Source organism: Rosa rugosa, chromosome 4 (assembly GCF_958449725.1).
Source record: "Rosa rugosa chromosome 4, drRosRugo1.1, whole genome shotgun sequence".
Taxonomy (NCBI): domain Eukaryota; kingdom Viridiplantae; phylum Streptophyta; class Magnoliopsida; order Rosales; family Rosaceae; genus Rosa; species Rosa rugosa.
Window position 1 is genome coordinate 32065445 of NC_084823.1, and position 51166 is coordinate 32116610.

General features: G+C 39.8%; 2 protein-coding genes, 2 long non-coding RNA genes and 1 other non-coding gene across 5 annotated transcripts; 3 read left to right on the forward strand and 2 right to left on the reverse strand.

The window, feature by feature from the left end:
- The first annotated feature begins 7872 nt into the window (after positions 1–7872).
- Positions 7873–9691, forward strand: LOC133743906 (phosphatidylinositol N-acetylglucosaminyltransferase gpi3 subunit). The gene has a single exon (XM_062171978.1). It carries the CDS (start codon positions 8092–8094, stop codon positions 9574–9576), a length of 1485 nt encoding a protein of 494 aa, XP_062027962.1. The 5' UTR covers positions 7873–8091; the 3' UTR covers positions 9577–9691.
- Positions 9692–15626: 5935 nt separating this feature from the next.
- On the forward strand, positions 15627–15763 carry LOC133707568 (small nucleolar RNA Z247). The gene has a single exon (XR_009845184.1). It is a non-coding gene; the product is annotated as a small nucleolar RNA Z247 (small nucleolar RNA).
- Positions 15764–23376: 7613 nt separating this feature from the next.
- LOC133742986 (uncharacterized) lies at positions 23377–26210 on the forward strand. The gene is made up of 6 exons (XR_009862851.1): positions 23377–23436; positions 24193–24458; positions 24555–24779; positions 24884–24982; positions 25488–25583; positions 25884–26210. It is a non-coding gene; the product is annotated as an uncharacterized LOC133742986 (long non-coding RNA).
- Positions 26211–33539: 7329 nt separating this feature from the next.
- Positions 33540–35703, reverse strand: LOC133707186 (uncharacterized). Its single transcript, XR_009844981.1, has 3 exons — positions 35382–35703; positions 34797–34857; positions 33540–33753 (listed from the first exon to the last, which is right to left on the reverse strand). It is a non-coding gene; the product is annotated as an uncharacterized LOC133707186 (long non-coding RNA).
- A 3942-nt stretch (positions 35704–39645) lies between these two features.
- LOC133707052 (probable serine/threonine-protein kinase PBL15) lies at positions 39646–42015 on the reverse strand. The gene is made up of 5 exons (XM_062132594.1): positions 41482–42015; positions 41106–41241; positions 40620–40756; positions 40386–40509; positions 39646–40248 (listed from the first exon to the last, which is right to left on the reverse strand). Exons 1-5 carry the CDS (start codon positions 41908–41910, stop codon positions 39794–39796), a joined length of 1281 nt encoding a protein of 426 aa, XP_061988578.1. The 5' UTR covers positions 41911–42015; the 3' UTR covers positions 39646–39793.
- Between the last annotated feature and the right edge of the window lie 9151 nt (positions 42016–51166).

A 51166-nucleotide genomic window follows, 5' to 3' on the forward strand; every position in this document is an offset into this window, starting at 1 on the left:
ACCCAATCTAACAGTGTTTGACAGTATTGCCCTCATTTTAATTAACAAATTACACTCATATCTCTCTCTCCTCCCCCTCATCGATTTCTCTCTCTCTCTTTCTCTAACCTCGTCTCAGGCTCTGTCTCTCTCTCTCTCTAAGCCACCACGCCCACCACTCCACCATCGATGTCAGCCTCCACCGCCGCCGCTCTGTCCCACCGTCGGACCACCAAAGGATGACACCATCCAACTCCACGATCCCAGCCCCTCTGGGCTTCGTCAGTTTTGTTCGTCAGATGTCCGGGAAGCTCTCCACGCCGAAACCGGGTCTGGGCTTCGCCGATTTTGTTTATCAGAAGTCCGGGAAGCTCCGAAACTCCACGCCGAAATCGGGTCTGGGCTTCGCTTGCTCGCAGGTCTCGGACAACGTCAAACCGGTGGTCTATTGGGGGGCAATAGACAAATTATTGCCCCCCAATAATTTCTTAATTGTGGTTAATTAATCACTGAAATTAGAGTTTTAATAAGTCTTATGTTGTTTTGAGTTTATTAAAGTACAATAATCTGTCAATGATAGAAACTGGTGATTTTTGGGGTGGTCTATTGGGAGGCAATAGACAGATTATTGCCCCGCAATAATGTCTTAACTGTGGTTCATTTATTACAGGTCATTTCAACAAAATGCTGCTAGATTCATTAACCAAAATAATTAGGTTTATTGGGGGGTCATAAAAAGTTTATTGGGGGGCAATAATATGATTATTGGGGGGTAATAAAATCAGACGACGGAATCCGGTCACCAGTCCGGCAGTCGGATTCGGGATTCCGGTGACTGGTTGTCAGATTCCGGTCACTGGACGCCGGACTCCGGTCACCGGTCACCGGAGACCGCGGCTGGCCACTGGTCACCGGTGCACAGCAAGGTGGAGGATGACTTCTCTCTCTAAGTGAGAAAGAAGGAAAGGGCAAAAAAGTCCCAAAAATAAATAAAAAGAATAAAAAAAGAATTAATTGGGTACGTATTAGGGAAATAATTCCTTAGAGTGTTTTGGGTAAATGGGGTTAAAAAACTGTTGGTGGAGCAAGTGGGCAATTTTTAAGCTGAAATTGGGTAAATGATCATTTCCCCTTTTTATAATATGTAAAACAATAACATATTTGGTTAATATTTCTAAGATTGTGATAACTATTCTATGCGTATAAAATTCAGGAAAAAAAAAATCACAAACCCACAGCATCACGCGGGCGAGCTGCCAATAGACCTAAACGCAGCACTCCCTTCTTCACTTTCACACTGAGTTTTCCCTCCATCCTCTTTTTCCCTGCGCTCTATTCCTTCATTTGCTTCATTGTTCTCTGGAATAGTTGGGAGCAAAAACGCCTATAAATATTAACAATACTCAGTGATCACATGGAAGCACAAACAATATTTTCATTTTTCTTCTTACTATGTTTCTTTCCCTCATTAAGTGGGGCGGGAAAACCATACAACCAGACACTGCAAGTTATATGTCAAGTTCCAAAAGCGATAGATAGCTCCACGAGTGAACCACGTTTCACTCTTCATGGTTTATGGCCTGTTAACACAACATCCATAGACCCAGCCAATTCTAGTGGTATACACAGATATAAACCTATCGTATTCTGTAAGGAACCTAAACCTTTTCGTCCTTTTAAATCCTCACAGGTAGTTTATTATTTTCTTTTATTTTTCTTTTCTATTTCTTTTCATTAATTTGTTTCCTTTTTTTCATTATGCATTTCTCACCAATTTTTCTTCTTCATAGTTATCGACTTTGGAACGAAGTCAACTTGCATTATTTTGGAAAAGTTATGTACAGGGGATGTTGAATGAATTCTTTTGTGAATATGAATACAATAAGCACGGAACATGCATCATTCATGAATTTAAAACCACGTACTTCCCTTTACTTTGACGAAGCATACACTTCCCTTTACTTTGACGAAGCATATGAATTGTGATTAGACAATCAAGTAGAAAAGTGGTTTCGAGATGATGATCGCTTTCTAGATAAATGGGTCATGCCCAATCATTTGATGACCGCCGTTGTCAGCTCGTTCAGATTTAATCCATGGCTAAAGTGTGATACTTCTGGAACACAACTGAAAGAGGGGAGGAGGCTGGAATGCGCATGATGCAACTTACAGCCTAGACAGATGTTAACGTCCGGGTCGATTTGGACATTTCAATGGCGCTAAACGACAGAGAATGTTAACATGGTAAATAGATTTTCACTGGGGAAACCTCTCTCACGTGACAAACAGTAGATCGTCTTCATTCTTCAATTACTCATCTACTCCTCGTCGGTTCAGAATATTGGTTTCTGCATAAGGTAGTTTCCCTCAAATTCAAAGCGCTTGGTTTGCCATTCTGATTCCCCTTCATCTCTAAATTGTGGGTTGAGTCAATTTGTCTTGGCTTAGTTAATTGAATGTAGCGATCAATGGCCTCAACCCTTAAGTCTTCGTTTCTAACTCATCATTATTTGAATGTTCTACTGGGTCCATTCTATTCTTATTTTCTTCCAACTCAGATTTCTATATTTAATAACATCATGGTTCTGAGATTATGATAATGTAAGCATCAAACAACTAGGTGTGGACACCATTTACGGATCTATTACCAATCTTTTCTGGGAATTGAATTAAAGAAAATTAGAATATGAAAAATTGGCATCACTGGAATCTCAAATTCCATTTTACCAGAAGAAACTCAGAGCAACACAAAGTTTATAACTACTTAGAGCCTAGATTGGTTCAGATTTAACACGTAGAGCCGTTTCATCTCGTCGTCGACCGGAAAATGGTCTTGCCGGACTGCATTTCATCAATGCCTTGAATGCTTCACGTCTACATGAACTGAATGATCAGATCCTTGAGTTATTTTGCTTCACGCCTACATGAGCTGATGCTTCAATACCAAAACAAGCTAGTCCATCACAAGGTAAAGGCAGGTTCCATTCTCGAGTACAAGACTGACTTTTGTCGGTTTGTAGGAAATATCATAAAACCCTCCTATTTTTACCATAAAGGCTCTAAATTTTTACTGATAACGGCTCCGTCTTTCTGCAATTACTAAATAGCCCCATCTCAGAGAAACTGGTGGCCATACTTGCTCCAACACTGCGGTCAACGCTGGGCTGTAACTTGCAGCCTGCGTATTCCAGACATCTCCCTGAAGGAGGTAGCTCTGTGTTTCGACAAAAGTGCACGAATCCCTAAGGATTGTCCTCCAATAATTAAAAGTGGTTGTTCCAATTTTATATAGTATTTTTTGTAAGGATTAACCCCCCCCGGGCCCCTGGCGGAAGTATGTAGGGGTCATTTTTAATTGGGAAAAATGCACCAACAGTGTCCGGACACTGCGAGGACTGTCAAAATAATACCTGAACTTTCAAACGTATCAATGTGATACCTGGACTCATATTTTCGTATCAACGTAGTACCTACGACCAAATTCCGTCACGGCTCCGTTAAATTTAAGGGTAAAATTGTCTTATTACACATTTTTATTAAAAAAAAAAAAAAACAGAAGAAATTTCTTATTTCTTCTCTCTCTCCTCTCACTCTCCTTCTCTCCTCGCCAACACCACCGCAACCAACACTAGACCACACCAGTCGATCAGTTCAACCAACACCACCGCCGCGCCCATCGAGCCCATTCCCTTTCTCGATCTTCGTCTCTATATTTGATAAGAACTGCTCTTGATCTTGGAAACCGATCACGGATCACCTCTCTTAGTTGCAGGAGGGTGCAATTTACTAGCAACTGAGCCCATCTTATGTCCTCACCCAACACCAATTTCACACTTCTTTTCGGCACTTCTTCCGTCGTTGTGATCTTCTCCTCCACAACTACCTTGACCTCTGCCTTCTTTTCCTTAGCTATTTCCAGATCCTTATCTTCCTCACCTATACCCCCAGACTTCTTTTCCTCACCTATTTCTACAGCCTTCTTCTCCTCAATCTTGTCTTCAGTATTCCCCCTGGTATTTTCCTCATGAACTTTCTTCTCTTCATTTTTGTTCCCCTTCTTCTTCCGACTCTTCAATAGGTCTTTTTGCCCTCATTTTCGGCCTCACGTGCAAAATTTAACGTTTCCGTGACGGAAGGTACTACGTTGATACAAAAATATGAGTCCAGGTATCACATTGATACGTTTGAAAGTTCAGGTATCATTTTGACAGTCCTCGCAGTGTCCGGACACTGTTGGTGCATTTTTCCCTTTTTAATTTCATAGTCAAGTATTAAATTTTTGCGTTTTTATAACTCAAGTTTAGGCTACATTATTATATTATCAAGGACATTTTGATCCCTTTAATGCATTTGCTCTTACCTCACCGTTAAATAATTATGTTATCCACTAAATAATTATCTTTCAATGGTATTTTGATTGCAAAATCATCTAATTAATGGAAAGGAGGGGGTCTGCATGACTCGAACCTCTTACCTTTTTCAAAAGGAAAAAAGGCTCAACCACTACACTAGGCAATATATATTAACTTACAGGCTTTTACGGGCCGAGCTTGAAACCCCCAAACCAAATCCGGCTCTTTACTCACCGGGTCGGGCCTTTTGAGGGCTTAAATGCAGCCCCGACCGGGCTTTTACCTATAGGGCTTTGCAGGCCTCCAACAACCCCTTGATTCGAGGGCCAAATGATGAGGCCTACATCACAAAGTGAATAGAAAATCATGAGGTATAAAAACGACGTCAAAGTGTCATAAAAAAATATAAAAAAAAACAACAACATTAAAGTCACGTGATGGTGATCACTCAGGAGAATTCAAAACCCAAAAATGCTCATGGGGTTTAGCCGTTTAGGGGTATAAGCCATCCCATTTTCTTTAACTTATCAAACTCTAAGCTCTCTCTCGCTCTTGTCATCTCATTTAGGGTTCTTCAGGAGAAAAAGCGAAGGCCGCCTTCAATGGGGCTTCTTCTTCGGCTTCTCATCGTTTTTGTTTTTGCGACCTCAATGAAACCGGGTAAAAGAGATGCTGATTAGAATTTGTGTTTGTTTTTTTATTTTTTTTAATTCAGAACGATAATGTAACTCCCCACCTAACCTCATTCCTAATGTCAGTGAGATTTGAACCCGTGACCTCCACGATGTTAGTTAGGCTAGCTAACCAACAGGCCACGGCTCATCTACAAAATTTGTGTTTGTTTGTTCTATAAATGAGATGATGATTAGAATTTGGTGCCTAGGAGTAAAGATTTTAACTTGGTTATAAAATGCTACATGTTGGGGGTCTTTGCTGTTGTCTCTTCCTAATTTGGAAGGTGGAATCTGGATGCAGATTCCATCTTTCAAATTAGGAAGAGACAACAGCATCTAAGTCTTGATTTGAGTAAGAATTTTAACTAATTCTATTCCGATATGGTTCAGATTTTCTTTTCTTTACAGAACCTCCCTATGGTATTCGTATAAACTGTGGAGCTTTGAAAGATGTCACTGCACCACCACACGAAACAATATGGCACATGAATTTCGGTTTTACAGGGGGAGTTGTTCAAAATTCCTCTCATGGGTCTTATTGGCCCACCATTCGATACCGCTCGCGTATTTCCAGTAAGCCCTGAGGAGTGTTATCATATAGCCCATGTTCCCCCAGGAATTTTCGTGATCAGAGTACGTTATGGAGGGTTGATATTAAAAAGCATAGTTAGTTAAAACGCGTATTAAACGTGTATAAAACTTCAGTACGAATATAATTGAAAAAAAACTTCAATACGACGTATTGAAATTGTAGATTCAATTTTTTTTTCGCGTATTATTGAGTTCGAGAGATTTTGAGCAGGAATCTAGAGTTTAAAGTGCTCCATACTCCACAAGAAGCTAATAAAATAACTCACGTACTTGCGCGCAAATTATGCCTTGAATTCACATGAGAGTCAAGCATGGTTTTTTGTTGCTCCCGAAATTATAAAGGATGTCATTGTACGTGATTGTAATCACTAATTGATTCAATGAATTTCATTTTTTAAAAAGAAAATTATGGGTAAGATAGACTGAGGATTAACTGATTAAGGAAACCAATAGATCGTGACGACACAAATCAGAAGCAAATTATACTCTAGAAAACCGAAACCCAAGAGTTCTTTTTTTTTTTTGGTCTGTAACCGAAACCCAAGAGTTTATAATAAATGAGTGGATTTTTTTAGCATGAAAAAAATTATTGTTTTAACTAAAATTATTGACATTTAGGTTGATCGTGGATTCTCTCATTTCTTTGGCTAGAAGTTTTTTTTTTTTTTTTTTTGGCAATATTTAGACTTATCAATGGTATGAATTTTGATCCTTATCCGGTCTTGATCTGTTGTTATTGGACGAACTTGAATTGAAAATTTGATCCATTAATCCGATAATAGTCCGGATCCGTTAATCCATTTATTTAATGGGATCAAATACTTACTTAGGTTTGTCTGATCCGTGAATGATCTGGTCCGTTCTTATAATTATTTAATATTATTTTTGATGAATACAATATTTTACTTACCTTAGTGTAGTATTCTAAGAAGAATTTTGGTTATTTAATTCAACATTTAAGTGAGACTCTTCATTTTATTTTAATGTTTTATTGAAGAATTAAGAATATGATACAATATTAACAAAATGATAAATTATTAATTATAGAGTATCATAATATGCAGATGCGTTGTAACCAAAAAAATAATAATATGCAGGTGCGTCTACTTAAAGTCTACTTAGGCCCCGTTTGGGATTGCTTCGCTTTTAAAAAAATCAGCTTTTGTTCAAAATTTTAGATTTTATTGTGTTTGGTAAATAAATAAAAAGCAGCTTTAATTAAAAGTTATAGGTCACTGGCAGCAGATTTTAGAAGCAGCCTAGAGGTTGCTTTTAGAAGCTGCTGTGGATTAAAACACACTCTGCAGTTGTTTTATGTACTGACAGCACTTTTAAAAATATTATTTACCAAACATGAAACTGTTTTAATTCACAGCTGATTATTCTCACAACACAGCAGCAGCAGTTTTTTTAAAAAGTCGCAGCAATCCCAAACTAGCCCTTAAAGTCAAAGGCAACATACATGCTCATGCGTTTATTTTAAACTACCATAAGTCCATCAAAGGGTTATACCTCAAGTTAATTTATTTGTTACCCGGTTCGATTGCCTAGCTTAACCGAGCCGAGTGAACGCATCAGCTGTCAAGTAGTGTTATCTAAATTCAAGCTGAACATGGTCAAAATTAGAACTATATCGAGTCTACTTGCGATTTTAACAGTCTAGCTTAACAATCAAGCTAATTGTCAATGAACATACATACAAATTGATTTTGTATGTGTGTGATATTAGATATTCTTATCGAATTGTCGTGGCGTCCAAAACCACACCAAACTAGCAGCTCCTGCCAGCATCGTCATCTAATCCATAATTGACTTAAACTTCAGAATAACCCTATCGACTCATCATCAATTATGGGTTTGAAAACCAAATCCATCTCGACTTTTTTCTTCTTCGATTGCGTTCTCTAACCCTTGAAACATGGAGATTAAAAATTGCACCACAAGTGTGTGTTGTTTGCAGTGAATTTGTCAATTAATGGTGTACGTTCAACAATTAATGACTTATTGCGTTTTTGGTTAACATGATGTCTCGATCTGTCAGTACCAAGTTCATCTCCAATAAAAACTAGCTAAAATTTTCTTAAAATTGTAACCAATTTCACCTAGCCAGCAAAAACGAATATACGACACATCTAGCTTAGGTCTTATTTGGTATCTGAAAGCGGTAAAACTGTTGATTGTAGTTTGATCAAAGGCTTCAACGATCATTGGAAGGTTCCTCATTGGAAATACCACAAGCCTTAAAGAGGTCACTAAATTCATGCCATGGCACATGAATATTCTTTTTCTCTCAAAAAGAGCGTGAGAAACGCACTCAAAGAAAATTCCAGCCCAAAGCACTCACTTGCTTCAGTGCGTGGGCACCCTCCCCACTTTTTCTACCACAACCAAATTATAAAATTCCAAACAGCAAAACCAAACATCTAGCACAAACACCTTAATCATCATTAATTTTTCTCCATTTTATTCCCATCCCCAAACAAAAACAGCTAAACATGGCCTCCATCATCAAACCCAAGAAACCCATTTCCTCTTCCCAATCAAATCTTTGCACCACCCTCTTCTTCATCGTCCTCTTCACCATCCCCGTCCTCTTTCTCCTCCACACCTCCACTACCTCTTCTATCTGCACTTCTCTCTCCACCCACCTCAACAAACCCCCCTTCTCCGGCGACCTCCGTGCCGCCGAGTTCTCCTGGAACCGCCTCCCCTTCCTCCAACACCGCCCTAATCCCCCAACCTCCCTCAAAATCGCGGTCTTCTCCCGGAAATGGCCCATCGCCACCACCCCCGGCGGCATGGAGCGCCACGCTCACACTCTCCACACCGCTCTCTCTCTCCTCGGCCACCAAGTTCACGTCTTCACCTCCCCAGTCAAACCGCAAGAGCTCATTAGTCAACAAAACCTCAACCTCAGCCCTACCTCCTCCCCGCCCTACCTCCACTTCCACGAAGGCGAGCCCGGCTACTGGAGATACAACAAGGCCTACGAGCAGTTCCTGGAAGAAGACCAGAAACAGAAGTTCGACGTGGTACACTCCGAAAGCGTGGCGCTTCCTCATTGGCTAGCTCGCCGCCTCCCCAACCTCGCCGTCTCCTGGCACGGCATAGCCCTCGAGAGCTTGCACTCCAACATCTTCCAGGACCTGACACGTAAGCAAGGCGAGCCTATAGACCCGGCCTTCAACAAAAGTTTACAAGGAGTAGTCCCAAAAGTCCTCAACGAGATCAGGTTCTTCCATAACTACGCCCATCACGTAGCTATTAGCGACAGTTGTGGAGAAATGCTTAGGGACGTGTACCAAATACCGAACCAGAGAGTCCATGTCATACTCAACGGCGTCAACGAAGAAGATTTTGGTGTGGATTCGAAGCTCGGGGAAGAATTTAGAGGTGGAATAGGAATACCCCAAAATGCTAGCTTGGTGTTTGGAGTGGCGGGTAGGTTAGTCAAGGACAAAGGCCATCCTATTCTGTATGAAGCTTTCTCTGAACTCATAGCCAAACATCCAAATGTGTATCTGATTGTGGCCGGTTCTGGACCATGGGAGCAGCGTTACAAGGATTTAGGTCCTCGTGTACTTGTTCTCGGCTCTATGAGTCCTTCTAAACTACATGCCTTCTACAATGCCATAGATGTTTTTGTGAACCCGACCCTTAGGCCGCAAGGTCTTGACCTGACCCTCATGGAGGCGATGATGAGTGGGAAGCCGGTGATGGCCTCAAGGTTTCCGAGTATTAAAGGAAGCATTGTCGTCGACGATGAGTTCGGGTTTATGTTTGCTCCGAACGTCGCGTCGTTGCTGGAGGCTTTGGAGTTGGCTGTGAAAGAAGGGTCGAAGAGGATGAGTCAACGAGGGAAGGCGTGTAGGGTGTACGCGAGTTCCATGTTTACTGCGAGGAAGATGGCATTGGCATACGAGAGGTTGTTTCTTTGTATAAAGAATGATACATTTTGTAACTATCCTTCAGCTCTATAGGTTTCATCTTTTTTTCTATTTTTTCCTTACTTCGATGACCTCCAATTTTCTATAGGAAATTGTATTGTTTTTACATGAGTTGGGTTCAAAATTCAATATTATTGACCTCTTCCAATTTTTTTTATTAAATAAATAACTCATATATAATAACTAATTTATTGTAAGTCGAACTTACGACATCACACTTACAGATGAAAGACTTATACCACTAAACCAAATGGTGTTGGGCGACCTCTTCCAATTTATATTAGTCCTATTTTTCAATTTTTGTAAAAAGGGTCAGCCCAACTCGTCGGTGCAATCACTGTCGGATTCAAAAGGTTCCTCTTCATCAAGGTATATATATGATTAAGATTAAAAGTTTAAGATGCACTCGGATAAATACATGATCGTAACATACTTTCTCTTACTTTTTTTACTTTTTTTTTCCGTCTTGTACAACTTATTTTGAGTCATTTCTTCCAACATTTTGTCTTCCTCACCTTTCAACACATAATATGAGAAGCTCTTTCCGGCCTTACTAGAAAATTGGACAGAGAACTAGTAGCCTACGTTCACCCCAATCTGCCTCTGACTGCTTTGTTGATAGTAAACCACATTGTCGAAGTGGTAATCCTTACAAAATAATACATTCTTTCTCTTTACCTATTTGTGGATTGATTTTGAGTTAAATGATCCAATTCTAATGTAAAACCACAATAGGTTGTCCATGTGGTGATGCTTGATGTTGATAACTTTCTTTTAGCTAAAGTCACGCCCCACACGTTAGGGGAGATACCATTAAAAGGTTTGAAGTCAAATTAATGCAGCATTTTAACGCATTCAGAGAGTATTGCTTGTCTTTAGCGTTGTTTTGTTTTGCTGGTTGGCTTTGTGCTTTACAGGTTGGTGTTCTGAGGGTTTGGTTGTATTTAGGCTTCGTTTATTTCGTGGGTGATCTGTTGCATTTTCTAACGTTTTCTTCAAATACATTTTGAGAGAGGACTTAATTATTAGACCCCTCCTACTAATTAATTTACAATATATATTCTAATTATTTCGTGAGGGATCGGTTGCATTTCTGACGTTTTCTTCTGGTTAAAATATAGGGGTCTTGACCGATAGCCCCATTTTAAGATAAAACACTCCCAATCACCCCACCAACAAATTAATATTCTCATTCACCCCATTTAAAGACGAAATGTCAATTTTGGATTTTAATAATTAAGAAATTACAAAACATGCCACTCATCACTCTCCCTAAAGTACTCTGACCCCAAGCAAAGCCCGAGATCCATCTCCATCACCGGAAAGCTGAAGATCGCCGCGAAGACGGGACCGCTCCGGTGCAGTCACCGCCGGGGAAGAGGGACAGCCTGAAGGGACCTTTTCACCCGGGCTTCAACGCGCACGACACCACAAGCCCTGCCGTCTCCGTCAACCCGTACCCATGGCTTCCACGCATCACGCACCTCCTCAATTCCTCTGCTGGAGGTCCCCGTCGCCGACGACGAGAATAAGGAGTTTTTCGTTGTGCGAAGGTCCGGCAATTCCAAGGCTGGAACCAAGGTCAGTCATTCCCTTTTCAATTTGAGGGAGGCATGCATGTACCTTGAGCTTTGCTCTCTCACGAATAAGAGTGAGGGAAGCATCTGTCACCCGGTTCTGAGACGAAAACCCAACAAAATTTTCTGAGATGATTATTGACATTTCTGAGACGAAACTAGAGTCAGTGAGGCAAAGAAAGCGTGAGGGTTTGAGCTTTTTGGTTTGGCTGATGTGTGTGTGCAGTGGTTTCACTTTCCCATGATTAGATTGTAATGTAATATATTATTGAATTACAATGGTGATTTGCCGAGTCACATGGCAATCATTCTAATGTTGTAGAAGGGTACAAATCCTTGACTTGGGTGGTCTTGGTCGCGCTCTTGACTTGGGTGCCCAAAGCAGTTGTTTTTTTTTTTTTTTTTTTTTAAGTAATGGGGCAGACAGAAAGTGAAATTTTTTTTTTTGAATGTCTATTGGGGGCAGTAGACGTCTATTGGGGGGCAATAGGCGCTTTTCAATTAATATAATCTCTTCGTTTTTTTCTTTAATCAAAGTTTTATTTGTCTAATTTTAGGAATATAAATTCTCATTTCAGCTACCCAAAGTTCTATTGGAGGGCAATAGACGTCTATTGGGGGGCAATACATGGCCAATAGTCGTCTATTGGGGGGCAATAGACGTTTTGAATTGATGTAATTTCCTCATTTTTTTTCTTTAATCAAAGTTTTATTTGTGTAGTTTTAGGAAGATTAATTACCATTTTGGTAATCTAAACGTCTATTGGGGGGCAATAGACGTCTACTGGGGGGCAATACATGACTGATAGTCGTCTATTGGAGGGTAATACATGGCTGATAGTCGTCTATTGGGGGCCACTAGACGTCTATTTGGGGGCAATAGACTATTGGGGCAATAGACGTCTATTGGGGGGCAATAGACGTCTATTGCCCCTCTATTAGGGGGCAATAGATGTCTATTAGGGGCGAAAAAAACTTTCCGGTGAGATTTTCAGCAATTTCCGGTGGGCGGCAACCGGTGACCGGAATCCGGCGACCGGTGACCGGATTCCGGCGGCCGGTGACCGGATTCCGGCGGCCGGTGACGGGCTCCGGCGAAGTCTCCTATAGTTTCTCTCTCTTCCATTTTCTCTCTCTCTCTCTAAGTAACAAAGGGGTGAGGGGTAAAATGGTATTAAAAAAAAATTAAAAACACAAAAAAAAATCTTAATGGGGTATTAGGGAAGACTCCCTTAGAGTGTATTGGGTAAGAGGGAATTAAAAAAACTTAATGGGGTGAGGGAGAAAAAAATCCCTAGAAATGGGGTAAATGGACAAAACCCCTAAAATATATTATGAGGTAAAGGACCTGATAATTAGGTACCTACTAATTAATTTAGATTGTGAACTTAATTATTTGCTGTGACAATTGATAGTTTTTCATATATTGATGTTATGCTTACGTATTCAGATGCTTATTTATTTAACTGTGCTCAAAAGAAAAACAGCTAGGATTAGAGTTTTCTCTCTACAACCCGTTCTCAGGATCCATGCCTATCAACCATGGTCGATGAAGTCTCTACCCGCCTTGCAGCCACACATGCCGTTTCCGAGAAAGGGAAAACCTCATTTGGTCCTGTCAGTGCCGCCGCAATCTCCTGCCACCATTATGTCGGTTATCTCTTGTCAGCGATTGGGAGGAAGAGGGTGAACCACAAAACTTTCATGGGAACCATGGCCTCAATCTAGGGCTATCAGAATCGTTTATCGATCTATAAGGGAGCATAAGGTGAGGTTGTCCTCCAATTTTCGGGTGGTTGATGGCGGCCCCTAGTTTTTGGCAAAATCTGCTCTGGGCATCTCAGAATTCGGTGGCGTCAGCGATTCAACACAGGCTCTTATTGAATCAATTTCGGTCTAGGAGGAGATCATGGGCCTCCTGCCAGCTCTGATGATGGAGCAGCCGCCATGGTAGGCTCAATGTTGGGTAAGGTTTTATAGGTGGATAAACCCGGTCTCCGTCGCAGCATAGCTAGGGTTAGGATCAGACACCAGATATCTGCCCCTATACAGCAAGCTTTTCCTCCCGAAGCTCTTAACAATGAAAGCCAGAAGAAAAAGAAGGTTCCTCATAAAGTGTTGCGGTATTTCCCATTAGTGCCGAGATTAAAGAGATTATTCATGTCGAGACACACTGCAAGAAATATGAGGTGGCATAAAGAAAAATGTTGTGATGAAGAGGGAAAATTGAGACATCCGGCAGATTCTGTTGCTTTGAAAGAATTTGACAAAATGCATCCCGACTTTGCTGCAGCCCCACGTAATGTCAGATTAGGCCTTGCTAGTGACGAGTTAATCCATTAGGAAACATGAGTACATCATATAGTACATGGCTGTGGTGATTATTCCTTATAACTTGCCTCCATGGATGTGCATGAAAAAACCTCTCTCTGCTGACTTTGTTAATCCCTCGACCACGAGCCCCAGGTCGGGACATGGATGTGTTTATTCGTCCATTGATTGATGAGCTTAAGGAGTTGTGGGAAAAAGGGATTGAAACCTATGATAAGATGACTAAGCAGTCTTTATTTAATCTACGTGCAACTGTGATGTGGACAATAAATGATTTTCCAGCCTATGCAAACTTATCTGGTTGGAGCACAAAAGATTTCTTAGCATGCCCAATTTGCAATAAACATACACCACACAAGAAGCTGACTAACAAGATTGGATATATTGGACATCGTTGCTTTTTGCCCATAAACCATCCATGGCGAAAAGATACTAATAAATGCACGTTTGATGGGAAGAGACAGATGAGGCCTCCACCTAAAGAGTTATCTGGGGATGATATACTTGCTCAATTTGAAGACATTAGACCAAGCAGGCCTGGTAAACATCCAAAAAATAAGGATATAAGGAGGAAGAAGAATGCAAATGAATTCAACTGGACTAAAAAACATTTTTTTTTTAGCTGGAGTACTGGACTAAATTAAAGCTCAAACATAATCTAGATGTGATGCATATAGCGAAGAATCTATGTGATAGCATTGTCAGGACGCTTCTACATATAGATGGCAAATCGAAGGACACTTACAAGGCCAGGTTAGATTTGAGAAATATGAAAATTAAGAAAGATTTGTGGATCAAAGAGAGGGGGGAATGAGATTGATTTTCCTGCGGCTGAATATGTACTCACACCAGCTCAATGTAGAGATATTTGTAAATTCTTCATCTCAATTACATTTCCATATGGCTATGAAGCTAATATAGCACGAAATGTGGAAGATGGAAAGTTGTTAGGTTTAAAGAGCCATGACTGCCATGTTCTATTGTAGAGGGTTCTTCCGGTGGGAATTCGAAAGTACTTGAAAAAGAGTGTGCGCACACCGCTTATGGAGCTATCACATTTCTTTCAACAAATCTGTGCAAAAACATTAAGCGTGGCAAAACTAGATAAGTTGGAAATTGATATTGTGTTGATACTATGCAAGCTAGAGAAAATTTTTGCACCAGCATTCTTTGATATCATGGTGCACTTAGCTGTCAATTTACCCCGTGAAGCGAAGCTTGGTGGGCCAGTAGGATATCGTTGGATGTATCCAATAGAGAGGTACTGCTCTATTAAATACTTTGTTACTTTTTTCTCCTGATTTAATTTTTGAACTCATTGCTAATTTGTTTTAATGAGACCCATGACCCTTCACAAGACAAAAGCACAATCAATAAGACAAATCCACCGCATTCAAACTATGGTCATTCAAGAGGCCACGTTGAAGAAGTCTCCACCACCCACCTAGCAGCAGTTCAAGACAAGCATACAGAAGCATCTTAGAGGATATACTACTTTTGATTCTAGGTCTAGAATGATCTATACTTATGTATATATAGCTAGCTCACTATTCATTGTACGATCAACTCACAATTCAATTAATATACTATCTTAAAAGTTAAAAGTCCCAACGTCTCTTTTATTTTCATGGTATCAGAGCTTCAAGCTTAACAGCTCAGATCATGTCTCATAATTATGGCTTCTTCCCCTTCAAATCCTAATGTCACCAACTCTTCTCCTATACCCTCAGATCTCTCCTCAGCAACCCCCAATCATATTGCTAATGTCCTCCCTCTCAAACTCACCAAAGACAACTACCTCTTGTGGAAAGATATTCACACTCTCCTTCTTCAAAACTATGGTCTTTACACCATGGTTGATGGATCTGATATTTGCCCTCCTTCCCAACTCAATGGCGCAGCTAATCCAGCCTATACCGCTTGGGTCAAGAGAGATCGCACATGCCGACTTTGGCTCATAGCTGTTCTTTCAGAAGGCATGCTTCCCTTACTATTGGTTCCACCACTGCACGGTCCACTTGGCTGACTCTTGAGCGCCGATTTACAGCTCTCACTCGCTCGCACGTTCTCCAACTCAAACGTAAGATTCAGACCATCCAAAAAGGGTCCAAGTCCATCACAGATTATCTTCAGCAGATCAAGGAAGTTGTTGATGCTCTCGCTGCCGCCGGGGCTCCCCTTGATGATGTAGATCTGGTGGCTCATATTCTTCATGGTCTCACTCCAGATTATGAGGCTTTTAGCACTTCCATTCGTGTGCGTGCCGAACCGGTTACCGCCGATGAGCTTCATGGACTTCTGTTGAGTCAAGAAATTTAGATTGACCACGACACTGCTCTTGGACCAGCTCTTCCACCTGCTCAAGCTTTTGCTGCCACTATTTCAACTAGGCCTCACCCACGTTACCGTGGCCCACATTCTGCAGCTCGTTTTTCTCCAAGACCTAGCCCACCTCCAAACCCGTCTCCACGATATGATCCATCACACCCATTCCCAAACCATCCTCTCTTGCCTACTCCCACCAACCTTCAGCTGTGCCCCAGACCTCGTTGCCAGATATGTGGTCTAAGCAATCATCGTACTCCTGACTGCTATCATCGCTGGAACCATAGCTACCAAGGTCGCCTTCCACCTGCACGGTTCTCGTCACCTGCCACTTGCTCTCAACCATCTAGTGCTCCTAACACTGCTTTTCTTGTTGATGCCCAGCATCCCAACACTCCAAGTGCGTCCTCCAGCTCACTTTGGTACCTTGACAGTGGCACGACCAATCACATCACCTCTGAGCTAGCTAATTTCCACCTCCACAGTGATTACATGGTCCTGACACCGTTTCCATCGGTAATGGACAAGGTTTGCCAATACACCATACTGGTTCCTTTATTGCCACTCTTCCCACTTCCAACTCTCGATTTTTACTAAATAACATTCTTCATGTTCCTGAAATTTCTCAAAATCTTCTTTCTGTGTATCGTTTTGTTACTGATCGATAACCATTGTTTAATCATTTTCACTCCTTATGCTAGTTTTGTTAAGGATCTTCAATCAGGGAAACTGTTGTATCAAGGCCCCTCTGATGCTGGTCTCTATCCCATCCGTCTCTCTACTACTTCATCACCGTCTTCATCCACTTCACCAACTGCTTTTGTTGCTTCCGCTTCCCAAATTTTGTGGCATCAACGTCTCGGTCACCCTTCTGCCAAGACGCTTCATCAACTCACCTCACAAAATCATTTTCGGTTTTTAGGTTCTAACTCTAGTAGTTTCTGTCCAGATCGATTGTCAATTAGGTAGGAGATGTAAGCTGCCTTTTGTTCCATCTCATTGTAACACATCTAGACCTCTGCAACTGATACACTCAGATGTATGGGGTCCTTCACCAATTTCCTCCGCCAGCGGCTTTAAATACTATGTTATTTTCATTGACGATTGGTCTCGTTTTACCTGGCTCTTTCCATTGCATTGCAAATCTGAAGTACCTTCTGTGTTTAAATCTTTCAAAAATTTGGTTGAAAACCAATTTGATTTAAAAATTAAAACTTTACGGAGCGATAATGGTGGCGAATATATTAGCAATATTTTTCAATCTTTTCTTGTTGATCAGGGCATAGCCCAACAATTCTCGTGTCCCCATACCCCAAAACAAAACGGTATGGCAGAGCGGAAACACCGACACATTATTGAACTCACACGCACCCTATTTGTGCAGTCCTCACTGCCTCTCAAATATTGGGTGGAAGTAGTTCAAACATCTGTTTATCTTATTAATCGGTTACCATCATCTTCTTTGCAAAGCATTTCCCCAGTCCAAAAATTGCTCAATTGCACCGCTGATTATAATTTTCCAAGAGCTTATGGGTGTGCTTGTTACCCTTGGTTAAAACCTTACTCCTCCCACAAGCTTGATTTCCGGAGTTGTAAGTGTATTTTCATTGGCTATTCTCTCCAACATAAAGGGTTCGGTGTTTAGATCCGCTTACAGGTCGGGTATTCATTTCTCGTCACATCACTTTTGATGAGAACCATTTTCCTTACAAGCACTCCACTTCCTCATCAACTGGGTCATCCTCATCTTCCATTAATCCACCTCTTCTCCCTCTTCCCCCTTCATTTCCAATTCCACAACCTAACTGTTAGCATTGAAGCCACCCTCAAGTGCAAGAGGTACAAGTTATAGAATAGGGGATAAAGTAAGGATGTCGAACCCACGAGGATTGGTAAATCCTTTCCTAGCTAGGGAAAACGTAAGGAAAAACTAGAAGAATATGCAAATGTATAATCACAAACAAAGGCTCACAAGTGAACCAAAGTTCATGGTGAGTATGTGCAAGATGGTGTGTAGAGATTTGATTTTGATTTTGAGATTGGTTTCTATTCAAATTGAGACAATGAAAGCAAGTAATATAAACTAAGCTAAACTAAACAAGTTGTTATCAAATGGATGGGAGTTAGGGCATCGGGTTTCACCTTTTGCCTCCCTTGCAAGCATTAAAGCAATTGAATATGAATGATGCAAAGCTAATTGTCCAACTACCCTCTTAGCATCCGGATAGGACTACTAAGGCTTAAACCCTTTTCATTTTATTAACTCTAACCGGATAAGTCTAGAGCTAACTACCTAGAGACAAATTCAATTACCGGATAGGTCTCAATCCTTTGCCCCTAAATGCATAAAGCTTAGAGTTTAGGTAACCAAGCAAGCAAACCAATCCTATCTCTAGGTGATTTTAGCTCACTACCCTCACATGCACACATGGTGTGCTTTCATGCTCCCTTTTTGCCTAAAGGTAATCAATCTCTAGGAAAAACTTCATGTCATGGCAAACACATAACTCAAATTGATTAGGTCTAAGTAATGCATTCAACTATTGACTTAGCATGTGAGAATGACAACATGAATTTGCATCAATTTATAAACAAAAGCATCAATACAAGCAAGTTTGGCTAGGGCTTTCAACCCTAGCCCCAACTAGTTCACTACTCACACATAGTTAGATACACAAGCTTCAACATTCTATTAAACATCAAATACATAAAGAGATAGAGAGTAAAGGGTGACTATTGATGATGCCGGAAGATGTGGTGGAGATGGGTCTCCAAGAACATGATGTGGTGGTAGTCACCTCCTTCTCCTTGCTCCAAGCTCTTGATATTGGTAAGACTAGTGAAATTTGGGATCTCTAAGATGAGTTGTGGTGTTGAGTGGTGGAGGAAATGGAGGTTGTAGTGGTGGAAATGGAGGGTATAGAGGTGGAGATGGTGGTTTTAGTGGTGGAAATGGTGGTTTCTTCCCTAGAGAGAAAATGGATATTGGATAGGATGAAGATGATTGAATGGAGTCAAGAATGCTGAATAATTGGTCTTTTGCCTCTCTTTGATCAGCTATGTGTGTCCTCTATGGTCCCAAAGTGTGCAAAAGATGCTCTTACACCATTGTCCCCCAAATGGTCCCAAATTGGCAAGGTGACAAAAGGACAAGGTGAAGGGAGATATTTAAATTTCAAGTGATGGGAGATTCTCACCACCATGGTCCTCCTTTGCTGGAGAAAAGATCCTCCATGAGTGGCGGCTCGCCGGAAAAGTTTGCCGGAAAAATCGCCGAAAAAGTCGATTTGCAATTTTCTTCCAATCTTCGTGTCTTCTTCCCCTAGCTTCAAATCTCCACATTTCAAGCCTCAAATAGTCATTTTATTTTCAATGCAAGATTTCCTACAAATAAAAGGAAATGGATTAAAAAGGGTAAAATAACATGGAAGACAAAACAATTTTCATAATTATGGGGCACAATCGCATAAGTAATTTGTGACTCAACACTAACCCCATTCCATCTCCTCTATCATCTACGGCTCCTCCACCACACCTTCCAAGCACACCCTCCTCATCCTCTATTCCAACACCCAAACCACCACCACCACCTTCTTCCTTCATCCAACCCCGTCGAAGACCACAACCGGGTCCTCCATCTCACAATATGCTTACTCGCTCCAAGACTAGTAATTCCAAACCCAAGGCTTTTTCCACACGTCATCCTTTTACTAGTGCTCTTCTTGCCTCCACGCACAACTCCAATGTCCCCACCACTTATAAACAAGCTGCCAAAGACCCCAAATGGGTCCATGCTATGCAAGAGGAAATGTCAGCCCTCCATAACACTGGTACGTGGACCCTTGTACCCTCACATCCCTCTCAAAATTTAGTGGGATGTAAATGGGTGTATAGAGTTAAGCATAGAGCTGATGGCTCAGTGGAGAGATATAAAGCCCGACTCGTGGCCCAAGGCTTTTATCAACAAGCTGGCATATACTATAATGACACTTTCAGCCCGGTAGCTAGCCCAACAACTATTCGTGTCATTCTATCCTTAGCCGTCCAATTTAATTGGCCTATCTCCCAGCTTGATGTGTCTAACGCTTTTCTTCATGGTCACCTTGCTGAAACAGTTTTCATGACTCAGCCACCGGGTTTTCATGACCCTCAGAAGCCCAATCATGTGTGTAAACTCCACAGATCCCTTTATGGGTTGAAGCAGGCCCCACGGGCCTGGTACGAAAAACTTCACAACTGTCTCTCTTCGCTAGGCTTCTCCGCTTCATCTGCCGACCCCTCTCTCTTTATCAAATCTGACAGTTGTGTTACTTTCTTATTGGTCTATGTGGATGATATAGTCCTCACAGGTAATTCTCTCAAGTATTGCCAACACCTCATTCATCTTCTCAGCCAACACTTTGCCATCAAAGATCTAGGTCCTCTTCATTATTTCTTAGGAGTTGAGATACGTCGTTCTCCTAATTCTCTTTATCTCTCTCAAGCTAAATACACCTACGATCTCCTCTCTCTCTAAATATCATATGCTTGATGTCAAACCCACTTCCACTCCTGAGAGCTCCAACAAACTTGATCATTTCTCTGGGGAACCACTTGCAGATCCATCTCAATATCGCTCCATAGTTGGAGCTCTTCAATATCTCATATGGATGCGTCCTGATATTGCTCATGATGTTAATCAAGTATGCCAATTTATGCACAGTCCCAGAACTCCTCATCTTTTTGCTGTCAAGAGAATTTTTACGTTATTTAAAAGGCACCCCTGATCATGGCATCCAATTTACAAAGGGTCCTATGTCTCTCACCATCTTCTCCGATGCCAATTGGGCAGGTTGTCCGGTGGATCGTCGTTCGACTACCGGGTATTGCATTTTTCTGGGCAATAATCTTATCTCTTGGAAAGCAAAAAAGCAATCCTCTGCCTCTCGGTCCTCAACCGAGGCCGAGTATCGTGCTTTGGCTCAATCTGTTGCAGAAGTTCTTTGGCTTTGTTTCCTTCTGCGTGATCTTCAAGTTTTTCTTCCCCAACCACCTACCTTTTACTGTGATAACATCTCTGCTCTAGCATTAGCTTCAAATCCTATTCTCCACAATCGCACCAAACACATCGATGTTGATTTTCACTTCATCAGGGAGCCCGTTGCAAACAGGTCTATTTCTATTTCTCATATCTCCTCCTTTGCCAATGTTGCGGACATCTTTACCAAAGGTCTTTCCAAGCCCAGATTTCATGAACTTCTCTCCAAGCTGATTGTTTGACTTCCTCCTATCAGCTTGCGGGTGGGGGGTAATGAGACACATGACCCTTCACAAGACAAAAGCACAATCAATAAGACAAATCCACCGCATTCAAACTATGGCCATTCAAGAGGCCACGTTGATGAAGTCTCCACCACCCACCTAGCAGCAGTTCAAGGCAAGCATACAGAAGCATCTTAGAGGATATACTACTTTTGATTCTATGTCTAGAATGATCTATACTGATGAATATATAGCTAGCTCACTATTCATTGTACGATCAACTCACAATTCAATTAATATACTATCTTAAAAGTCCCAACGTCTCTTTTCTTTTCATGTTTTAGTAACTATTAGGTTGCTGGGAGCGTATAAGAAATATGTATGTAACAAAGCTAGACCAGAAGGTTTCATTGCCGAGACATACATTTCGTATAAAGCATTGACATATTGCTCTATGTATCTTACTGATGTGGAGACGGCCTTTAATCGTCCAAAACGATATCGTGATGAGCTTGCACCGAATGGAAATATTTCTATTTTTTCTCACAACGTGCGACCAACAGGGAAAAGGGTAATGGTTGAATTTTTAAAGGAGCAATTTGTAGTAGTGACTTGGTTCATATTTAATAATTGTGATGAGATCAAAATCTATCTCAAGTATGTATTTTTCATTATCATTTAGTTTTTGACATACCTTACATCTATCACACTAAAACTTACATATTTTATGTTCATGTAGTGAGTATCGTGAACTACTACAAGCTGAGAGTCCTGAAAATTTAGAAAGAAGACACAGGGAATCATTTCCAGAATGGTTTAAATGGAGGGCCACAACATTATATGACGCGGGATTGATTAGTAAGGAGATATATGTATTAGCACAAGGTCCAGATCGACGTACTCTTCAGTATTCTGGGTGTACTGTGAATGGAGTTCGATGGGCGATCAAACAGATGGAGAGATCTCACACCACACAAGATAGTGGGGTTATGACTCTTGGTTCACACGGTAATGTTTATGGAAGCTTGACCAGTGTTGTTCAACTAAAGTTTCAAGGTGGCTACAATGTGTTTCTATTTCAATGTCATTGGTATAACAAATAAGACAGAAAGAGAAAGGTGGAGTATCATCTCATGTCTGTTAATGTGAATACTCGATGGTATAATAATGATCCTTATGTGTATGCAACACAAGCAGATAAAGTTTTTTATCTTGATGACACAAAGTTGGGTCATCCTTGGAAAGTTATGTAGAAAATTCAGTATAGACATGTTTGGGATGTCCTTGAGGGAGAAGATGAAGATAATAAAGCACCATTAGAAGAAGAGGAAAACGATGAAGAGTCTGATAAAGGGTTAATGAGATTAATCTGGAAGTTCAGGTGGATGATGAAGAGACTAGTGACTTGTTATGTAGAGAAGATGTATAACCTGAAACTATTACTTTGAGCAGGGCTGGTATTGAAAGAACAGTAGTCGGTGATAATGATTTCATTGATGATAATTTTATTAATGATGATGCTCTTATGGAAGATGGCATATCATCAAGTGCAGGTGAAGTTAATATAAGTAGTGAGAATGATAGTGATTATTAGTATCACCACTATTGGTAAGTTGCTTAAAATTGAATATAGTTTATTTGAATTCTAACTAGTTGCTTAAATGTTTACACTTATTCCTTGTTGTTAAATGTTATGCTTTTCAGATGATATATTGTGATATATGCATGCTATGATATCTAATTGTAATTTTTTTTTTGTTCGTAATTTTTATATGTAGATGGAATCACAATTGCCACAAACAAGAGGGAAAAAGAAACGAAAGATTAAGTTCAAACTCCCTCATCCACCTCCAGAAGTTACACCAGCTCCTCACCTAACATCTGAAGCTCAACTCACACCAAATCTGCAACCAACATCAGCCCCTCAAAACACATCATCTTCTAAAAAAACAGCAAGACCTCAGTCCACACCAGCTTCTCAACCTGTGACAAGAACTCAGCCTACACCGGCTTCTCAACCAACACAAACTCCTCAACTTATTAGACTAGCACATCATCGTGTTCTAGCTCACAACCATCTCCAGCTTCTCATGCACATGTGACTAGACCCCCTCAAAAGCGAGCAGCTCAGTGCCCCACAAGTTTGAATTCAGGTTGAACTTTCATATTCATATTAGAACTTCATATCTAATATTGTTTCTGGATTATAAAAGTATATATAGACTATAAAAAAAGTTGATAATTCAATACATTTACTTCTGGAAGATGAATACGATGCATACCATAATCTATTTGGTTTAATGTAAATGACTGTCCAATTTGATAATAGTTAATGGTGCAGCAATAACTGCTGAGCCATCTGATGCTTCTCCACCATATCAAGAGATAGCACCTCAGCAATCAACAACTCATAATGGAGGTACATTACCCTTTTTTTTTAACATAAAGTTTTCTTCTAGACTTGAGAATTTTGCAATGGCATAACTATTTCATATGAATTTCAAAAATAGTGTAATTATTATGTCTAGTTTATGTTTCTGGAAGCTCTAGCTATCTTTCAACAAAGAAATAGGGTGAAACAAATAAAAACATAACGACAGTGCAATAGGTTTTACATAAATTGTTGCAGCATGACCCTGACTTCAAATATTCATAACTTAATATAGAAAAATCATTTTTAGGTGATTTTAAATCAGAAATTATATATACTATGTATACTGCAACTTTCAAGAAGACACCACAGTCAAATATTAGACCAGTAAAACAAATAAAAATATATTGACGTATAGTGCAGCAAGTTTTACATAACCCTGACTTTAAAAATTCATAACTTAATCTACAAAAACTATTTTTAGCTGATTCCAAATCTGAAATTACCTTTAAGATGTATACTACAAATTTCATGAAGACACTGACTTCAAATATCAGACTAATAAAACAAATAAAAACATACTAACATACAATGCAGTAGGTTTTACAAAAAAATTGCTGCAGCTCAATCCTGATTTCAAAAATTCATTACTTAATCTAGAAAAATAATTTTTAGGTAATTCCAAAATGCTGTAGTCTTTAGGATGTATACTACAACTCTCATGAATATACCAACTTCAAATTCAAGATGAGTTTGTATCAAACTATGCATATTTTAAAATTGTAACATGCATGTTATTTGTAGGGGATTTTGATTCTACACTTTTGTGCACAAAACGGAAGCGCGGAAAGTCAATTGGAAAAGGAACCCTTGATTTGATGTCAGCAAATGGAGGGAAGAAATTGGTTGTGGTTTGGGATCCAGATCATTGGGTTCCTAGTGATAAGATAGTTAGTAAAAAGTTCACTTCTGAAATTGGAATTACTATTCTAGGTTATGCTCCGGTATGTTATGGAGGGTGGTCTAAGATAAAGCCTGATACTAACAGGAAATTGCGGGAGAAGTTGGAGGTAAGCTTCAAATTATAGAAGGTTTGTTTGTTTATTGGTTTTAGTTTTGAATTATTATTATAATGCATTGTTAACGCTTCATTTATTTGATATTAGGCCCTTTTTTAGGTTGATCTCCATCATCCAAAAGTTGCATATGTGGACGGAATAATGGCTACAACATACACTCAGTTTATATGGAGATTGCATAATCACTACAAGGAGTGTGGAACATATGAACGTGCACGAACCAAGTTGCCTGACCCAGACCTTCGGAATAGTAGACCTCTAGAGCATTGGCATTGGTTGTGCGATAGTCTTTATAGCAATGAGGGATATATGGTGTGTACTGTTATACTTCATTACATATTCATGGAATGTGCTCTGATTATTGAAAAAACGAATTCATATGATAATCTGATGCTCATATTGTTTCATTAATAAAGGAGGTCTGTGCTACTAATGCTCAAAACCGAGATCAACAAGAAAGTGCCCATCGGGATGGTGCAATGCCATTTATTCAGCATGCTTTGCAGGCAGCAAAGGTAATTAAATGGGCTAAATACAAATTACTACCCTGTGGTTTAGGTCCAAAATAAATTCAGTCCCTGAACTTCTAATTTCATCAAAAACACCCCTGCACTTTCAATTTTGATCTAATAGGTCCAATTTGTTAGTTTTCCGACAATTGAGTTATTTAACTTGTTAATGTGGCTCATATATGGCCTATGTTTTATGATGTGGTGTCGAGTTGGTCTGCATAGTCAATTTAGGAGTGAGTCCTACTATTAAAAATAAATAGTTTTTCAACAAATAATCCAACTATAACTTGAACCCATAACAGAATATTAATGAATTGGACCTATTAGATCAAAATTGAAAGTGCAGGGGTGTTTTTGATGAAATTAGAAGTCCAGGGACTGAATTGACTTTTGACCTAAACCACAGGGTACTAACTAGTATTTAGCCCTAATTAAATAATAGTCGCTCGTGTGGCATTTTGTTATGATAAACTCTTATATATTGAACTGTATGTTTTTTCAAGTGCAGGAAGGTGGTAAGCCTGTATCATTTATAGACAATTATGAAAACATGTATCAGGATGCAGAGCATAAGTGAGTTAGTGAGGCTAAACGAGTGAGACATGTAAGTTATCAATCAATATCTTAGTTCAAATATAAGTTTTATAAAATAGAAATAGAAGATTTAGAATTCAAGTCTGTGATTTGTATCCATATGTATACATAGTTCCACGCTGATTGAATTATATGTACAATTTCTGATATCTAGATTTGTATTTTAGAAAGGGATGTATATAATCATGTCACGTATATTGCATTATATCTAGTCTGACTTTGTTAATATCTAGGGGGTGTGTGTGTGTGTGTGTGTGTGTTTGTGTGTGTATCATTCTTTTTGTTAATCATATCATTCTTTTTGTTGTAGGAGAAAATGAAGCATAAGAGGGAAGATGTTGAGGCAAATCTCATTGAAGAGGGACCAGAAGGTACTCCTATCGAATCAATAGAAGTGGCTTTGAATGATGAGATTGAAGTTATGGTTGAGAAGTGTCGGAGAAAAGGTGGCAAGGTTCAAGGTGTAGGTGCTTTCCCTCGCTTGGATATCTAGTCTTCTTCAATGCCAATACATTCTTAGTGGAATGAGATGAAAGGTAATCTACAAAAGCTTACATCCAGTGTAAGTTGCTTGGAATATGAGAATGCGAAGTTGAAATCTATGTTGCGAGCAATATTTAGCAAATTGAATAGGAGTGACGACATTAATTGTGATGCTGATGATAGCATTGCTCAAGGAACTGATGGTATTGAAGGAACTGATGACTTCTCTGATGACTAGCTTGGTATGGAGGGTTAGAATGCTTTGGGTTTCATGAAATACTTAGGAATTATCTTTCTCATATGTAGTTAAGGAACTACTTAGTCTTGAACAATCGATCCTAGGTTATTTTATTTTGAATTCTTTTGGAATTGTAATTACTGAACAATAATATGTTGGTGACTAGCCTAAATTTAATATAATTTTGTAGGTTTTATAAGTCATTTGCAGTTTCCCTTTGTCTCTATAATGAACCAGCATAATCTTAACTACGACGAATACACATTTCTTGCAATGTCTAATCTATGAGGAAAATGTTTTCCTCACATTTATTAATTTATGAGGAATATTCGTCCCTCGCAATTATAAATCTGTGAGGAATCTTCATTCCTTGCAATTATTAATCTGTGAGGAATCATCATTCCTTGCAATTATTAATCTGTGAGGAATCATCATTCCTTGGGATTATTAATCTGCTAGGAATCTTTGTTCCTTGCGATTATTAACCTACGAGGAATCTTCATTCCTTACAATTTTTAATCGGCGAGGAACACATATTCCTCGCAATTAATATTTTGTGAGAAAACCGAAAATCCTCGCATATAGTAATCCGTGAGGGGGTTTAAGCGAGGAAAATTTGCGATGCACGAGTTTCCTCGCTCATTAGTTTAAGCGAGGAATTTGGACATTTTGTGAGGAATTCCATTCGTCACATTTCTTGTTTTCTCTTGTAGTGAGATTTAGCCTTATAAGTTTCTTTTTTCTTTTTTCTCTTTTTTTGGCGAAGAATACATACAGATGTACCTTAAAAGTTAGGCCAATCACAAACCTATGTTTTCATCCTCACAGTGACGAGTGACAAACCCAATTTTTTGCATGGTTCCTGGAGGAGTGTCTTAGGTCAAGCGGGCTATGTTGGTGTGTTTCGGAATTTCAAAGGTGCTTTCTTGGTAATTTTAGTTCTAGTCTTGATATTCAAAGTCTGGTGACTGGTGGCAACTAAGATAATGACAATTATTAAGGTAATCGAACTAGCTTGGATTTGGGAGTGGAAACATGAGTGTTTGGAGGTTGATTCTACTTTAGTTCTTCATTCCTTAATAACCCAACTTGGTGCCTTGACAATTTTGAGTGAAATAGAGTGACTTTTTGCCCCACATTTATCAAACATAATTTCGATACTCCAATAATTTTTATAGAAAATTACTCATAAGTGTCATTTTAAAACTTTAATTAGCCATAAGGCCACATAACTTTTTTTGTTTTCATAAGGCCACTTGCATCTTCAAATTGTTTCACCTTGAAGATTTTGCCCTTTCATCTAAGAAAACCAAATTCATCGGCCCCAAATTACAGATCGATCATTCTCTCTCTCTCTCTCTCAACTCCAATGCAGTGATTCCCAATCCTCCGTTTGCTAAAGACACTTTCACTTTTCTTCACCAAATCACTCTCCGTAGACTCTGTGATTTAGTCTCAAATTTTTTATCAATGTCGTGGCCGTCGTTGCCGACCTTAAGTGGATCGGAGTTCGTCCTCTGTCAACGGGTAGCTGAAGTGTCTCGCCGAGCTCCAAAAATGATACAGCAACTTTCTGACTCTCGCTGCTGTGACAGAGGCTGAGGCATACGCTGCACCTTATGGCATCAATGACACCGGCAGCTTAGTAGGACCTTGTGCAAATTGTTGATATGAATTCCCCTGGCTGTGCATGTTTTTGTTCGATCTGATGCACTTTGATCTTTGTCAAGTTCAAATCTATAAGATTTTGTGCAAATTGTTGATTTGAATTCCCCTGATGATTGACGCCATTACCTCCACCACAGAGAGACTCGTAAGTATCACTCTTCTCAATCTCTCTGCAATTTTTCTTGAATGAGAATGAGAGAGTGAGATTGTTAGGATTGTGAATTCCAGGTCTAAATGCTTGTAAATTCTAGAAATTCTAGGGTTTATGAGTTTGGATGCGAATTGGATGTTACCGTTTTCAGGTTAAGATCTATGAGGATAACGATAATGCACGGAAGGACAAGGGCTATTAGGAAAAGAGGAAAGAATCGTTCTCCTGTAAAGGGCTGTTAGGCCCATCATTCTTCTCTTTGTCTTTGTAATGTGAATGGCTTCTGAAGAACAATATAACTGCTCTTGCTATCAAAATGAAAGTTGCCTGAACTGATTGTTTCTTTGCACAAATGTTGATCTGATTTGCTTTAATTTTGAGTTCTTTTGGTACCATTTCAACCACGTTTTGCAGTTCCACTTTTTGGAACTTTGGAATCTAAAAGTAGAAGGTAGTTTGTTGTAACTTATGATTTGTGTATGAAGGCCTTGAATGGGAGTTGTTTTGCTAGTGCAAATTTTATCTCTCTCTTTTTTCTTTTTTTCTTTTTAAAAGGACGAGATGCATTTTATGATAGATTGAAGAAGGTCGGGTATGAAGACGTGTATCTAATAATGCTTGGAAAAGGTTGGGTGGTTGAGAGAAAAAGTGACTGCTTTCAGTGTTAGTGAGTAGCTTTTCATGTTGATGAGAGAAATTTTTTGGTAGTGGTGAGAGTAGCTTTTGTTGGAGCAAGTTCACCCGTTGGGTCACCGGTCACCTACTATTCACTACTTTTTAGTGTATATTTTCATTCTCTGGGTCACGAAATACACTGTGCCCGTGACCCAGGGCACGAAATACACTGTGCACGTGACCCAGAGGGAGAAATTAACACTAAAAAGTAGTGAATAGTGGGTGACCTGGTGACCCAACGGGTGAACTTGCTCTTGGTGGTGACAGTAGCTTTTATTGATGGTGATAGTAACTTTCTGGTGTTGGTGTCAATAGCGTTTATTGCTGGTGAGAGTAGTTTTTGGTGTTGGTGACAATAATAGCTTTTGTTGGTAGGGATGGTAGTTTTCGGTTTTGGGGAGCTTTTGTTGGTGACAGTAGCTTTTGTTGCTGGTGACAATAACTTTTTGTGATTTTTCGGAGGTCACCGGAAATCTCACCAGAATAGCTTTGGTTGCTAGTGACAGTAGCTTTTGGTATTAGTGATAGTAGCTTTTGTTGGTGGTGACAGTAGTAGCTTCTGGTGTTGGTTAGAGTAGCTTTCTGGTGTGGTAACAATATTAATTATTGTTTGTGAGGATAGCTTTTGGTGTGACAGTAGTTTTTGTTGGTGGGGTTAATAGCTTTTGGTTTGGCAAGCAGCCGAGCATAACTTTTATTGGTGACACTAGTTTTTGTTACTTGTGACAGTAGCTTTTGTTGCTGGTGACAGTAACTTTTGCGACCTCGCCGGAGGTTGTCGAAAATCTCACCATAGTAGTTTTTGTTACTAGTGACAATGGCTTTTGTTGCAGGTGACAGTAGTTTTTGTGACCTCGCCAAAGGTTACCGGAAATCTCACAAGAGTAGCTTTTGTTGCTAACGACAGTAACTTTTAATGTTAGAGATAGTAGCTTTTGTGGTCGCCAGAGTCTTCCGAAAGTTGGTCGAAGACATGCTGGAGTTGGCCGGAGACCGGTCGGAGTTGGCAGGAGGTCGACCGGAGACTCGCCGGAGAGGGGAGAGAGAGAATGATTTTGACTTTTTTTGTTGCAAACTTTGGTCTCACTTCAACTACAATGGTTTAGTGGTACGCGCCGTATTTTGTTGCTTTTTTTTTTTTTTTGCAATAGAGATTTTATGGGGCTTCCTAATTTTTGTTTTCAATAGAATATTTTTTGGATGATTTGTGTTGTTTTTGTCTTTCAACTTTGTTTTTTGGGGGTAATGTTTTATGTCCCCTATCCCTCTCAAGCTAGTTCAATTGCCTTAATAAATTTAAGGGGATGGACAAAATTTGGTTCTCTTTCATTCAAAATAATTCTCAACTTGTAATCAATTGTATCAATGGTACAAGTGGTGTTCCGTCAAGACTCAAAATGACTATTTAAGACATCAAATACCTAATGTTGTGTAAGGATTATAAGAATCACGGAGCAAAGTGTATCCTATGAAAAGCATAATAGGAACACTTACTGAATTGATAAAAATAGCTCCGGAATCGGGATATGTAGCTAATGGAGAATAAAATGTGAAAGTTTTATGAATGTTATTGTGTTGCGTAACTTGATGCATAATGAAGTATTCCACGCGAATTGTTTCCAAGCAATGCTTGAGAAATTTTGACACTAAAGTGTTGGTTATTTAGTTGTGGCAATGTGTTTGACAATTGGATTTGCCACTACTTTGCAGTATGCTATTATGGAGATTATTGGGTGACTAGATGTTAGTCCCTGGTTTCTTAAATGTTTGCTTGATTAAAAAGGTAAGAATGAAATAATAATATCTTTGTTTATGGCATTGAGCTCAGAGGAGTCGATGGGACTATGAGATCAAATGCATGCATACACACACACAATGTGATTTAGGAAAGAATTTCAATTTGCGAGAGCAAATGGTTATTGAGTTTGATAAGCTCGTCCCCATAAGTGGATTAAGATATACCATGTGAAAAATGAATGATTGAAAAGTATCATGGGAAAGTAAGATTATGTCTTGTGCACACTCAAGTTCGAGGTGAAAAGAAGTAACCTCTCTCATGTCATGCATTGGACAAATTTCGATGGCAAAATTTATTTTAAGGGGGGTAGAGTGTGAGGCCCCGAAAATTTTTAGTCAATTTTCAAAGGAAATTTTTGCCAATAGGAACTTAACGAGGCGATAGAAGTGGAAGAAAATGATTTAAGAGATTTCTTTGGTGATGAGATTACAAATTTGGGCCATATGATTTAAGTTTGGGCCAATGTTCTTTCATTTGGGCCTAGAATGTTACTAGAGTTAATCGAGACAAATTGTCGAAGTTAATTTGAAATGAAGATGAAGTGGATTTTTATGAAATCGAGTTGTGGGGCTAGCACGAAGTCGAGGATATAAAAAGGATATTGTCGACGAAAAATAATCGATGGTTACGAGCCCGAAACCCAAAAGTAATCTGTTTGGAGGATTGCGTAATTTGTCGTAAGGGTGAAATCATCATTTCATTCTCATAAGTATAAATAGAGAGTTAACAACTAGAAAACCCTAAGAACACTCTCCCTCTCTCAATCGTACTTTTCTCTCTCCCTGAACCCTCTTTTCCTCTCTCCTTTTCTCTGCCATCGCCGAAAAACACCATTTCCGGCCTCCATCTCACGTTACCGCCACAACCAATCAATCCAGCACCCAAAACCGACCCAAACCCAACTGAAATCAAAGTCATGCATCAACACCGACCTCCACATGCTCTCCTCAAAGTTGAGACGCCGCTACTCCTCCACTATCATCAATCTCCGATCATTTCTTCAGCTCACTGCCGTCACCAGCGCCTTTAGTCTGAGCTGATGGTCAAGGCCCCAAAGCCCTTTAGACCACCAATGTCAGAAGACACCATACGAGAGTCGCCAGAATCTCTCCTGCTGCTAAGATCGATTCATCGTTTCTGGCCTCGTCAAAATGACGCCACCGCTAGACTAGGACCAGCACCTCAATGTCTACCAACGCCCTCTAGTCCCGACCTCCGACTCCAACCAGAACAGTGAAAGCGCCGCTGCTGTCGCGTGAGCCAACCTGGCGCCGCCGCGTATCACCGCGGGATTTCAAACCATCTTAACTAGGTAACTTCGTCACCTCTCCTTGGATAAAGCTTCTTGGTTGTTGTGAATTGAGAAACCCTAACCCACTATCATTTAATTTGGAATTGAGGTTTATGGATTTCTGCGATTTGGAGTTTCGGAGAAGATGAGCTACTGGGATAGCTTTGATTGAAATCAGATATGGTAAGGACATTCCGCAGCATCTATTTTGGATGCAAAAATTGGTGATGGGTTGATTGTTGATCTTATTCTGTCTGCTAAGGGTTCAAATGGTTGATGGTGTTGTGGTGCGGCCATGTTAAATTGACTTCTTGTTTTGAATAAAAGAATGGTAAGGGACTGCTTCTTGGATCTGTTTGGCTGTGTACTTTTGTAGTGATAGAAAGTGTGGGTATGCTGAGTAAACAAAATGAGATATGGTTATGTTGCATGTGTATTAACAGTTATATTGGAAACTTGGCATGAATAAGTATGAATCGGCTTATTATGTAGAGGAGAATTGTCTTGAGAATTAAAAAGATGAATTTGTTATCAACGTTGAAGTGTAAAATTAGAATGGAATCGGTGGTTTGGTCAAATGCATGAGAAAAAGAGTAAATAAGAAAGGACCTGTTTTGACAAGTGAATTAATATGTGGGATGTTCAATTTAAGGTTTGTGAAACAAGTTACAAATTGAAATGTTCTAAACCTACCATATCCGGGAATTACCATAGAATGAAACCATTCAGGAATGGTGGTTGCTATTTAATTTCATAAGGTTTAAAGGTTAAATAAATGAGGTCAAACCGGTTGATCGAAACTTTAACATGGAAAGAAGTGTGATCACCATATCCCGAATGAGCTTACTACATTGAGTGAATTGTTCGAGAATGGTTACCATTAATTATTGGTTAGAGAAAAATCGGTAACTTATGAAGGAATTGAACAATTTGAAAGTATGAATTGATTACTTATCGGATTTAGTTTTTGTCAAAAGGACTAGAGCATGTGCACTTGGATTTGGACAAAAGATTGAAAGTCGGGAACGAACCCAAATGTGGACAAGCACTCCAATTTCAGGTAGATTGAGCAGTTGAGCAGTCCCTATCTCGTTAATGGCTTTCTTGTGTGTGTATATGCTTATAAATTATTATAGGATTAAATACTTATTACTCCCTGTACTTTGCCCCATAAAATAGTTCAGTCCAAAATTTTAAAATTACACATGTTAGTCCTTATTCTCTTCTAACACAATAGGTCCAAATTCTCACACAATAGGTCCAAAATGACTATTTTACCCCGCAGTCCTCTTTTATTTTTTTTTTGAATTTCCTCTTTCTTTTTTTCTTTTCTCTCTCTTTTATTTATTTATTTTTATGCCTCTCTCTCTCTCTCTCTCTGAGATCGATTCTTGTTCTCTGGTCTTGCTAATCTCTAGAAGATCCATTTGTATGAGAAGCCTGCTAGGGAGAAGAAAAAAGGATCTCTGATCGATTCAAGCTTTTTTTCCAGATCGCCACAAGGCTCAGTTAGAATTTCAATCTCTGCCTGCTTTTCAATGGTGGCCTCGTTGGACTTCGCCGCCGCTGCATTTGGCTGGGCTAGGGTTTTGCTCACTGATGCCGACGCTTCCTCCGCCATGGCTGGTATTCGAAACAATCAAAAAACCTTTTTTCTTGACAGGACCCGCCCCGAATTTCATCCTGAAATCCGAGGTGGCCCTGCGGGGCCCACCTTAGAGATAACCCTACCGAGAACTGGTCGAGTCACCCCTAAAGTGGACTACCCAAAACAGTAAGCTACGATAGATCAGAGCCAAACAAAGAAGTGCGGAAGCTATTCATCAACTATGCCTCGAACCATGTATGCCCGACCTCAACTAATAGCGCCTGCAAACTGGGCATTAGAAACCGAAGGGCCCAGGGGAAAGTAGACGAAAAACGTTAGCGTGAGTGGACAAAAATAAACAATTTAAAAGAAAAAAGATTTCATACTTTCCCACATTTATTTCATTAAAAACCTCGATGCATGCACAAATGGTAAAACACATTTAGCTTTAAATCCAAGGATTTCAAAACGATAAACCGACTAGCCTCGCTAGTCAAAACATTCGAAAATAATATATCGTAAAACCGAAATCTCGTTTCTCAAGAAGATAAGACCAGCCCCGCTGGCTACAGTGAAAATCGGACTAGCCCCGCTAGTCAAGCAACGATAAAATATGGGGAAGAAGTTTCACCATACGAAAGAAGGGAGCCTCCCAGGCTCGGGTCGGAGTGTCCCACACTCTGGAGCATCCCATGCTCTGCTCTTACTCACCCACAAACACATAGTAAGCAGGGAGGAGTACTAATAGGCTAGCTAGCAATAAATATGACGACCCAGGTATGGCGGGTAAAAACCAATAAAATCCAATAAATCCTTAAAGCTTCCCCATGTCCCACGAATAAAGAAAAACGCGGGTACGATTCCCAACCGTACCCGGAAATTCTCGTAAAACGTCGTATAAATCGACAGCGTGTCCCACACGCTAAGAAAATAATTAGATCAATTATAAATCGCAGTTCCGAAACCAAACTGAATCCAGAATCATCAATGAGGCATTCCCAATGCCAAAACCGTAAATCGATAAATAAACAAGAAATATAATTCCATCGAAATCTCATTTCGAAAAATATTCCAGAAATCTCAATATCGACGAATAAAATATATTAATAAATTCCGGAAATCACCTCGGAAAATAATTCGTCGAAAATCACTTAAATCACAAGTTCAAATCCGAGCGAATAAAACTCACGTTCCAAAAATCATGATGGAAAATCCAAGCAATATTCCAAAACCGAAATCATATCCGAAACTAAAATAATATGATAATTAATAAAACATTAATTCGAAAAAGAAATGCATGCATCAATATTCAAAAACAAACGTCCACTCACAGTACTAGTTGGCGACCACGCAAACGAGTCCCTTCATCTAGCCGTAGCTCGCAACATTGCCCTGTACACAATTATATTTCCGTAAACGGCAATCCGATAAAATAAATACGAACCTAAACGAAACCCGAAAATCTCTATCTCCAATACTTCTCAAATTCCACCCAAATCTCTTCCACAACACCAATTCCTCAATCTACATATTCCACAATGAAAACGAGGGAAATCCAACGGCCGGATTTCCCACAATTTCCATCACAAAACTTCAAACTTCGGAAATTCACAAACAATTCCAAACTCCTCCAAAATTCACCAAACTTCACATACAAGCTCTATGATAATTATAGAATTTAACTAGCCAGAAAATGAAATTAAAAAGCTACCCTAGCCGCCGCTACCGCCGCCCACAGTGGCGGCGCCGCCGCCGCCACCACCAGCTCCGATGGCCACCAAACTTTGGCAGCAGCACCTACTCAACGGACCCAACGTTTTATTCAACTACCACTAAGCCAGAAAACGTCTAGAACTAGTTCAACAATTAAGGTAGACATTGAACCCAAAACCGTGAATAGTGCAAGAATTTCAAACCTTCAATTCTTCCTCCATGCTTCAAATCGCTGCAAAAGATTTGGGGAGTATCATCTACATCGCAAGCCGCTTCCAAATGATTATGGTTCGTCGCCGGAGGTGGCCGGAATCGGGAGAAACCGGCGTTGACCAATTTGCTACAGTGAAACTTCAAGGACCCGATGCTTCGTTTTTCGGCCAAGCCGCCGTGAGTTACCGCCGTGGGGAGGTTGGGTAGGAGTAGAGGAGTCCAACGGTGCCACTCGTTCGTCCCCAGGTGGCCGGAATCGTGAGGTGGCCGGAGTTGCAGAGAAAAGGGAGAGAGACGCGGGGAGGAGGAGAGAAAGAGAGAAATGAAAAGTTACCGGCTGCCACAGTAAAAATTCAAATTTATACTATCTACCATGAACAGTAACTTTACCCTTTTCGCTTATAACTTTCGCATACGAACTCCGATTTTTACGTACCACATATGCACGCGCTCGGTTTAACGTCCTCTACAACTTTCATGAAGAACATTTTCTCAAATTTTGACCCGAACAAAAAGTCAATTTTTAGGGCCACTAAAAGTACTGAACCGAAAGTAAAAGTGAAAGTAAAGGTCGTTTACCGTCCAAATGACTAGTAAACGGGTGAATTTGGGTTCGGGACGTAACATTTCTTCTCCCAAACAGGCTTTCCCAAAGCGGATCCTGGGCTAGTGCCTCTCGTCGGTGGGGTGAAGTTGCATAAGGAGGAGGAGCCAACGACTGCGCCGAAGACGAAGACGACGTTGTTGAGGAGGTGGAAGCTGATGCTATGGCTAGGTCCGATCAACGATCTACGTTGACCAGAAAGTAGGTCATAAACTTGAGGTCAGAGACGAACTTGGGGGGAGAGGGAGGGAGGGAGGGAGGGAGAGAGAGAGAGAGAGAGAGAGAGAGAGAGAGAGAGAGAGAGAGAGAGAGAGAGAGAGAGAGAGAGAGAGAGAGAGAGAGAGAGAGAGAGAGAGAGAGAGAGAGAGAGAGAGAGAGAGGTCTGTTTAATTTTGGAGAAAAAAAAAAGTAAAAAAAAAAAAGGGAAACGATCATTTACCCAATTTTAGCTTAAAAATTGCCCACTTACCCAAACACTCTAAGAGATTATTTCCCTAATACTCAATTAAGTATTTTTTAATTCATTTTTATTTATTTTTGGGACAATTTTGTCCTCTCCTTCTTTGTCACTTTGAGAAAGAAGTCATTGGAGACCTTGCTTGACTCCGGTGGCGGACTCCGGCGACCGGTCACCGGAATCCGGAATCCGGCTACCGGACTGGTGACCAGATTCCGGCGTCTGAATTTATTGCCCCCTAATAATACCCAGTAACCATATTATTGCCCCCCAGTAATCATATCATTGCCCCCCCCCCCCTAATACTCATATTATTGCCCCTAATAATCATATTATTGCCCTCCAATGAATTGCATAAACTCCCATAACCAAAATGAATACACTACAAGCACAATTGATCAATTTATATGCATATTATTGCCCCCCAATACTCATATTATTGTCTCCCAATAATCATATTATTGCCTCTAATAATCATATTATTGCCCCGCAATAGACATGTATAACTACTCAATAAAACTTTTTTTTTTCATTCTTCTCTTCTTTCCTTATAAGCCTTCTGCCAAATTTACCAAAAAAAAAACAGAACGGCGCCGTCCAATAGAGTGACGTCGTCCAAGCCCTGCCAACAAAGCCTAGACCCAATTCTGGCGTGGAGCTTCGGATACTCGATCAACTTCGCTTCTTTCCCCGATTTCTTCAACCATAGTCGAATACAGACGTCGCCTTCCCCGACGACGACATGGCAGCTCTTGACGAAGGGCTTGTATGCTTAGTCCTCCGCAGTCGGTGACCCGACTTGATCTCCTCCGCCGTCGTCGAACTGGCATTGATGTGCGGTTGCTTTGATTTCGAAATTAAAGCCGTGGCTCCGAATCTCGGCGTCGTCATCGTCGATGTGGCCGAACGGAAGCAAACCGAGCAAGAAAAGCAGCAAGCATCGGAAAAACGCTCGCCGCCGACCTTCCCTGGCTCTCCCTTGATTCAGACAAATTGGACAACTGGAAATTTTCTATCTGTAGACATGGAGAGAGAGAGAGAGAGAGAAATCGGTGAGGGGGGGAGGAAAGAGAAAATAGATCAAATAGGGGAGGGGGGGAGAGAGAGAGAGAGAGAGAAAGAGATTGATAAGTTTCAATTTAATAATAGAGGCAAAATTGTCAAAAGATGTTAGATTGGGTAAGTGGGGTTAAAAAACTATTAGTGGAGTAAGTGGGCAATTTTTAAGTTGAAATTGGGTAAGTAGTCACGGCCCAAAAAAAAAAGTGAGGGGTAAAATAGTCACTTTGGACCTATTGTACGAGAATTAAAGAGAATAAGGACTGAATTGTTTAATTTAAAAGGCGAGGGACTGAACTGTTTTCCTACAAAAATGTTTATGGACGCCATAGTCGATGCCTCGATGACTTTTCTTTCATTAATTGTCAATTGTCGAAAGTGAATGAAAACCGAGGCTAGACATTGCTTGTTATGATGAGATATGATATGATTGTTGTGATCTGAGAGTGATAGGAGCGATACTGCCTACGGTGTCGAAATCGTGAACCCTCGCAGGGGCGATATGACCATATGTTGTGTCGAGCCCGTGCCACCTTAGTAGTGTACGTAGGGAGTCGACAGTGACGTCATATGGCATTGGACCAGTAAATGGACACTCTCGATGCCCATGGTTGGTAAGGAAAGTGAGTAATACATATTGATGGATTTTGACTATGATTGGCAGTTGGCCTGGTTTGCCTTGTATAGGAAACTAGGGTTTCGATCATAGGTGAGTTGGAAATCCTACAAGTGAGTATCACTGAGTTTAGGTTGATTTAGCATACTGCATATGCTTTATAAAAGAAAATAAATGTTTGTAGTCGCAGCATTTTCAAATGTTTTCGATAAACGTGCTCAGTACTATGTAATACATACTTTTCAAGTATATTATTTTCAAACCTAGCGTGGTAGGGTCGGCCCTTATTAGGCAAGCGAGGACAAAAGCTCCCTATAACAGTGTGCAGGTTCTGAGCATGTGGTTGACGCAGACGGAATGATCGGATTGATAAACTAGGATTACCAGCAATAAACCTAAGCAAAGATTCTGGAGTCCACCAGAGATAAAAAGAGAATAATCTCAAATTTATTGATAAAAGATAATAGATGCGTTCTGCAGCCACATACGGCTGCTTAAATAAGAGAAATAAAACCCTAGGGCAACTAACATTGAACCCTAAAGCCCATGGGTAAAAACAAAACAAACTAGAAAACCTAAAATAAAAAGAATGCAAAACTAGCTTAAAATATTAAATCCCGAATCGGATAATTAAAACGACATATTTTGGCCTAAATCCGTTAGGGCTCACTAAAGTGAGTCTTGAAGATCTCGTCGTTCCCATTCTGGAAAGGTATTGTGCGTCTCAAACGGACATTCTGCCCAAAAGTTAGTCAAATCTGATTCAAAATCAAAACCTGACTTTTCGCACGAGAAACCCGAAAAGTCCAAAACCAATTTTTCTTGAATATTCCAGCAGCTAATAACCTCTTTACACGTGAGTTACCTATTTTCCAATCACTTTTCTTGATTCTATGCCGCTTCTTTACTTTTATGGTTTTCTGATTGAATCGGGTCCATTCTCGTCCTACATCAGTGGTCGAGGAGCAGGAAATGGAGGCACGTGGTTGGCTTGGCATACTTTGTTTAACTTTATGAAACAAAGGTCTTAGCGTTTTCGTTCGGATTTTGAAGGTGTCCAATTCATTTACTTTCTGTTTGTTTGCTATTCAATTAGAGAGACCTGCAACCTTAGGGCGTGTCCCTCATGTTATTGTAGTTTAGTTGTAAATATCTCATGTTGGGCTTTGATTGTGTGCCCAAGGCCTATAGCTCATTTTAACTTCCGCTCAAGTCTTTGGATTACTAGTATGATTTGCTCATTTAAAAATGTTTTGTAAACCAACAACCTAAAACTCAAAAGGCCTTGCGGTTTCGAGTTAATGAGTTATCGGGATGTCATTTGTGACATGTCGGTTTCTTATTGGCTCGGGATCACGGCGATGTAGTGCCACAGAAAACTTTGACTTTCAACGACATTTGTTTTCCTTTTGTAAGAGGTAAACTTTATAGGGATGCTTTAGCAAAAATTTGGATCATTCCACAATTGAGGAACAATTATGGGAGAGCAAGCAGATGCGAAGATGCTAGGTAGTATATATAAAGGCGATATATATATTGCAATGTTTTATATATTTACATGGGCAACTTAACATGCCTCTCGGATTCAAACGTTGCGTTTTAATAACAATGCACACACACTTTCTATGTTACACTAGAATATATAAAGCCTTGAGTAATATATTGCTCAAGATTTCTGAGTTACTGTTGTAGCCGCAGTGGATTTCCTGATATACGCAACTTTATTTCCATCAATTCTAGCTTTAGCACCAAAAACCCCATTTCTACTGGATTTGGGCGACGCCGGCCAATGCCCATGTGTCACAGCCATGTCCTTCAAAAGTTGCACGACTTCTAGGGTTTCAACAATAGTTGGCATCCTTGGCCTGTCTTTAGGGCTCAAACTTATGCATTGTAATGCCAGAAGGGCAATCTCCTTCGCACCCTTCACAGAATACTGTCCGGCAAGCCTCGGGTCCATAATGTAGCGTAACCTTCTAGTACTAGTGAGGTAAGGTTTTGCCCAATCAATGAGATTCTGCTCACTCTTTGGTCTTGATTTGTCCATGGCTCTTCTTCCAGTAAGCAATTCTAGTAGCACCACCCCAAAGCTGTATATGTCACATTTTGTTGTCAACTGCCCTGAAATACAATGAAATGTTGAATGCATTTTAGTCATACATTAGTTGTTATAGTCATCAGTACCACAAACAAATTTGGTTTCTGGTAGAATACTTTCTGAAAGAACAAGAATATGTAGAACGCTTAAATTATGGTACCTGTAGAGACGTATTCTGGGGCAGCATAGCCATATGTACCCATTACTCTTGTTGTAACATGTGTTTCTGATCCTTCAGGTCCCATCTTTGCAAGTCCGAAATCCGACAGTTTTGCCGTAAAATCCTATCAGGTCCAGATAAAACACACGACAAATATTGTTAATCAGACCTTCGGGAATTCAAAGGAGGCAAAAGTTTTGCTGATAAAAGGGAAGTGTTCATATGGAAATATACAGAATCTAGCAAGACATTTGAAGTTTTGAAATCCCGATAAATGACTGGCTTCTCGGCATCATGCAAGAAAGCAAGGCCTTTGGCTGCTCCTATTGCGATCTTTATTCTTGTACCCCATGGTAATGATATTGAAAGCCCTGTAGTCAATCAAATGTAAGTACAGTGAAGAAGATGAAACCAAGTGCAGTGACGGAGATGAAAATTTATCTTCGTCAAGTATAAATAAACTTTTATATATTGTTGAGATAAATAAAGTGATTATGTATGGACCACTTACCATCATTTTATAAATTGTTTTTGCGAGATATTTTATCAAACATTTTTTACCATTTTCTTTGAAATAAACAAGAGAAGAGCAAAATAACTATGGTTGGTAATAAAACAAAATGTAAGTACTGACCCCGGCCCCTAGGCACTATGTGGCATGGAGGCATAAGTATGGTAAGTGTATACAACATATAACAAGAGGTAAAACCCTAAACTCACTTTTGAATAAGTGATTCTCCAAGCTGCCTCTGGACATAAACTCATACACCAGAAGTCTTTCTTCATCCTCACAACAATAGCCAATTAATTTGACCAAATGTGGGTGCCTCAGCTGCCCAAGAAATATCACTTCTGCCTGCAATAAACAAGTTACATGTGAACAAAATGAACAATCTTGGCAAGATTAGGTGTGCTATTTAGTTTTATATCATATTCATAAAATTGCGTGTGTGATTAAAGAGTTAGGTTAATCGACAAAACTACTATTTTATTGAGATAATTTCGAACCGGAAATTTTTTTGAAGTGTAGTAAAAAGGGAAAGCATCATTTCCAAATAAGTAAAAACAAGGATAAAATTAATATTAAAATTCTTACGAGCCATTCGCGGTGTCCCTGCAAGCCTTCAATGTCCAGGAGCTTAACAGCAACAGCCTGTGGCTTCAAACCTTGCCTCAAGTTCTCATCTACATAGCCCTTATGCACAGTTCCAAATCCACCTTCCCCCAACAAAAAGTTACTCGAGAAATCATGAGTTATACCACGCAGCTCGCTCAGCTGAAAATCATGCAACTCAGACCCGAAAGACTGTGCAAGATCATCCATGATACGCGTCGAGGAAGAACGACTGAGATCAGAGAAAGACAGTCGCCGGAACGAGGGTAGCTGAGGACCATCCTTTGATAAATCTGATCTCGAAGGCCTGCAGGGCCTGCTGAAATTGCCAAAGAATGTCTGGTCTTCAGCCGAGCAGCAATACTTGGCTGTGAATGGTCTCCAAGGCTTTGATGAGGGCTGTGGCCTCATTGTTGTTCAATGAGATTAGAGGAATATTGGGTAGTCGGTGAGTAGAGGAAGCATGGTTTCTTTATCTAAATGTTGAAGAGAGAAACAAGGGGACATTCTTTCTTCAACTGCTCTAACCACTCTACTAAAAGGGTAACATTATCTTCTGTTGTGATTTTGTCTCCTACGTAGTGTCTTCATGCAAAAGGTGACAAGATATTTTTAGTTTTGTTTTTCTTTCTCTTTGCGAAGGTTTTAGTTTAGTTCTTAAGGACACTTTAGTAGCTGATTTTGCTGGATTTCCACTCAAGTCACTTAAGTTTAACACTTTCAGTTGTGCATGTCCTTGGAGTTTTAATTAGTTTACAAATCAAACCAAATTAACTGCAAGGATTGAAAGGCTAGCTTGTGCGTGTCAATTGCCAATCTGATTTATTCTGTTTGATTTGATCACCTTCGTTATATGTTGAGAACTTCAGATTATCTCAACCAACCTTTGATCAAGTGTGATCTATTCGGATCAACCAGTATTTTGAATGTCTAGCTTTCATTAATGTAATCTTTACTCGTATAAATTTGAAACTTTGCGTCTTAATTTATGACTTTCGTTAGGGTTTCTTTGTTAATCATGTCTTAAAACAATGTTGCTCATTTCAACTTTCTAAATTGACCCCTCTTATATGTATCACTGCCCGAGCATATAAAATGATGACGTACTCCTTTCATCAGTTGGTAAAGGAAAAAAATATATATTAATTTCGAGAGTTTTACTACGTGATCGAGAAAACATGTAATAGGGCAGCCAACCTTATGATTAGAGAACCCAAGAGCTTCACGTTTTCTGTCACAGAAACCCTAAGAGCTATATACAATATGTAGCTCATCTATATTAATATATGTCTTGATCTCAAGAAGAAAATAAACATAGACAGCAGAATAATAAAGGGTTAGTTAACTATAACAACAAATATATGGTATTGAATGATATTGAATCGGATAGCCGTCCATATCCTGCTCCATTTCAACCAACCCTAAATATATATGCTCTAATATATATCTCTGTAGACTACTCTCTACTTCAACAAGTCCAAAGGGACTGCGGCTTTTCCTCTTGATCTTGCTAATACAGAATCCATCAAAGACAAGACTGCTGATTCCACAAGGGACCATGCATAATACTCTATATGAATACCTTCATGTCATTCGTCCTGAAAGTACGTTTGTCATATTTTTCTGTTCTTGTTTAATGTATTCATGTGAACCCCCAGCCTTTTCGTCTCCTTACGCATTTACCTAAACCATGAAAAACTTATCCAGTGACGTGCATGAATCCATTAGTTTGGTTAGGCTCTTACAACAACTCAACAAGTTACATGCAACTAGCTAGGTATTTATCTATTTGAAAATAAGACCTGTAGTTGGATGAATAATGGTTACAGTACACAGTTATGTATTAACTTATTGTCAATGACTCTTGAAGCTTAACTATACGTTACCTGAGTACCTGACCAAATTCTTTAGAGAATGGATTTATAAACTCCATATTTGCTGAGGAATGCATAAACTGTCGGCAACCAATACATTGACTAAGGTGAATAGGGTAAATACTTGTGTGGATGAAGATTCATGAACTATTACAACTCTAAACAAAACAAAATAAAAAAAGAAAAACAAAAAGAGGTTTGTTACTTGAGTACTCCTGTCTTTAAGTACACAATTAGTAGCAAGTGTTTTTTTTTATTCCCTCGCATAAAAAGATTGATCAAGATACTCGAAGAGAAAATGGTTGCACCAAATACAATTTTGATGCATATAAATATTACATCCCATATTACAATTGGATCAGCAAGCATGTTTCTTTCTCAAAAATTATGGTGGAAAGAGATGTATGAAATAGAACCAATGAGAAACTGAATGTTTTTGATGATGGTGGCTATTCGCCAACGAATTTCTAAATACCTTTCTGTATCTTGATGAGACGAAAGAATCACCTTCTACCCGTAATTGATGAAGTCAATGTCTATCTGCCCAAATTTTAAATCTCATTCTCAAGCCTAATACTTTAGCTTGAAGTACTAAACCACAAACAATTGAAAATGAACCTGCAACAATGGCCGTGCCCATGTCATTGTGGTCTCTGACGACAAAAATGATAGAACAACCAAGAAAATAGGCACTAAATGCTGTTGACAGGATTCGAACTAAAGTTCCTTGGGAAACAATGAGTCATTTTGCCAACTGAACCAAATTGGGTTGGGCTAGCCTCCTACATAGATATGCCCCTGCTAACAGGTATGTCGAAGTTTAACATAAAGCATAGAGGAGGTTCCCTCCCCCCCCCCCCCCCCCAAAATTATATTTCTATTCTATGTTTATAATTGTAACTTTGTAAGAGAAATATGATGAGCATCCCAAAATTCCAATAAGAGGATGTTGGTGCAGAAAAATTCCGTAGAGGAGTTTGACTCACCAATGAATGCGGACTGGAGCGGGAGCTGACCGGGAACGATCGAGAAGCTTCCCTCGAGCGTTGACTCGAAGTTTGACCGTCGGCTCGAGGAGGAGGGGGGGGTACCTGCAGAAAACTCTCCGATGCCTAAGTCAGTATGTTTCTTAGTAGTGGAGTAGAGTCAATTGGAATTCGATGCATTACCTTGATGTCGAGCAGCTTATTTATAGGCGATGGCTTACTTAGGGAGCAAGCCGTCATTATTCCGGCTTTTATGGCTGTATTTATTTACACACTTTATGATGACAATTATTGCTGCACTAATAACAGTTAATCATTGCGTACTTACGACCGTCATTCATTGTGTATTTATGATAGTCATTCATTGCGCACTTATAATCATAATCATTGTGCGTAGTTATTGTCGTAATAATCGCCGCATTCATGACTGAAATTTAACGCCATACTAACTACGGAGTTAATCGCTTTAATTGCGGGCCCAGCAGAATTTGACCACTCCCACAATGCCCCCAAATTTTCTCTTTGGACACTCGTCCTAAGAGGAAATTTCCATTCTCTGGCTGTTTCGAATCTTGCCTCGATTATTTCCTCGAGCCCTGGCCGTCTCGATTCTTTCCTCGAGCCCTGGCCGCCCCGATTCTTTCCTCGGGCCCTGGCCGTCCTGGCCGCCCCAAATCTTTCCTCGGGCCTTGGCCGCCCTGAATCTTTCCTCGGGCCCTGGCCTCCTCGATTCTTTCCTCGGGCCCTAACCGCCTAGATTCTTTCCTCAAGGTGAAGATTCATTTTCAGCATGAGATATGGAATTGCCCCCATTTCCCTTTGAATCTGATCAACAACATTTTATTCTCCTTGGCCACCGGCCTTGGGTATTTACTCTGGCCACCAGCCTTACACATACATTTCAACAACACTAACCACAAATATATTTCAAATATAAAAGGAAAAAATCATAATATGATTACTAAAGGAAAGAACACTAGTTTACGTTACCCAGACTTTTATCACTTCGGGGCTTGTATTCCATCACTCCCAGTCCTTAGTGACAGAAATGAGATTTCTAATGGTGCAACTCCCGCCATCACTTTTTAGGGAAAAGTGCTTCCCACAGACGGCGCCACTTGTTGGTGCAGAAAAATTCCGTAGAGGAGTTTGACTCACCAATGAATGCGGACTGGAGCGGAGCTGACCGGGAACGATCGAGAAGCTTCCCTCGAGCGTTGACTCGAAGTTTGACCGTCGGCTCGAGGAGGAGGGGGGGTACCTGCAGAAAACTCTCCGATGCCTAAGTCAGTATGTTTCTTAGTAGTGGAGTAGAGTGAATTGGAATTTGATGCATTACCTTGATGTCGAGCAGCTTATTTATAGGCGATGGCTTACTTAGGGAGCAAGCCGTCATTATTCCAGCTTTTATGGCTGTATTTATTTACACACTTTATGATGACAATTATTGCTGCACTAATAACAGTTAATCATTGCGTACTTACGACCGTCATTCATTGTGTATTTATGATAGTCATTCATTGCACACTTATAATCATAATCATTGTGCGTAGTTATTGTAGTAATAATCGCCGCATTCATGACTGAAATTTAACGCCATACTAACTACGGAGTTAATCGCTTTAATTGCGGGCCCAGCAGAATTTGACCACTCCCACAGAGGACCTTTTTTTTTTTTTTTTTTTTTTTTGAAAGGGGTTTGGAACCCAGCCTAGCTGGGAGGCTCAGCCCCACGCCCGGTTCCATTTATTATATTAATAAGAAAATTTTGCATCGGGGGGGACGTAACACCTATACCCCGAGCTACAGATAAACAATGACAATAATCCTCATAGAAACGAAAGCAAATAAATAAATAAAAACATTTGTTTAAATATTGTACTTTTTTAAAATGTATGATTTTTATCACTACTAGGGTCAAAAATTTCTTGCACCGGACATAATGATATACAACTTTCAAAAGTGATCAAAGAGATACCTAGACTTATAAAAACTGATCAACTTCATACCTCCGCCCATTTTCCGTCACATCTCCTTTAAAACTAAGGGTATATACGATCTTTTACTCAATTTGGAAATAACAATATTATTCTCTAATTCTTTCTCTTTCTCTTTTTCTATTCACATTCTTCCTCGTTTTTCTGCAATCTACATATTGCATCTAGTCATCTACAATATATGTCACCACCCAAGCTTAATTCATCTTTACTTGTGATTTACCAACTTTAGCTCAATCCCCTTTTGCATATTATCTTAGCCTAAGCTTTTTTTCTTGTTTATGTAAAAATAGTTGGATTAATGGTCATTAAGCAATGGAACTGAGTGAAAATACAATGGTCCCGCCGCTAGCCTCTTCCTTCATCACCACGCCACCTATGGCACCACAAAATTGTAATTCGAATTCGAAAACTTTGCAGAATTGGAATCCGAAACTGAATACAGAGATGGACATATGCAAAATAAAACCCAGAAATTGAAGTGATTTGTGGTCAGAAGGGCCATCAACCATCTATAACCCAGTTTTCTTCTACTATAGAATTAAAATCTCCATTCATTTCATTTCCACCATCTTAGAAACAAATAAGGTTAGGATGTTTTCCACCTTTCGTAGAAACAAAGAAATAGGGAGAGAAAGAGAGAGGTAAACGATAGAAGAATAAGAGAATCAACAAAGTAAAATAAAAAATAATTAAAGAACAATTTATGTGTGAAAATACCATTATAACCCCACAAAACACTTCAAAAGCACCGCATGTGATCAATTTTAACAGAGAAGTAACGGAAAATAAGCCGAGGTATCAAATTAGTTTGTTTTTAAAAGTTTAGGTATCAGTTTGATCATTTTTGAAAGTGAGGTATCATTTTGTCCGGTGTAAAAAAGTTTAGACACCGTTGGTGATAAAAACTCTAAAATATAATATCTAAATAATAAGAAATTTGCTCTTGATAGTGAATTTTTTTTTTTTGAATCAAAATCAAAACGATTTTTCATTTATCTCAAGCCAGAATGGCCATTACATACCATTCTGATGCCATCATGTAGATAGACATTAGACAAACAAGAAGTTGTGGTAGTCCTACAGTGGTACATAGGGATAGGTCCACTCATTGAACATTTCCTAGCAAGCCTATCACACTATGAAAGGTACACATAGTACGTAGATCCACTACATAAATAAAGAAGGGCTAAATACTGATTACTACCTCGTACTTTAGGTTCAAAATCAATTCAGTCCCTGGACTTATAATTTCATTAAAAACACTCTTACACTCTTATTTTTCATCAAATTGATCATTCCATTAGTAGTCCGTTATTTGGAGGTGTTAACTTGCTGATGTAGCCTGCCAACTCAGCTTCTGTGGGGCCCACATGCAAGCGCAAATTCCCAAATTAGCCTTGGCTCTCTCTCCTTGATTTCACCCAGTACCTCATCTGTTAAAGCATCTCACATAGTGTCCTGCGTTTGAAGCTCTACATTGGGATATCAGGATTCTGGAAAATATACCCCAAGCTTTTCCGACATTTAAAAACCTCAAGAAAGTGAACTTGAAACTCCTTATGGAAAACTTTGAGCTTGGGAGTTTAGTAAATATTCTCAAGGCTACACCTGTTTTGGAAGAACTTGTACTAACAACACAAGCTGCAGACTATCACGGAGAGATAAGGAATCTTTCTACATTCTCACATAATCATTTGAAAAAAAATAAAGATGCAGGGGTTCCAAGGTATGTGGTTCGAGATAGAGTTGGCCATTTGTGTTCTTAAAATTGCTACAAAGCTTGAGCCTTGAGGTAATGGTGATTGATCCACATGGATCATACTATGACGGTATCAAAATGACCTATTTTTATCAGGACGGGAACGAGGATGAGAACCCAGAGGAATATGACGACCCAAGCGAGGAAAATGTGGACAATGTGCCTTATGAACTCAAACCTAATTCCCAAATTAGGAAATCTTACTCTCTTCATTCAAAGTTTGACGAAATCAACAAAACTCTAGAAAGCTAAATGGGTGAAAATTGCGCAGGGGAGGGGGGATTTTCATCTCCTTCACATCAGAATCACACCATCTCTAGTTTCTGGGTTTCAAGTTACAGGAAACTTAGAGGAGAGAGAAAGTAGATTTGGGATTTTCTCTCTCCACCACTGCTCTACAAGCACAATCGTGCCTCACGTCCACCACCATCCTGCTCAGCAACCTCTGTCGAGCCATCGGCAACTTCCACGGTGTCTGGCAATGCCCGAAAACGGCCCACGTGCCGTCACTTTGGATACCCAGAATTTTCTCTGGGCACCCATCTTCTTCGCTAAATTATGTCTCCTCCTTCTATCTCGTCGCTACGGCGACCAACGAGGAGACCTCCCCATCCGTAGTAGATTTTGATGCAGAGCCTGTGGTGAAACTTCATGATCACTTGAGTTGACTGCTTTTGCTTTTGACTGGTTTTGAAGGTATGAGAACAGGGGCGGATCCAGGATTGAAACCTTGGACGGGCTTGGATTTCTTAAACCAAAAAAAAAAAAAATTATATATATATTATGGAGAATCTCGACGGTGCGAGAGAATTTTATTAATTTAAAAAAAAAGGTACACATAGTTAGGGGGGGACATGTCTAGGACATAATTTTTTTCTAGTGCCTTCCCACAATTCAAACCTAAGAGAATACGGTTGAATTCCTGAAAAGTATTAACTGTATCATCAACAAATGACAGAATATATATGCAGGTGATCAATGATAATAAGAAGTAAGACCAATAAATATTGCAACAATAGAAGATTGCAAGAATTTCAAAACAATCTAGCATCAGTGTGAAGAAACTAAATCCAGAAAAACTCAGAGATAATGGCTAAAGTTTACGACGGCATTCAGATCACCATATGGGACTCCATCGTGACACTTTTAGTTAGTACATTATCTACTTTATCATTCATGACAGAGGTCTAGATCTGAATCACAATTAACAGATATTCATATACAAACAACTCTTAATCTAATTGATATCTATTCCAACAAAACCAAAAAATCATTATCTGCTAAATCTCCATGGTGAAAATCACAGCAAAGCCCAGATTCATTAACAAATCTTGAGGCAATCTAAAGAACCCCTCAATTATCTACAAAGAATTTAATATCAAACCAGAATTGAGACGATGAAATCAAAGAATCCTAATTTGAAGATTTTCCCCAATTGTTTTCACTCACCAAATGTAATTGCTCAATTCTGAGAGAATTGATTCACTTGATGTTGATGTCTTGATCTCTGAGAGAAGTGGAGAAGCCAAGAATGGTAGAGCTGCAGGAGTTTAGAGGAGGAGGAGGAGAGACGAACCACGAACTGGAAAATCGATTGTAAGGGCGTAGCCGAGTAGTCGAAGTGGGTTTAGGAATTAGGAATGGGCTTGAGCTGGACAATACCCTATTAAAAAAAAAAAAAAAAGTATACATCTAATTTTTTTTTAGGCCCAAAAATCTCGAACGGCCTTGAGCCCGCCCGAGTTATAGTGTAGATCCGCCCCTGTATGAGAAGAGGTCCGAGAGCGTGGAGAAGATGGAGTGTTGAGGCTAATTTGGGAATTTTTGCTTGCATGTGGGCCCCACAGTAGCTGAGTTGGGAGGCTACATCAGCAAGTTAACACCTCCAAATAACGGACTACTAACGGAATGATCAATTTGATGAAAAATAAGAGTGTAAGGGTGTTTTTGAGGAAATTATAAGTTCAGGGACTGAATTGATTTTGAACCTAAAGTACGAGGTAGTAACCAGTATTTAGCCCAATAAAGAACATAAGTGTGATTAGTTGAGTCGATCCACCTAGATCCCAAATACGAACCTTTGAAAAGCCAGAGTCCATCAGTGTGGTCCATAAAAAACTCAAATCCAATAAGTATTCTTATTAGTTTTGGGCACCCCAGCCCATTTGATTTCAGCACCCAAACTGACTTGGGCTACCAAAACCATTTGGGCCCCAAAGTTGATCTGGGCACCCCCACTGCTGCATCAATGTTGATCAAGGCCTGACAGAAGACCTCACTTCCTTCATCTCCGACGACACGAAGTTGGAGTCGAGGTTTGTCGAGGGGCTGAATAGGTCAGGTCTGCGGCCACAAGACCAGTTCGACTCGACCCCTATAAACTGAAACAGCCTCCATGAACCTCCATCCAGATCTCAGTAGGCCGACGCCACTTCGCCTAGAAGCCGTGATCCATTCTTCCACAGCCCAAAGTTGCACAGGCCAGAGCCCACCATCCTTGAGTCTGGCCCGACGTGGACGACTCTTCCATCCCAATCCAGCAATTTCAAGGCAACAATATTCAACGCCTAAACAACGAGGCGTTGAAATGGGTTAGATGCCTAATGACCAAGGCTGACCATGGAGAGCTACAGAGATGCAACGAGAGACGAAGAAGACCACTTTGTTTAAGACCGGCTACCAAAGCCTAGACGGCTAGGGTTTAGGAGGGGCTGTTTCATCTTTTTTGATGAGCAGATTTTTACTAGACAAAAATCAATTAGACAATATTCTTTTCATAGTGATATATGTTGTATATGTAAATCCTAATGTAAAAATAGGCAGAATTTGTCCATAAACATGAGAAAAAGAATAAGCTGAAAAGAACAAAAACAGTGAATATTTCTTCCATTAACCAATGATGATGGCAATGCTAATTAGCAACAATTCAATATGGGAGGGAATTGAAGCTGAAGCAAACATTAAAGAATTTCAAAGTTCATATACATAAATGCAATCCCTAAACAATTGATCCAAAGTTTCACAATGTAATTAGCAAAACGGATAATT

What these genes read in the sequence shown, in the direction of transcription:
- LOC133743906 (XM_062171978.1), top strand. Translation starts at nt 8,092, where the DNA reads ATGGCCTCCATCATCAAACCCAAGAAACCCATTTCCTCTTCCCAATCA.
- LOC133707052 (XM_062132594.1), bottom strand. Translation starts at nt 41,910, where the DNA reads ATGAGGCCACAGCCCTCATCAAAGCCTTGGAGACCATTCACAGCCAAG. An exon ending in GGAGAATCACTTATTCAAAA is followed by an intron (nt 40,757 to 41,105) that starts GTGAGTTTAGGG and finishes GATTGACTACAG; the next exon opens with GGCTTTCAATATCATTACCA. An exon ending in CCCAGAATACGTCTCTACAG is followed by an intron (nt 40,249 to 40,385) that starts GTACCATAATTT and finishes ATTGTATTTCAG; the next exon opens with GGCAGTTGACAACAAAATGT.